General features: G+C 43.8%; 4 protein-coding genes and 1 long non-coding RNA gene across 8 annotated transcripts in view; 3 read left to right on the top strand and 2 right to left on the bottom strand.

The window, feature by feature from the left end:
- Window positions 1–5989, top strand: part of ADCY1 (adenylate cyclase 1) — a 275196-nt gene extending 269207 nt beyond the window's left edge. For both annotated transcript variants that reach the window (XM_074988049.1, XM_074988050.1), the window contains exon 20: window positions 1–5989. This exon is cut by the window's left edge and continues 178 nt beyond it. In XM_074988049.1, the coding sequence (XP_074844150.1) occupies window positions 1–161 (161 nt within the window). In that variant the 3' untranslated portion in view covers window positions 162–5989.
- Window positions 5990–24136: 18147 nt separating this feature from the next.
- Window positions 24137–28762, top strand: CCDC201 (coiled-coil domain containing 201). The gene is made up of 2 exons (XM_074988048.1): window positions 24137–25231; window positions 28247–28762. Exons 1-2 carry the CDS (start codon window positions 24662–24664, stop codon window positions 28331–28333), a joined length of 657 nt encoding a protein of 218 aa, XP_074844149.1. The 5' UTR covers window positions 24137–24661; the 3' UTR covers window positions 28334–28762.
- LOC142009671 (uncharacterized) lies at window positions 24655–55023 on the bottom strand. Its single transcript, XR_012644540.1, has 4 exons — window positions 54081–55023; window positions 45560–45592; window positions 26303–26416; window positions 24655–24791 (listed from the first exon to the last, which is right to left on the bottom strand). It is a non-coding gene; the product is annotated as an uncharacterized LOC142009671 (long non-coding RNA).
- On the top strand, window positions 50351–56167 carry IGFBP1 (insulin like growth factor binding protein 1). 3 transcript variants are annotated; one of them, XM_074988047.1, is made up of 4 exons: window positions 50351–50729; window positions 51770–51948; window positions 53073–53201; window positions 55057–56167. In XM_074988047.1, exons 1-4 carry the CDS (start codon window positions 50393–50395, stop codon window positions 55186–55188), a joined length of 777 nt encoding a protein of 258 aa, XP_074844148.1. In that variant the 5' UTR covers window positions 50351–50392; the 3' UTR covers window positions 55189–56167. The 3 variants fall into 3 exon arrangements, with proteins under 3 accessions (XP_074844148.1, XP_074844146.1, XP_074844147.1); XM_074988045.1 differs by having other exon boundaries at window positions 50351–50753; XM_074988046.1 differs by having other exon boundaries at window positions 50351–50753; window positions 55031–56167.
- Window positions 56168–68875: 12708 nt separating this feature from the next.
- IGFBP3 (insulin like growth factor binding protein 3) overlaps window positions 68876–71390 on the bottom strand; it is a 19457-nt gene continuing 16942 nt past the window's right edge. Inside the window, exon 4 of the mRNA XM_074988044.1 lies at window positions 68876–71390. This exon is cut by the window's right edge and continues 386 nt beyond it. The gene's annotated coding sequence lies outside the window, so the exon portion shown is untranslated.

Below are 71390 nucleotides of genomic sequence, written 5' to 3'. Positions count from 1 at the left end.
GAACAAACATTCAAACCAAACTGGGCACCAGTTGTCCATCAGTGTCCTCAGTTGCCAGCTTTACCGTAAAAGCTGGACTGGGAGCACTTCAAGCATCAACTACCCACACAAATCAAACATTGCATTACCTTCCTTCTGTGCCAGCTGTCAAAGAAGCTTAGAGCAGAGCAAAGTGGTTATGCCATTCACAGTGAACTCAGAGAGCAGAAGTTACCTGAATTTTCGCCAGGAGGTCAAGCATCATAGGTCATGGCATCAACCAAGGATCAGTACAACCCAACCAAAGAGAACTTGGGATCTGCATAAATGAACTCTTGGAATGGAGCACATAAGGGCTAGCAATTCAGTTAGGGAAAGTCTAAAACTGATTTTTGGAAATAGGGAATATTTTCTTGGCATTTTTAAAGGATAAATGCTCTAACAGAAATAAAAGTGTATAAGTGACACTATATTTGTGTGTGTGTATATATATATATTACATCTATATATGCACATATACAAACACTCACTCCTATATAGATAGATACTAGAGATTTGTATGTACCTATTTATACATCCACCTGCAACGGCAAAAGGAAGACATTTCTCCTACCACCATAACCAGTATTGTTTGTTCTGAGGTTAGTAAAGCTGCTATTAGGAAAGGAGGGTGAAATGGCCGAAAGTTGTCAGGGGCTATAGCAAAAGTTATGGAAACCCTGCTCCTTGCTTGCAGTAAGTAAACAAGAACTTGTCAGCAATTGGTAAATGAAGGCTGAATTGAAGCCAGTTGATGAACAGGTATCTTTTAAATTTTATTTGCATGTTCAGTAGCTTTGAGTGCTTTCCAGTTAAAGTTACAACATAATGCTATCAGTTAGGTGAGAGACATGGCTTCGGATTTGACCACATGCTAATAAATGTTATTTCCACTGATAAAGAAAGTTGCTAAAATATTGTCTTTCTGTAGGACATTTTGGCTTTGTATGAGACAGAGGGTGCCGTCTTGGAAGCACAGCAATATGCTTATGCAATACAGAAACAGTCTTTCCTCTTTTCTGCACATTGACAATGATATTGAAAGTAGAGAACAGTGGGATGCTGTCTTTTTGCATTAGCAGACTTTCACCAAAAGCACACGTTTTCTTGCTCAGAGAGGATTTGGGCCTGTTTGAATTGTTCAAAGGGCTGACCAGTATCATTACAAATGTGCTATTAGTATTGTTGTATTTGTACATTTGCCAACATATTTTTAAATTTGATTCCACTATTTTATTATATATCCTGATTCAACATCAGGCTTCTTGTTCTTAGTTATGCAGTTACAGAAAGCATATGCCTATATTTGATGACAGGATTCTTAAAGGTAAGCAAACCAAATTTTCTCCAAATGAGGATCATGTTTGTAAACTTGGCCGGAGTTTGTGGGTTAATTTGTATAATAGAGAACATATTTTGGCTGCTCACCTCTCTTATAAATAGATGGAGTCCAAAAAGAATACCTGTTCCAGTATGCAGTGTTTCATCTTGAGTCAAGATGATTCAGACTGTACTTATATATTAAAGATGGGGACAGTGAGTTATATTTCAGAGGGTCGCAGGCTTGTATTTCCTGTACAAGTTTCCTACTATCTAATGCACTTGTTAGTTGCACAGTACTTATCTCAGTGCAAAAGTCACTAGAGTTGTTTTATTGACTTCTGTAGGTTTTACATTCTGGCAGTAATTTTGATACTATAGGCTTATTTGGAGTAGGTTTTGGTCATGGATAAGTCTATCATCTTATACCACACCCTAATTACTGTGGTATATGAACACCTGTATTAAGCCTTAGGGCGTATAACTAGTCAGGTTTTATAGGCTGCTTCTTTTGTAAGTTGGCCATTCATATGTACTTGAATGATCATTGCATTCAGCCAAGAGTTCAGAAGGAACTCAGATATGAAATAGCAGAACTATGACTGTTGTATGTAATCTGTCACTGAAATCACTCTGTACTAGGTGATTGGAAAGTAGCTAATGTATTGCCATTTTAAAAACAAAAACAGACCTCATAGGAGATTGTGGCAATTGCAGGGCAGGATATCTAACTTCAGTACTAGGCAAAGTGTTAGAAACTACAGTAAAGAATAAAATATCAGACCCCTAAAAACAAGATTTGTTGGGGAAGAATCAACATTGCTTTTTTAAAGGGAAACCATACCTCACCAATCTATTAGAATTTATGGAGAGTGTCAACAAGCGTTTAGATAAGAGTGACTAGTTAATATAGTGTACCTGGATTTTCAGAAAACCTTCAAGAAGGTCCTTCACCATAGACTCTTAAGAAAACTAACTAGCCTTGGGATAAGAGGGAAGATCCTCCCATGGATCCATAAATGATTGCAAGATAGGAAACAAAGGGTAGGGAAAATACTGAGTTTTCGCACTGGAGGTAGGTGAGAAGAGGAGCTGGATCACTCAACCACCTGTACTGTTCAAAATTTTCACTAATGGTCTGGAAAAGGGATTGAATGATGAAGTGTCACAGTTTGCTGATAACATGAAGTAGTTTAAGATTATTAAGGCCAAAACAGGCTAAAGAGTTGCAAAGGGATCTTATAAAATTGGGTGACTGGGCAACAAAATGGCAGATGAAAATTAGTATTGATAAGTACAAAGTAATACATCTTGGAAAAAATAATCCTAACTGTGCATATACAATGGAGAATTCTAAATAAGATGTTAATACTCAGGAAGGATCTTGGAGTCACCCTGAAAAGTACTCTGAAACCTCTTTTGCTTAGTCTGCAGCAGCAATCAAAAAAGCTAACTATATCCTAGGAACTATTCAGTTGGGGGATAAAAATGGAAGCAAACTGTGTTAATGCATCATAGAAGTTGTATTGTTGAAATAAAAAGTTGTCTGGAAATGCCAAGGATGAGGTTCCACGAGCTATGAGAATGGGGTCTTACTGCATATCCTGTATATTTTATAATATGCATTTTATGAATTAAACCAACGTACGTTAAGCTAGACATATAGCCAAAATGAAGAATTCTATATAGGTGCAATACCATCAGTTAACATACTCACTTACTGACTTTGTGAGTTTTAGGTCATTTATTCCTCGTGCAATTCCACTTATGTCAGATTAGCACAATGCTTTTGCCTTTATTATGACTATTAGTAAAATTACTGTGGTACCAGGATCCCCAGGCATGGACCCATTCAGGACTCTATTGCACTCGATACTGTGCAAACAGAACACTAAGCCAGTCACCAGCCCCAAGAACTTTATGACCTAACCAATTGTGTAGGATTTTTAAAACTAGAAAAATCAAGGAGAAATCACCTTGCCTCTAATATCTCTGAGGTGACAGAATGAGAAGGAGTGAATTCCTCCCTTTGCTGTGCGATTATAGTTGGGGGCAATGCTGCAAAGCTAGTGTAAAAAGGCAGTCGCATTACACTGGGATAGCTTCACCTTCCCAATGGAAAAAATATACTGTTTAAAAATTGGAACAAGTTTATGATAGAAACTGTTTTGCAGCCATTACATTAGGGCACTACTGTGTAGCCACACTAATAATGTTATATTGAAAGTGTTTTTTTGCCTTTCTGCTTTCATTTCCTATTTGTCTGAGTTTCCCAAATTCATTTTTCTGTGTACATGTTTGTATCCTGACCTATTTCTGCCGTCTCTGCACCCTTTTACATTCCCATGTATGCCATGAGCAAGCTTTATGCAGGAAAGAGAATAGTGTCGATAATTGTGATCAGCCCACAAAAGCAAGTGATTCCTGACAAATTTAAGACATGTCCTTACTTTTCTTTGCGGCAACCATTTGAAGACAAGATTTGGCCTGATCCAGAGGCCCCGAGTCAATAGGAAGCTTCCCATTGATTTCACTGGGCTTTGGCTTTAGGCATTGTAAATTGCATATTGCTGCATGATAACCTATATTAGATTATTATTTTTCTATTCATGTAATGAGGTTTGCAATGGGTGATCTTGCGGTAGCCCCATTAATGGGGTCAGTGCTGTCCTTTGCTATACATTTGTTAACTTCCCATTTCAATTAAGAAAAGTTACACAGACACATCATGGGCAGAATACGGTCCTAAGTTTACACGTATTCTTGTGTGGCTGTTGGCTTGAACACTTACTTGGGAGGAGCTCTACAATAAACTGGTGTCAGTTTTGGCAAGATTTCATTAATGTCCGTCAATTGCAAGCACAATATTTCACATCAGTTTGCACGTTTTCTCTTAAGACAATAATAATAATGAAAGTCTTTTATTTTGTATGTAAACAGATAAACATCAAAGGTCTTCAAACTTCCTTCTGTCTTAGGAACTAATTTCTGAAAGTCCCCATGTTACCCTTAGGTATTAATGATTTTTTTAACATGATTACAACCTGGCATTCAGAAGTTTATTAATTGGCTGTTTGTTTCCAAACATGTTACATGGGCATTGATTAGAAAGCAGTTTTACCTAACAGATGAAGTACACTGTTCTCTATGTTCTCGCCTGTGAGTATTGACTTTTCATTACCATCACTTAAAACATAAGCACATTCTTGGAATAGTTAGCTCTGCTTTGCTTAGCAGAGAATGGGCAGAGCCTGAACTTTTGGCTCATTAGGCCTCAATCTGCATTCCCTAGGCACTCAAAACTCAGATGGAAATCAGTGAATATGGAGGGGAGGGGGACTGATAAGGAGTTCAGTACTTGGGCCCAGTGTGTGCCAGATTCTGCTTCTGGTTACACTAGCGTAAGTCTCTAGTAACTCCCCTGAAGTTGCTATTTATTTACAACAGTGCAACAGAGTAGATTACAGACTGAAACATATTTCCAGTTTTTGCCTGTATCACAACTCTAAGGCCAAGAAGGCACATGGGAAACATCTGTGTTTGTTTGTCCTGTGCCATTTTGCAAGTGAGGAATTGAATACTTTAGCAGTCAGCATGAATAATTTTAATTCATTTGATTAATCTGCTTGCAGCACAATTTAAGCATTTACTCTACAGCAAGTCCAAACTCTATACATGTTCTCTCCAGGCAGGAGGACGATTTAGCCATACTGTTCTTTCAAGTTACAGTTTTGTATTGCAGTGACAGCCAACATTTTTTAATTTGTGATAAAACTGTATTATAATGCCTTATTTATTTTTAATCTTGTACAGTGTTAAACATTGGCCTTTCATGTATTATTCACTTAAGAGGTATTGTATGAAATTTTGTAAATAGTTTTAGCTATGAGAGGTTATTGCATGTACACTTGTATAAAAAAGGCACACTTTTAACAAATGTTGATGATTTTTGTAACAGAGGTTTTACATGCGCATGAAGATTATAAATCCTTTGGAAATGAACATCCTTTGTTTTTCCTTGCAATTTACTGCATGCCACACATGCCTGACTTCAGTAAAACAAAGCAGTAGGTTATTTCCTAAATATTTTTGACACGTCACTTTTGATGGAGTTTAATCCACTAGTTGCATGTGCATTCTGCAAAGCAAAAGAAAAGTACAATCCAAAAAACGAAGAGAAATTATAACCTAATAAATAATCATGCCAACCTCAGTGTTGCTAAATCCATGGTAAGGTATATGAAATGTGCTCTCAACATCTATGCTATCTTTTAAAAAGTACCTTTTGGTCATTAGAAGCAATAAATCAAACACCATTTACTGTAAAATAAAAATGAATTAAAATACTAGTTTCTAACAGTGTAACAAGTCTGGCATTCAACAGGTACTGTTTGATTTAGGACACGCACTGGGGGAGAAAGTCAAGTTGTCAAATTTAAATGTGGTAAACAGGCACAAACCATTTGAAAGGAAAGTAAATAAATTTGGCCCATTGGTATTACCCAGATTGTTTTTATGTAGTAATAAATACTGCAGTTATTGTATCTGAGAAATACATGATACAAATACATCATCTTCATATAAATTTATATATGTGTGTGTATATAATAAACATTTCATTCTGTGGCCTTATTTTTGACTCATAGGCCATGTCTACACTAGCCCCAAACTTCGAAATGGCCATGTAAATGGCCATTTCAAAGTTTACTAATGAAGCGCTGAAATACGTATTCAGCGCCTCATTAGCATGCGGGCAGCCGTGGCACTTCAAAATTGACGCGGCTCGCTGCCGCGCGGCTCATCCCAACAGGGCTCCTTTTTGAAAGGACCCCGCCTACTTTGAAGTCCCTTTATTCCTGTGAGCAGATGGGAATAAGGGGACTTCGAAGTAGGCAGGGTCCTTTCAAAAAGGAGCCCCGTTGGGACGAGCCACACGGTTGCGAGCCGCGTCAATTTCAAAGTGCCGCGGCTGCCCGCATGCTAATGAGGCGCTGAATATGTATTTCAGCGCTTCATTAGTAAACTTCTAAATGGCTATTTACATGGCCATTTCGAAGTTTGGGGCTAGTGTAGACAGGGCCATAGTGTTGCAAAATGAACCATAGTTTAAAATATGAGAGTGCTGTGTATAATTGTGATAAAATATGTAAATATAGATTTTTTGTGGTGGTTTTTTAGGACCTCTTGGATGAGGCCCCAGTCAAACTTCCACTGAAGTCAGTGGCAAATCTCCCAATTGCTATAGTGGTGCAGTGTCAGACCCTGAGTCAGATTTTGAAGTCGTATGCTTGTATAACAGATCAGAATCTGTCCCAATAACTGATTGTAGTTCATGTTTCAGAGCAATTCAATCCCATTTGTTGAAGGGATAATGGGAAAGTTATTCCAAAGGCAATCTCCTATTCAATCTCTCATAAAACCTTTAAATCCATTAAGTGCTGTGCTGTAGTATCTGTTACTATAATTGATAGTAATAAGTGACAAACTATTTTACATAGTTGCAGTTCTGCTACATGATAATTCAATAATATATGTGAGAGCACTTACCACAGAATGGCACTGAGGCTGATGAAGGTGGAAAAAAGTGTACACGCTATGTATGTACACATAAGTTATGCTATGTGTTAACATGGGCTTCTTACTTTTTGCAGCTTTTTATGTAGTAGTATAATAAGACCAGAAATCCTTTCACATGACTACCTGGCTAATTAACACTATTGTTTCAATAAGTAATCTTGCCATCATAAATGTAGATGCTTATCCATGTGTCTAAACTGGCTTCGTACATGAATCATTATATTCTGTTTAATGACTGGCTTCATACGACAACTGAGGATTTTCTGAAGCCATTTCATAGTGTGTATAGGTTTAATTTTGCCTATTACCAGAATTTGGTCCTTAGTCTTAAGTCTTGTTGTATATTACAAGGGATTTTCTTTCATTGCCCAGCAGGCCTCGTTTCCCAGAGCTTAGGATGGCTTTACCTGACAACCTGAGGGCATAGCATCTAAGTTATAGTCAGCTGGGTGCTCCTGAGGTTCTTGAAATCAGCCAGAGGAGGAGGGAAGGTGTAGGGGGACCCAGACCTGCTCCACCAGCCCCAAGGCCACAGCCTCATGTGAAAGATGAAAGGAGAGTCTCCTCACCCCTGTCCATCTTAGCTGATACACTAGGCCATCCTCCCCAGGGCCACTTCATGCCTCCCTTGGCCTCTCTTTAGTTTAGAGCATAGTCCCAACACTTTGCTTCCCTTTCACAACAGGGGAAATGCATGAGGGTGCCCAGTGGGTCACATGCACACACACACCCTGACATCTCCCCCCCTACACCCCACACAGCAGCAGCAGCAGCAATGTGCCATTCCAGGGGAAGGGGGAAACTGCCCCCGCACTCACTGAATGTGACCCTGCACTTCTGCAGGAAGACGTTGGTTGGAGGGAGTAAGGGAGGATGGGGTGAAACAGGGGTACCTAGTTGGTGGCTCCCCCAGAACCCATGCACCAGTTGCTACTGCTTCAGGGAGAAGGAGCAAGGCCTCTGTTCTCCCAGTCATGTCTTAGTCAGGCTTCTGATCCTTCCCCTGGAGATCCCTGTGTCCCAAAAGCTACCCACAGGTTGTTTTCCCACTGCTTCAGAGTCCCCTTTTAAGCAGACCCTCCATTTGTAGCATGATCCGCAGCTGCTGAGTGGCAGAGCTTCCTTGACCCAGTATTGTTCCTTCACCCCTTAGTCCTAGCCTCAGCTCTGGAAACACCATCACAATGCTGAACATACTTTGTTTTACTCCATTATCTTGAAAGAATTGTTGGCATAAGTATGAACAAATCTACTTATTGCACAGAAGCCATGAGTCAAATTCTGCTCCCTTTACCCAGGGAAATAGTCTCATTAAAGTTAAAGAGGCTATTTACATGAGGAAGCTTTGTTGCCATGTCTGTTCTCATTTACAGAAAGATGGACCTTTTCAACAGCAGAGTAGTTGCTTAACACTTTCCCATAACTTCCCATGTATCTCTGTGCTCCTTTGCTGCATTCCCTTTATTTTAAAGCGTTCTTAATATATGGCAGGCTGTATGTGTTTTAATTTCCAGCTTTTCTTTTATTAAAACATAATTCATTCCATGCTGTCTTTGATTAATTTCCACACCTTGCTTGAAGGCCATCAGTTAATTCTAGTCTCTGTGGAAGTCTGTGGATTGACCTTAATGGGAGCAGGATTTCACCGTCTGATTTGAACTGTAAAGCAACAATGCAATCTGAATTATATATAATTTGACATTATGAGTTGTCCCTAGTTTTCCCTGTCAGCTGTGAGCTTGTGCCACTGCTCAGGAGAAATTCAAATGTTGCCCAGCTGATTACCAGAGTGCCCACATCCAGGGGGTCTTCTTTTTCTGCTGGTTGTGCACATTCACACATGCCTTGGTGCACATAAAATTATTCTGCATATGGAAGGAAAAGATTAGGGTGAACGTTGGCTGTCCTCTCCATCTCTGACTAACTGGGTTGCTGGGTATTAATAAAATTAATGCTGGGTATTAATTAATGGGTATTAAGCACAAAGCACAGCCAAATTCTGCAAGACCTGGCCCACAAAGTTTAATGTGTTTTGTTTTAGCAACTTGTGACCCCTCTGAGCAATACTTTGTATGTTCCCTGGGTCCTTTGAAGTATCCTAGATGTGTATTTAAAGCGTGAGATTTCCTCTGTGGCGAGAAAGCCAGCACAAGGGGTGAAAGCCTTGTCCCAGTTCAAGATCTCACACAAGGATTGTCTACCACCTACGTGGGTTCTCAGGTAGGACTCAGGTCTTGTCTACATGGCAAGTGAGCACATGTATCTCCAGAGCAGCAGCTTGACATGTAACATCCAGCGTGGACACTGCTACAGCTCACTGAAATTCGGGGGTATGCCTTGACTTACCTATTGTTGGTTAGTCTGTGCTCCTCCTCCATGGGCTTGCTTTCATCTCACAAGATAGCAAACAAATCATAAGTGATTTCTCTGATGTTTAATATGAAAGAGTAGCTATGGTGTCCTTTCTGTGCTTTTAGCCTCCTGTGTCTCTGCTTTCTACCACAAACTGTCAGGCACCAAGCAGTCAGACAGCAAAAATGGTGTGTATGTTCCACAATCAGAACTTGTCTGTCAGTCGCTGACAGACATGCACACTATCCAGTGTTGCCCCATGAAATGTTTGAAAGTGTCCAAAAGACTTTTAAAGTGCTATCAACAAAGAGAGTGACATTGAGAAGAAAAAGAGCTAGGTACTCTCTCACATTTCAGTGGGTAACATCATTCTGCTCTGTATATAAAGATACGATTGCAAATGCTTTGATGTGGTTTACATACAGTGTCCATGCTGTTAGAGAGAATTAGGACACCAGGAAAGTGTCCCCAACTAGCTAGTGTAAGCAATTTGATTTTCTTTTCGCAGCTGAAAAGACATAACATCTGTAAAGCAATTTCAGAAATGACCATTGAGTCTGAGTGTCACAGCAGTATTTTTCTCCAAAAAATCACCAAAGATGGAATCTGACCCATGCAATTTTGTATTAAAACTTCACTTATTATACTTTATTATGACCTGAGTTGAATTCAAGTATTCAGTAAGAAGACCATGTTACAGTAATCTTGTTTGCTGTTTTACCTGTACCGCAGATGATTTCAGTAAATGTTGTGTGGCTTCCAAACTAACTTAGAGATTTTAATAAAAGCATTTTGCTCAATATTACCGTATATAACTATCAGCCTCCTTAGCTATGGAAAGGCAATCAGACATTTTCCTCAGTTGCATTGGTATAAGGGGCAATAAAAGATACTATCAGCCTGAGCCAACATCTTCTGCAATCAATGGAAGTATCAACTTCAGTGAAATTTCTATCAGATTTTATAGTAAAGATTTTGCCATTGACTTCAATGGGAATAGAATGAGGCTCATTGTGTAGTAACAGAACATCTCTAAAAGTAAAACAACATGGATATTCATAGCTTTGAGGAATGGATTAATGGGCCAAGATGCCATGAGTGTTCCCTGTAAGCTGAGCACTTGGGCAACCGCCCAGAAGAGATACACATGCCACTCATCTGATTAGCAGAGCGCTCACAGCCTGCAGCATGTGTTTCTGCTGGTGGTGCACATTCACACATGCTTTGGTGCATATAACAAAATTTATTCCACATGTATGGAAAAATTAGACGGACCATTGGATGTCATTGATTTCCAATTACTGCAGTCCACTGATGCTTCAGAGATATATTACACAGACACAGACACAGACACACATATACTAATATACACATAAGATTAATACAATAACAACACTGGGTAACATCTAATGTTAGATTTGCATAAATACGGGTCTATTTTTATGTAAATAGAATACTGTAGAGTATCTTCTACTCTTTTTCAGCATTGTTAAATTGAGAGGAGCAATTGAATATTTGTCCTATTTTTATGTTAAAAAGTGAATGGGCTGAAATGTTAAATGTGAATGTAAATTTCTTATTGCAACTTTTATACTGAGTGTTTGCACTATTATAATTTCTGAAATTAATTAAAAATTAAAGGAAAAATCTGCTTGAATAAACAGCTGCTGTTTCTTTTACTAAATTCTATACATTAACCACCCTAAACAGTGCTTCTCAGGGCTCACGACAGTGCATTGAAATTTTCATTCTGACGATTCATCTGTGATTGCAAGTGGACATTCAGGATTTCCTGGAACCAGAAATCCTTTGGGTCTGTTTGCATTGACTAAAACTGGGGCTAACTCAGTCTTTATGCTCCATTTTATTGAGCTATGCAGAGGTAAGTTCAAATACTGTCCTGGGAAAATAGTGGAAGGAAAATGGCAGCTAGATCATATGATGCCATCCATCCTTCGCACAACTTAGTAGCAGTCCTTCCATGCAAGCAGTGTGTATTTAGGGAACCGTGCAATGTTTAAAATGGTAGAACACCTGTTGTGCATTGCAGATCCCAAAGGAAATATATGTTGAGTTAATGCCACATGAAGTCAAAGGGCTGGTTTACACACACACCTGCACTGAATTAACCAGAACTGGTTTAAAAACAGATTGTTATATGAGCACAAAGACCCTGTGTAGACATTCTTAAATCTGTAGTTCATTTTGATTGTGCTTCAGTCAGTTCCATACAAACCTCAGGCCCAAAATAAGACAATCTTTTAATCTGAAATGCATGTTCACAGGAGGTGGTGGCAGTATTCAAATCAGTGACTGAAATATGCACAGACAAGGCCATGATGTTATAATCAGCCTGTGAAAAATTGATGGGTACTACCAGAAAGCTTTATTCGTTAATGGCCTGTTCCAAAGCCCATTGAAAGCAGATGGAGTCTGTGCACAGACTTGGATGGAGTGTTGATCGTCCCCTGGAGGGAAGGTCTGCAGCCATTGCGAAAACCAGCCTAAAGAATTTGCAGTGCTTTGAGAATCATTTATGCTGCATGCACTCAAAATGAGACCTAGATTCTGCCCTCTGATAAATTTGATATATAAACAATTCCCACGTGTGTTCAATGGGGGCAGATGTCATTCAGCCCAAGGCCTGGCAGCAAAAGAAAGATAACGATACACCATTCCTGGCTCTCTTCTTATTGTTATGAAGGTGGGAAAGGTAAAACAAAAGAATCAGGTTTTGACTTTTGACCTGAAAGCTCTGAGTGTCACAGTCAGTTCACTTGCTTTGGGAAAAGGGTTCTGTAGTAGGTTAGGACTGCAGAAAAAGAGATCTCATTAGTTCTTTGGGGAGATGGGATGTGTGGAGTCAGTCCACTTGTGGCAGAAAACAGACAGGTAGATCTGAAGAAGTGGGTCTGTCCCACAAAAGCTCATCACCTAATGAATTATTTTGTTAGTCTTTAGAGTGGTACATGATGGCTGTTTTGTTTAGGCAGGATTCATGTGAAGGACTCTATTAATAGTTCCCAAACAGTGTAGCTTGCAACTTCAATAATACATCTTATGCCGCCCAATTATCTCACTGACAGGCAGCGGCTGCTGAGTTGCCTGTGAGATGTGTAGTGTAAGGCCTTAAATAACCATTTATTTTAATTCATTTCTTCCTACATAGCAGACTAAGCTGATGTAAATCAGTGGAGTACCACCGATGTCAAGGGAGATGCACTGAGTCACACCAGTTAAAAACCTTGCCTTTTGTGGTTGGAATTCTTTTCCACATAAGTACTCAATGCCTTTTTTAATATTAAAGTGACATTGCATCTGACAAAGTGTGTCTCTGCCCACGAAAGCTTATGCTCCAAAATATCTGCTAGTGTAAAAGGTGCCACAAAATTCTTGTTGATATTAAAATCTGTAACTTTCAAAAATGTTTCCCTGCAGACAATCCTGGGGGAGCAGGGGTGACACATTAGCTCAGCACATCTGTGCTGATTAATGACCTTGCTCAAATACCTTGAAACTTGCAAATAGTTTGTTTCCTCTTGCGCCATCCCTACACCGCTGAACTGGGTCAGTCGCATAATCACACGCTCTGAGATTTTTGTATTGCTTAAACAATGGAATGGGCAGCGGCACACTGCCTGTAGTAATGGGTTCATTGCCTCGGGTGATAGTCTGGAACAAGAAGACCAAACCACCCAAGGATGGAATAGCACTATAGGAATGTAGTCTCTGGAGCATTTTATTGTTATTAGGAAATCATTTATATTTATTCCTTTAAAATAAAAGAGTGAGCATTCTGTACATTGGCTGGACGATACTGGTTGGTTTCCATGGGGATCTGTGCCTATGTCAAAGCATACCAACTTCATCCAGAGTTTTGCAGCTATTTCTTGAATCAGTAGCTCAATTGGGTTCCCACTGCCAGTGGTGGAACATGTTGTGCAGGCGCATAATGGAGTGGAACAGCTGTACATGTACTGATCATGGCCCATATTCCAGCTGGGGCTGCCCCCACACAAATGCCGCAGCTGGAAAGGGAACCACTTGTCTTTAAGTGCTACATGATTGCTGTTTTGTTTTGCTAGAATACAGACTAACATGGCTACCTCGCTGTTACTACTTCACAAAATTTGTCACCATGATTCTGGCTCTCCCACTGACCTCCCTTACTCCTCACAACAATGAGGCGTATCAGCGCCTACTGTAGAGTCCTGATGGTTCCATGTAGCACATCCCCTATAGGTGCACTAAATCAAACCCTGAAAGATCAACCCTGGAGGATTCGATCTTTTAGTAAGTGTTGACGTACCGCCCAAGTGCTATTAAATTGCAACAGATACAGAGCCTCTGGTGCTGTTTAGGGCACTATAGAGCCGATGACTTCACTGCAGTTACTGCATTTTATACCAGCTGACCTAATTGCCCAGGGATTCTTAGGCCAGCAGGGATTGTTATAACCATGTCATCTGATCTCCCACACAGACCACAGAATTTCACTCAGGACTTTCCTCATCTTTTGTATAAGTCGGTGCTTTTTAGATCTGTGTTATGATCTGACCACTCAAATGTGCCACAAAAACATTTTTGTTTATGAGTAGCTGAAACAAATAATAAAAAAAAAATCCGTCACTTACTGATCACTGAGAGCTGGACTTCAGACATTTGTTTGGCATTGGTCAGATTAACTCGTATTGTTGCCAAAGGTCTTGGAAGCATCACTGGCTGTTTTCCCCTCATACTCTACTGTTACCAAGTATGTTCATTGTACTTTGGCAATAGCAGCCTGTGTTCCTTAGCAACACTGCCAACAGCATGAGAAGGGAGAATCACATCAGAAAATACACGGCATGTTACAGAGGAAGGATTGCTGTCAAACATTAACAGGTAGATTTCCACCCCTTAGAACCATGTAGAAATTGCATAGGAGGCCAAGTAACTCATAAGCAAAGTGAAGACAGAACATTGTGGTGTTCAGCAATGACAGATATGGGTATGAACAATGCCTGAATAAGATGGAGTTTATTTAGAGGACTCATTGATGTTACTGTAAAGCAGACATTGTACTGACTTGCAGAAAGTTAATGACATTTACAGCTGTAAAATTTTACCTATTTCATTATCATCAACATAATTTGACAAAACACTAATTAGCTAGCTTTTTGGGCAAAATAAATATTTCCCCTCACATAGTAATCCCTGAGACATTTTAAAAACAATGACCTCTGTACTGCAATCCCCTTTTAATAAATAAAAAGTGTCATAGTGGTTTTTATCCCATGATTCACTGGAAAAGTTTAAAGGGATTTAAAAAAACTTTAAATGCATTAGATCCAGTTTTCCTCTTGCACTCACAGGTGTGGCTGCCAGTGAAGTTATGTATTTGAGGAGAATATTGGGCCACTGGGGTATAGATGGTAGTAAAATACTTATTTCTGATCTTGAAAATAAATTTGAACCACTCCCCACCACAGGGAGATATTTTGCATAGGAAGGACTATGTGCTCTGCAGTGCTTTGTTTACTCCAGTACTGCCAGCACATCAGTCTGGAAAAGGTTTTGGTAGCAAAGTGCTAAACTTTATCCCCTGGCCATGTATGGCTGCAGGGAAACCAAGGCCAGAATGGATGCCTAAAGATAAAAGCAGCTGTTCAAGAATACAAAGGGCCAATAGACACCCATCTCCAAAGATTTTGAGACTCTGTCTAGGCCTTTCAAATTTCCATTCTAAGGCCAAATTTTGGCATCTATATATTGGATGTGGGATTTCTAACCTATTGACTTTACCTTTGGCAGGAAAAATTCAACACTATTCCCCGATAGGACATAGTCCACCAGAAGCAGGACCATTGCCTTTCTGTTGTTTAGAACTAAAAAAAGAGTTATCTGTGGGTATTTAATGTAACAGGGCCATGCAACTTCTGAGCATGAACATTTCAAAAGAAACCTTAACTCCTGTCCCCTCCAATACTTAATACATAGCTGAGTTAGGAGACAATCTCATTTTCAAATGAGATTTAGATGCCTTAGAGACAACAGTGTATAGGACTTAGTTCCTCTGTGCCTAAATCTTTATCAACAGTGAGTTTGGGGCTTCTAAATCAGCTAGACAGTTTGATACAGAACATAGCAATGCCTAAATATTTTTAAAACCCCACTTCTAGGAAACTTACAAGGTTGGGGAAGCTCCATAGCTGGTGTAATGCTGGAAGTCAGACTGGACAAGCATGATGGTCTCTGGAATTTCTGATTCTAAATCAGTCCTGTTTTTCAAATAACAGCACTTAGAGTCAAATTATTATTTGGGAACCTAAATCTACTGACAGAAACTGGTGGAAAATCCAACACGATACCTACATGCATCTTTAGGCACATAAATACCTTTTTAAATCCTTTCAGAAAAATGGTGCTTCGCTTTTCACTCACATAGCCATTTTGAAAATTTACCCTAGGACTTTAAATTGTAATTTTATATCTTTCATTGTTTAGTTTATTTCTTCTATCGTCTATTCCCCATTCCTTGTTCCTTTCTGCTAACCTATTTGTTTTCTTACAGCTGTATATACTCCCTCGTTCTTGCCAGCCCATCTGCTCTCCTTGTATGGAAGTTGGCATTGCATTGTGTATGTTCCTGCTATGTTCTCCATCAAGTTCACTCCCCTCTCAGCCTTATGTTCATCTCGCCACACTGCAGTGCCCATTGATATCACATCACATCACAGACAGTGAAGGTGGTGGTAAGGAAAGGAGCAAAAGGAAGTCAGCATATTTTTCCCCATACATGGCAGATTTTACTCTCCATGAGAGCTGGAAACTTCTCCCACAAAGCCAGTGGAATAGTGGCATGCACCACAGAGCAGGGACTATTCTAAGGTCTGACCTCCTGCATTATGGGTGAAGTACCTGAATTGATACTTTCCAGTACATGAGGGATAGTCTGGTGGTTTGGCTACTATGTTAGGGCTTGGAAGCTGTGGGTTTAAGTCATGTCTTTGCAAAACATCCTCATTTTAAGTTTTATATAGGCACAATGCCTAACTGATTTAGGAACATAAATCTCACTTCTAAACGTGATTAGACATTCAGGACTCAAAAATCCATTGACTGGCAATGGAATTCAGACTCCTTAGTTTCTAATCTCTTTGGAAAAAGAGGTTTAGATTCCTAAATCACTTAGGAGGTGAAAACCTGAGAGTAGCTTTAAAAAGCTGGGCCTGTAAAGGAATGCCTTTCTTCCTACCTCACAAGGATGTTGTGAGGATAAATACATGAACAGCTGTGTTGATACAAAGCATTATATAAGACATAGGTATTTTTGTTATGGCTGTATCTGGACCAAAGTTAAAGGTGAGTTGAACATGTGCTCGTTCAGGCTGGACTTACACTTCTGGACCAACAGGACCCTTATTAGGGGAATCTGGCATCCACTTTGATGTTTTGTTTTGGGCCTGTCTGTAATGAGTCCCCAGCACATATTGGCAACTGTGCCTGTAGGGGTGGAAGAGGTGGTCCCACCAGACAAGACATGAGCCCAGAGTGTGGAGAAGTTTGCATAATGGTGGCATGTGCATCCCAGTTCTGCTGTCTCCAAATGAACCTAGCTATCACAAGCTCCCAGAAATCACTGCCATCAACATGTGCAGTTCATAAAAGCCAGGGGTCCAGTGGCCATTGTTTGTTGTGAAATGTATGTACAGATACTAGGTAAAGAGGCCAAGCTAAGCCAGCCCCTTTTAGTCTTTCTTTCTCTCATGACAAAGATCACAGCTGCCTTATGCTGAGCACAAACCCCTGCTTTCATTTGCCTCTAAAAAGACAAACCATCAGGTTAGCCAGCAGCTGAGATTAAGAGCAATCATTGCCTGCAAATCAGCACAGAAATTACATTAGTGACTCCCATCTTGTGGGCACTGAAGTACCCATACATCCTGAAAGAGGCACTGAAATGAAGCAAAGGGTTCTGGCTTTGTGTGATGGTGCTCCATGCCAAGGAGGCAGTATGCAAAAGGAGGCAGAGACACCACAGAGTTATGCAGGGCCTTTAGGCAAGCGTGAAAAGGTCCAGCTTTCTCTGAGCTGCAATAAGGAATCTGTAAAGGGCTGCATAAGCTGTGTATACAAAAGCCGTGCATAACCTGGCCTATGCGAGGTCTCTTGAACCAGCTAGTCTGCGTAACACTAATAGTGAAACCAGCGCAGCCCTAAGCTTTGCACAAGTGGACACAGCCCCTGGGTACAAACTTACCACAGTTGCCTAGGCTGTGCCCTCCTTGTCCCATCCTGCAGGTCTGTGCAGTTGTACCCATAGAGTGAGATGGTGCAAAATTATGCAGAGCCACAAACTAAAGCTGCCTAGAATTACACAGTGATGTTTGCATCCTCGCCCAGCTGAACCAGATAACAACGTTGTGTCCCAGGGTGAAACAGCATGATGCTGAAAACATAGCAGTGCTGTGTCAGGACATCGTTCTCTGCTCTGCGTTACATAAAGAATTGACTTTCCAGCTCTGCCGGGTAGAGTAACGACCTAGCTGGTTCTTTCACCAAGCCACACCTCTGGCTTGAAAAGCTAACTACTAACATTCAAAACGAGGTAAAGGCTGGTCTACCATCTCCTCTGTTTGTAAAGAACAGAGAGCTTTACTCTGGGAGTTTTGCCCAGCCACAAACAGCTCAAAATAGCTTTTGTTCAGTTCTCTAAATGTTCTTGTCAGGAACCTCCACTGGGAGTCTATGAAATAAATAGCTTATCCTGAACAAACTGCTTATTTTCAGGCTGTTTACTTGTGCAAGCCATGTGATTGGGTTCCTCCATTTCTCACGTGCTCTTTCAATTCCTGTGGGGCACATAACTTAAAGCCAAGCAGCTTGCCCCATATCCTGCAGACTGTTATTCATCAGAGGCAGTGCCTAGGTCTCTCTTCATAGTGCAGTTATTAATACCCCTAGCAAGGGGGATTTGGTACCTAAGATTAAGTTTACTATCCCTTGGGACTATGAGTTCAAATCGCAGCAAGCTCAACGCCTTTCGCCCCAGTGTGAATCCGTTCCATGCCCTTTACAGTGGGGAACTGGGGGAAGACAAGACCCTAAAATGAGGCTTGGTCTGATCTCTGTGGACTGCACAGATCACATGGCACATTTGAGGAGGAAGTTGCCTCAGTGTCCGCCTAAGGGGCTGGTGCAAAGTTGTTTGCCACTTTGTGGTTCAGAGGTGGCTGCAGTTTGGTGGTGCTGCTGGGCAGAGATAGTCTCTAAGGCTAAACTTTTGTCACAGATATTTTTAGTAATGTTCAGGGATGGGCCACAGGCAATAAAGGAAAATTCACAGAAGCATGTGAGCAGCGGTTACCACTTGGTGGATACTGGCTATGTGACTCCCCCCGCATGCCACCCCAGCCCAAGGTAGGGCCCCATATTTTCCCACCCCACACCCACTCCACCCAGGTTCCACCTCTTCCCGATGCCTACCCCGCCCCCACTTCATCCCTTCCCTAAATCTCCTTCCCTGTTCTACCCCTTCCCCATCCCTTCCTGCCTCTCTTTTGCACTCACTCTGCCCCCCACACTCCATCTTTTTCCCCCCAAGCCCCTTCCACAAGCAACAAAGTCCAGGGGCCTAACAGGGCTCCTGGCTCCAGTAGCCAGGGTTGGGCCCCTCCCTGTACTCAGAAATGGCAGTTGGGGAAAACAGAGCAACCTAGTCCCAGCTCACTCTGCTCCCCCTGGACCCATGGGGTTTGGGGTGCACATGACCCTTTGTGCCCCCTCCCATTACTGCTGCATGTGACCTGTCCTTGATTTTTACTAGCAATATCCTTGGGGAGCTGTTTGGCCCCCACAACCACCTCTGAGGCTGGGCAGTGAAAGGCCCCTACTTAGAGCTCCAGAGATTCCCGCAGTCCCATGGCAGCTCAGAGCTTTAGGTTTCCCCCACTGTCAATAGCAGCTGGGAGCTCTGGAGGGTCCTGCTGCCCACAGTGGCCAAGAGCTGCAAGATACCCCCACCACCTGCAGCAGCTGGATAGAGTGAGGTCCTCCTGCCACTTGCAGAGCCCAGAACTACAGGCACTGACACCTATGGTTGCTGGGACTTATGTAGTCTCCCTGCCACCAGTGGCAGCTGGGAGCTCAGGGGCCCCATCACCAGGGACGGCAGGCACTCTGCAGCTCATGGCTGCCACAGCCAAAGCCACTGAGGTCTCTGGAAGTCACAGATTCCATGACCAGATTGGAGCCTTAAATGTCTAATAGGATTTGAAAGCCACACTGCGTGCTAGATGTAGACTATATCATTTCAGTTCTGCACATTTCTTATCCATTAACTGATATTTTGGGGGTATTTCTTTCAAGACAAAGATTTCCACATGTCCTTAGTCTACAAACTCTAGAGAGATTCTAGCTGTAAATTGAGCTTCATTTTGTTTTTGTTTTTTCTTCTCTTTGAAATGTGGAGCAAATTAGAGATGGCCAAGTATATGACGAGGGGAATTTAGAGGATGAATAACTATCCCTGGCTATAACAAAGGCTCTTTGAGCTCTAAGAGCCCAAATATAGTTGAAACCTAAAACATCCTATTTGGAACCAGGAGGGTGATACTAAAGAAGTTTATTTGTGTTGGGTAGATCTAGTGGGACTAGTAGTACCCACTCTACTTTGTTTTGTAGATTGCTAGGCCAGAAGAGACCACTGCATTGCTTTCGTGTGACCTCTCAAGTAAGACAGGCAGAGAAAGTACTCATTATATTCCTATCCCAAAATGTTTGGGGAGTAAGGGCACTTCAAAGTTGCACAGGTACTTCAAAGTGCCCACAGCTTGCCAATGCTTCAAAGTTTGCAACTACCAAGTTCACATGGCGAGAATTATGCTAATAAGGTGCTGCACGTACAGCACAGCACCTCATTGCTGTTTCCCCACTCAGGCTTGTTTACATGCCCCCTTTGAATGCGGAGGCTAGTGTAGGCAAGCCCTTGGAGGGCTCTTCATGTAACCACCAACAGGCAGAATTGAACCTAGGACGTCTGGAGCTTATTGCAGGAGCCTCTACCGTCTGAGTTAAAACCCAGCAGGAGCTCAGCTAAGGCTATGGAGAAAACTCTTTTGAGAGTGGTCTAAGTGTGACTCCATGGGACCATGAACCCATACCCAGTAGGTGTGTGGGTTACACTCACACTAGAGACCCTAAAGTTCCGGTTGAGTTGATTGTTTTTTCTGCCATCTGTTAAAATTAGTGACTTGGAAATGGAGGGAATCTAGCTAAATATGGCAAAGGGCTACAGCTCTATAGCTCCATAGCTTCAGATGCTTCTATTAGAAATGAAGTCTAAGCTTGAATTCTAACTTTTGAAGGGAACTAATGTTTAATTAAGTAGTTAAGTTTTAACTTAGGTTCATGATTACTTCACTTCTTTAATTAAAGTGCTTCTCAGGGAAGGGTTTTTTGAGTAGCTGCTAAGTACCCCTAAATTTTATTAATTAAAAAAAAATCCCACTTAATACTACCAAGTCTGTAGGTACCTGAACTAGGCTTTTCTAGAATGCAAGATTATTTTCTTTTAAAGCTATGAGTTAATTAAAGAGAAAACTCTCCAGACAATTCTCATAAGAAAAGAAAAAGCAATGCCTATAATCTGAGTTCTATAACAAAACAGCAGCCACTAATTTTATTTTAAAAAGATACACCTGAATGCAAGTAGTCCTCATGAGAAATATCTTTAACAGGGTGTTTTAGTGGTTTGAAAAGAGTTAATTTTCCTGATTCACGAGGTGTTCTCACCCAGTGTCTCTTAACACCTGTGCAGGAAGTGAGTAAAAACTCTTCTAAACTCAAATGATAGTATTTGGCATCAGTGTGAAGGGTTACACAGACTGGTGTGACAGACAGCAGCAAATCAGGTCCCACTTCTTCAGTAGCAGGACTGATTGCTGTTTTATTGTAAGATCTTTTTTGCTCTACTTTGTCTGGAAGGTAGGCATTAGTAAGTTTTATTTAAACAGCTATTTAACTAGTTTGCACTATGAACTTTATAAATGAACTGTTTTATAAAAGAATAAATTTATAGGGACACTGGCTCAGTACTTGCAAGACCTTCTAAAATATGTTTTAAGATGATGATAACTTTTTCTTAAAAAGTTAAGTTCTTTGTTCCTCTGTAAGCATTGATATATATTATTCAGGCCTGAACATTGTACAAGGCTGTGCCAATTGCAGTTGCTGGCACAAGCATCTAAAACAGAAGCCAGAGCTGCTTTCTTGATTCTTCTTTAGGTGTCTCTGGTGACTTCAGATATTACAGAATCCTGAAGTTAAGACTGGCAGGTAAGTAAGAGAAGAAATTGTTTTCAAATATAGGGGAATCACTTTATGGTCAATTTGAGCACAGCTAAATCTTCATGTGGTCTAATCCTCTCCCACTCAAATCAAGGGGAGTGTTGCCAGTGGTTTCAATTTCCAGAGCAGAGTGGAATATTTTAGTAGAATGTTAATTATTGGGTTTTCTCTCCTTTTACAGTGAAGATTCACTTCTGTAATTGTGGCTATATCTACACTACAGCACAAAGTCAATCTTAAGGCACTTAGCTTGATTTTTTACAATGTGACTGTCTTCACTGAGAATACAATGAGGTCGATTTCAAGGAGCTCTAAGGTCGACTTTCTCACCACAATCCTCTGATGCAGTGTAACACCACGTTTGAATTTAAAAAGTTGAATTAATGCTAGTGTAGAAACAGAGTTACTTTAAATAAATGTTTATTGGCCTCCAGAAATATCCTACAATGCCTCCAATGTGTCTGTTTTGGATGCTTTCATCGCTGCTGCTCTCCAGGTGTGCAAGAAGTAGGAAACAGGAAGCCCAGCACTTTGAATACATTTTCCTTGTAGTCAGCATGGCAATTGCATCTAGGCATGAAAGAAAGCACCAGCACAGAGCCATCAGGAGAGCCAGGATCTCATTTTGGCTGGTGGGCTAGTTCCCATGCCACCACCCCATGTGGCAGCTGGGCTGTGGGGGCGGGACAGTAGCACAGCAGACAGCGGCATGTCCTGCCCTGTGCATGGTGAAGGCTTCCTCCCTGCACAGGGTTTATCAGGAGAGGTTGGGGAAACTTCTTTCCTGCACTTCTCATTTGTATGGGGGTAGCCCCCTTCCCCCACGTGCACCATGTGGCTGACAGGCTAGCCCCTGCCCCACCACACCACATGATTATCCCCCGCCCCACTATACCATGTGCTGGCTGCGCAATGCGGACAGTGCTTCCAGACAGCAGCATGTCCTGCCCTGCACTGGGTGAAGCCTTCTTCCCTGCCAGAAACTAGTTTTCTCCACTTTCCTGGGGCTGGCCTTAGCAGCACATCTTCTCAGGGGACAGCCCCTGAAAAACAACATGCACTGGGGGTCTGGCCCCAGTGGCGAATCTTTTCAGGGGCTGTACCCTCAGAGGCAACACAGGGTGGGGGACTTGCTCTTCAGAGGGCAGCAGATATTTTGGGGCATGTTCCCCGGCTGTCTATGCACAAAATTGATTGAACCAAGTCAACAGGTATCAGCTGGCTCCTCCTAGCTGAAATTTTGGGGGGCTTGATCCTTCATGGGCAACATGTGACAGAAGGTCTGGCCCCTGGCAACTGATATTGTCTGGGGCCAGCCCCTCCAACGCATCATGTGCCAGTATTTTCCCTTCCCAAAGCATATGGCTCGGGGAGCCACAGTCCCAGCAGTGACTTGTTTGATGTGTTTTCACCAGGGGAAAAGTAGCGGAGTGACCTGTTGATGTGGCATAGTCAACTGTGTGCCCCCTGAGCTCATTTGCTCTAGAGACACGTTTAGTAAGGTTATTTTTTAAAAGCTACTCTTCTTTACAAAAAGGGACAGAATGAGCCACCCAGCAGTCACCTGTTAGGTGTGTGTTCACTGGGGGAAGAGTAGTTGAGCCACCTGCTGACATGACACCATCAGCTGTGTGCTTCTAGAGCTCATTTGGGTGCTTCCCCTTCTGCAGCCTATTTGTTTGCTGTATTTTCCTAGGATACCCTACTTTTGCTTCTTTGCTTGAGAATAATATGAAGTCTTTTCCTGTTGCATGGAGCCAGTTTGTTCCACTTGAGCATCATGGGCTTCAGCTTCTGAAGCCCACCTATTTGGTGTGTTTCACCATGGGAAAAGTGGTTGAGCAACCTGTTGACATGGTACATTCAAGCTATTTTTAAAAGTCGAGGGGTGTGTGTGTGAAGGGGCAGAATGAAGAACAGTGCCAGAAATGGCTTGCAGGGCAGGGACCATAATGTGTATGAAACAAACCATTTCTGTCATTAGGGAAAAAAACTTCAGAAAAATTAGGGTGATGCATTCTGGGAAGATGACATTACATACCCACAACCACTTGTGGGGCATTCTTTTCCCATAATGCACTAGCAAGAAAACCCAGAATGCCATGGGAACTGTGGGATAGGTTCCCACAATGCACCGCAGCAATAACAAACTTTGGCGATTTCATGGGAAGTACTAAGTTGACTTGGTGGGCAGGTGTGGATGCTCAATTTCAGCTTCACAAAACCTAGTGTTACAAAGCTGACTTTAATAAATTTGACTTTATTTCATAGTGTAGACATAGCCAGGATTATGCTACACCAATTGACTCAGAATGAAGTAGGTATCACCTGCCATTCAGATTCTGCAACCTAAGAGGATTATTAGCTCTCAATACTGAGTGAGGAGGACAGCCATTATTTTAATGAATGTTTCATTAAATATCTTTAAACAAATGAAAGTCCTAATGTGCAGCTCAACACCTGAGAGTTCCTCCTTATCTTATTTTTATTTTTGAAGAAAGAAAATGGTGTAGCTCAGTTTCCAGTAAGCAGTCTTCCAATACATCTTTTATTTTAAATTGACAATTCTTCAGATATTTTGGGTGCACAAATCCTCAAAAAGGAGAATCTCCATGTAACTTCTGAGCACACATAAAAGCATATAGGAGTGGTGTTCCCTGTAAGTTGTGTGTTTAGAGAGCCATCCAGGAGACGATTCAGGTGCTGATTAGCAGAGTGCCCATACCTGGCAGGGAGCATGTTTCACTGGTGGTGCATGTCCACTCATGGCCTGGTACACTTAACAAAATACATTCTGCACATATGTGGAAAAACTTTGTTTGGGAGTATTTTGAATACCCGAGTGACTTAAACTGCCATCCTTCCCTCTGTAAAAAACACCCAACCAAATGTATAACTGGTGGCAGCAAATAAACACGATAGAATTTTACAATGACATTGCTCTAATGTTGGCTGTCTCATTCCTATTGAGCCATCATGTTATACATGGAAATAGTCTTCCAAGAACTATGAAATTTAACTTTTTTTTTTCTTTTGCATTGAAGACACACAACCGAATTAGAAGATGTCAACAGACGAAGATTCTTTCTTAAACATCAAAAGATCTTTGAAAAAGGCAGCAGTGAAACACAGTACGCCAGTGGATTCGATGTTCTCCCAAAGTATGTTATCTCTGGTGGATATGACGAATCCATCTATGAGAGAACAAAACATCAGTAAGAGAATCTATGGGTCCCCAATGCCAAAATCATCCTTCCAGAAACAAGCATCAGCCCAAGAACAACTAATGCACCTTGACAAGCTCATTTCTCAAGTCACTTTTCCAAGAAAGCTTTCCACATTATTGGACCCTGAGGAATCAGGTGATGAGATGAGCCACAGCTCTTGGGCTACAGTTCCAAGAAGAAGGCTTTCAACAGTTTTGGCTTCAGAGGAATCTACTGAAGAGCCAAGCTTCAAGACCATGCCTCCCTCTGTAGTAAGTGCAGCAGCTGAAGTCCCTGGTGAACCATCTAAGAAGACAGCCAAAGCAACTTCTAAAAGTCCATTTGCATGGCTGCTTAGTGAAATTCCTGGGATAAAAGATCCCACAGCAAGAAAAAGAAGAAAAAGGACATTTGAAAAAAAACTTTTGGTAAATATGCTTTTCTGACATAATTAAGCAGCATGACTTTTTATCAACATCTGATGGGTAAATCCAAACCTTTCCCATTTAACTTTCAGGCCATTAGGCTAAAATAAGCTAATAAAAGTTGTGTAATTTAAATTCGTTGCTCGAACTCTTCTAGCATGCAAACTCACAAAGTAAATGTGTAGCCTATATGCTCAGGCCCCTGCCAACAGCAACTTTCAAATAACACCTTTTTATAACTCAGTTTATGAGATGTTGGTTAGTGACGTAAGTCATGTGATTCTGTTTCAGTGTCTGGGTTGGATGACGTTACTTTCTTAAATGCCATATTTAAACACAGCATCAACTTAAGTGTAGAATATACGACAAACTAACTAGCTTGAACCTCAATGTATATTCCATTTTAATACAAAAATTTGCAGACCAAATAATTGTTGGCATGCCAAAATTAGTGATTAATTTCAAATAATGAACAACTTGGAGACTCTTTCAGTCCTTGTGCAGACAATGCACAGGAAAAAATGGGTAAATAATAGAACCACATTCTCCTCTAACAAGCACCACCTCTTGAATTAAAGAATTATCACTAAATAGCCCTGTGAGTAAGAATGTCCATTGCAGAGGTCATGGAAGTCACTGTTTCCATGGCTGTCTGTGACCTCTGTAAGTTCTGTGGCTGTTGCCAGGGCCAGCTGCCCAGCCAGTCTACTTAGGTAACCCCTGGAAGCTGGGTCCCAGAAGCCTGACTGAGCAGTGGCCAGCACAGCTGGCACTAAGGATCACCAGAACAGTGGCCAGTAGGTAGTCCTGGGGTGGCAGAATCAGCTGCTGCTCCAGAGGCAGCTGGAGCAATAATTGGTGTGTCTTGCCCAAGGAATGACTGGAACAGCAGCCCCCCCAGTGACCCTCCTAAAACAGCAGTGCCAAGGGAGCCCCCAGCTAAGATTTATTCAGGCGTATTTATACTAAAGGTCATGAGCAGATCATAGACGGTAATTTTTTCTTTACTGCTCATGACTTGACTTGTCCATGATTTTTACTGAAAAAATACCTGTGACTATATTGTAGTCTTACCCATGATACAAATGTAAGAAGCTCAGGACTTCCTCCAGAACAAGCCTATGGTGCACATACACAGTAGCCTCCCTTAGAATTGAGCTTTCTCCATACAGACCTCTTCAGTAAAGCCTATTAAGAAAAATTGAAGTTGGGAAGGAGAGAGAGAGAGAGAGAGAGAAATGTCTTTTGTTTATACTGTGGTGTTTGATTTAGAATCTCCAGTGTTTGTGCAGGATCATGTATATTGGAGATCTTCATCTCAGAGCTGGAAAGGACCTTGGGAGGTCATCAACTCCAGTCTCCTGCCCTCTTGGCAGGACCAACCACCATCCTTTTTTCTTCCCCAGATCCCAAAATGGCCCCCTGAAAGACTGAGCTCACAACCCTGGGTTTAGCAGGCCAGTGCTCAAACCACTGAGCTATATTGCCAAACCAGAGAATCCCACTTTTGGGAGGTGCAACCTGTAGTAAATAATGTAAAGCTTGCATGGTGAAGTTTGGGTTTCCAGCGAGAAAAATGTCAAACTTTTGCTTTCCTCCCATCTCCTCCCTCCCCCTCACCCCACTTCAATTTCTTGGAGGAGCGAAATTCTACAATGTTTTGTTGTTTCCTAAACAAAATATGCTTCCTGGAAACCACAGCTGCAAAGTAGCTGGGGAAGTAAACAAGCAGATAACTTGTCAGGAAACCAGGCAGGTTTCTTTTGGAAACTAGCTTGGATTATATCAGCTTTACTCAAAATCTATGTATTTCTATTTCCATAAAATCAGTATTTTCTGTTGGAAATCTTTCATACAGTTTTAATTCAAAGTTTGCTCCCATTTGGTTCATTTATTAATGTTTGTGCCTCTGCTTTGCATTCACTATTCGTCTTCTGTAAACCTCTTCTGGGGACTTGTTTTGAAATGATAGTTTTGGAGATAAACTGGTAAATATGCAGATAGATGAAACACATACTTGTTTGTAGGCTGCATTAATTGAATTTGCGAAGAATTACATTTATCATGCTTCAAGATCAAGCTATAAATAAGCCAAATAATAAGGGAGCACAAGGGAGGCGGGGGAGAAGATTTAACTTCAGTTAGAAAGCTGGAGAGCATGAATGACGCCACTTCAGGGCATCGCTTAAAGTTTGTCCCTCATCTGGGATTTGCTTCATGTCAAATCCTCTCTAGAACACACAATAGCCTTTGTCTTCACAGGCCAAATCGTTCCCAGCCATTCAAACTAATTTTAAAACTGGTGTCGGCACTCATGCTATGGTCTAGGTTGCAGGCTTCTACTGGGACACGGGAGGTCTGCTGACATCCTGGTGGTCTTCATTCCATGAGGAAGAAGAGAGGTGTCAGCAGAGAGGGTTTTCCTAACATTTAGCCCCATGTAGGTGGGCCAAATATGAGGAAAGCCTCTCCAACAGAACTGTTGGAAGGAGATACGCAAATGCTTTGTGAAACTTGCATATCTTTTGCAGCCAGAACTCTTCACTCTAGGCACAGCCTAATACAAGGGGAATCTTTTACTATTTCTTTAAATGTTGGGCTGAATTTTAACATTAGATCTAGTCTGAATTTGGGGAAATGTGTTCAGACAAAGCTTATCTGCGCTGCAGTGCTTTCTCTGGGCTTTCAACTCCAACTCTTACTACTTAGTCTTCTGGCCATCACAAAGCAACTCCTTCTATTAATGCCAATGGGCTTTGGACAAGCTCTTGATTTGCTCAGACTCAGCATCAAATTCTCATAGTTGTTACACTATTGTAATTCCATAGGAACTATCGTAACATGTAGTATAGCTGCAGAGTGAAAAGTGCAGGAGAAGAATCAGGTCTTTACCAAGCAGAGTAGATGTTTGGTTTGTTTGTTAATTGTAGCAAAAAGTCCTGTTTATGTTGGCAGTATAGGGGATGCATCACATCCAAACAGGGTCCTCAGCTCAACATTTTTCTCTTTTTAAAATAGGAAGTGAAGCAGCGAGAATGGGAATTACGTCAGCTAAAAAATATCGAAGAGGCAACTAGACATGAGCTGACCATTGAAGAAGTCTGAAGTAATGAATTTCTGCATGATGTGGCTGCATGCTGTAGAACTGTAAAAAAAGTGGTTCCATTAAACCACAGAGCTGGCTACTGGGACTGCTGTAATTGTGGGGCAAAGAGGGAGGGGAGGAAAGGATAGTGTTAAAATAAACCTATAGCTATTTTTTTAAGGAAACTCCAGAGCATTAGGAGGCTTGATACCAAGGGGCCAGATCCTCATTAAAGCTTATGCCAATTTACACTAGCTTAGGAGCAGGCCCACAATGTGGAAAACTGCCCTCATGAGGTTATATTTCACCTTGTGGGGGACCACATTTCTTCGTGTAGTATCTAGGGCAGTGCTGGGCAACCTGCAGGCCAAGGGGTAAATGCAGCCTACTACAATTCTAAGTGTAGCCTACGAGACACTGGGCAATGGTAAACATTCTGGACTCCCCAGTTCTGCTGGTTTTTATCCACATAGTATTTTTTTTTCCTACTGATGTTACAGAAGTGAAAGACATTTGAAGTGAGGCTGGGGTGGGTCACACACAGCATTGACTGTGTGCTCCTGCCGCATCCAAGCCAAGGGCTGCTCTAGTTCAATTGTCATGCCTTGCAAATCCTAGGTATGCAAGTGAAGGTAGTAGAACTTCCCTGTCCTGGCAGACCATCTTGGTTATGACAATCTTGTGGCCCACTTAGATGAAGAAGGACCTATCGTATGTCCCACTCACTTAGGTTGCCCAATAGCTGATCTAGGGTCATGTCTACAGTACAGCAATACAGCTGTGTCACTGTAGCCCTACTGGTGAAAAGGCTCTACCAATGGGAGGGAGCTGTCCCCTCAGCTTAGTAACTCTTGCCAACATAGCACTGTTCGCTCCGATGTTTAGGTCAGTGTAATTTATGTCACTCAGGGATGGGATTATTGACATCCATGAGCAATGTAAATTATACTGATGTAATAGGCAGTGTAGTCATAGTCTCAGTTTTCTAGGACTATGGATGTAGATTGAATAACATGAGTAGCTGCATCACCAGACTGTTTGCAATATAATCTTGTTAGCCAGGGAAGAATTTCTTCATCTAGAGAGTAGCGAATGCTGATGCAATCGGGAATGTTCTTGCAGTTGGCTGGGGACATGAGGAAATAGTGAGAGGCACAACGGGGGAGGACAACCTTTGCAGATTACTAATTAATTGCAGTTTGTTTTGAAGGGCTGTTTCCAACTGAACTTGCTCGAGCCCTTGATAGTCAGCTAAATGTAGCATGTATGGCTGACTGACCTTGTTGCCTGTGTTGCTGCTTGCCCCAAACCCTTCCTGCTGGTATGTTCACTGGAACTACTGTATCCAGAAAAAATATCAACCAGTTTTGAAAGACACCACTGAAATGTCAGTGGTCTGCCAAAAATTAAACAATGTTAATAATGGGCCGCTAAGTAATGCAGCAAATATAACACCACTATAAACTGCCTAATATGGCTCTGGTCCCAACCAAAAGTTTATAATGCCATTATTATGGGCAAGGTTGGCAGCAACTACTTATTACTAAGGTTGAGTGACAGTCCTATTTAAGATGCTGTTTTCAGTTGCTAACTATTTAGAGTTTGGCAAACTGCATAGAATGACATTTTGCACGTACACTACATCTACAGGAGAGGGTTTTTCTGATGAAACCAGGCTTTGGTTGAAAAAACCCATGGAGCATCTACACACAAAATGCACTTTGTCGACACACGGTTGACAAAACCTGGCACATCTGCCAGCAGCGTTGTGCCACTCCATGTTGAGGAATAATTCCTGCTGCCAGCAGAATATTTTTGGAAATTTCGGGCAAAATGGTTCACCCATTTCAAAACACAGGCCCAAGGAAAATTGAGTTATTTTGCCTATTTTAACGTTTGCTGACTCTTTTCAAAGACAGCTCTACTTCCCTCATGTTTAATTAGGGATTTGACAGTTGAGGAAGGACAGCATACCTCTTGCTGTCCCTATGAAAATTCATCTGAATTTGAAGGCAAAGAATTCAAAGATTTATAAGTCTTTGCAAAATGACAGTTTGCACATGCTGAGTAGAAATGTCTTAAATTTTGCCACCTAAATTCTTCTTCTCCTCTGAATTGGGGCTAAGCAGCACTTCCCCTGCTCTTGAAGCTCTGCATGATTGAAGGCTGTGCCACATCCAGGAAACAAGAGCAGAAAACCTTTCTTTTCTCTGTTCCCATGGACAAAATGGGGAGCTGCCTTAGTTAGCCAGTAGAAAATGCTGAGGAAAGGGGTCAGGTGATTTAGGTAGTTAGGTACCTAACTCAAGGCCAAAGGGAAGCTCCTGCCTCCACTCAGGGTCCCCAGCCGAGACTCATCTCCTGGATTTAGATGTCTACAACTAGCCAGCCTTCCTTGGTTGATTAGGTACTAGGCCGGGGTGGCCAGCCTAAAGCCCACAGGCCATAATCCAGCCTGCAAAGCCTCTTCATCCAGCCTGTGAAGCTGGCAGCAGTGCCATTTTAGCCAAGCTAGCAAAGTGAGGGTAAGGCATGGAGTCCGCAACCTGCAGCTCTGGAGCCACATGTGGCTCTGCATGCTGCCACCATTGACTCCTCCTCCGACTCCTTGCCCTACCATGCTGAAATAATGAAACTCAGTATATTTGGTTTAATGGCTGGCAGCGTGGAGGGTGGGATACAGCCATTAAACCAATTAAATTAAGTTCCATTATTTCAGCAGAGCAGGGCAGGAAGCTGCCTGTGCTGCAGGTGGAGAAGAGAGTAGGAGAGCTAAGGGGGAGCCGTGCAGCCACACTGAGGAGGCGGTAGTGGCTGCCACAAAGAAGTAGCAGGGATAGGGCAGGCATCATCTGAGGTAGGTTGAGCCTGGGTTTGGGGCTGAGAGGAGTTAAGCCTGTGGATGGGCAGGGGAGGTTTTGGTCTGAGAGGGGTTAAACCTGGGGGCAGGGTAACGTGGATTTGGGGGTATTTTATGTTTGGTCCCCAGAACATGCAAAAAATTGACAGGTGGCCCCCAGTGAAAAAAGTTTGGCCACCCTTGCACAAGGCCAATGTGGCCCATGCCTACAGGCCCTGGCCAACTGGGAGGTCCCCAGGAAAATGGGTGCCCTCATGCCCTGGCTTGCTATGATCACTTGCTGCTCTGCTGAGGATTGGGGTTGGGATGCAGAAGCTTGCCGTGCTCCACTCACCTAGTGCTCCTGCCAGGGAGTAGGGGGAGCATCTGACCCTACTCCCTGGCAGTTGTTCTGAGCTTGACCATGGGATGTTACAGGGCAAGCCCCTGTGTCCTGACCTCATTTCCACAGCAAGAGTACTACAGGGTTGGGGTGGGGAGACCCCCCACATTTGTTCTGGTGCAGGGCTCCACATATGCCTAATCTGCCCCTGCTGTCTCACCACCCCATGTGGTTAAGGAACTCTCTTGCAATACAAGAGCTCTGTTTTCAAATCCCCTCTTCTTCCTGATTTGGAGGAGGGACCTGAACCAAAAATCTCCCACCCTTGTGCCATGACCACCAGGCTATTGGGCATTGTGGAAGGGCCCCACTCTGAATTAAACTACTATTCACTGGCCCACAGAGAACACAACAAGAAACACCTTGACTCTATGGGCAAGTGGTTAGTGAATTCCTCTTGCATGGGAGGAGAGACAGCTTCAAGTCCCTGCTTTAACTCAGGTAAAGGGAGAATTTGAACCTGGTTTTCCAGCAACCCAAGAAAGTGCTTTAGCTTTTGCTCACCTGGGCAAGATTCCTGACTTGTTTATGTCTGGCAGTCTTTTGTGCAGGTCATCTTGTATACGTGAGTAGAGCATGCCTCCCAGATGAGGCCACACAGGTGATGTAGGCAAGGATTGCCCTCTGAGCAGCTTTCTGGTACCAGGACAGGTGTGCTGGGGGACTTTATTGGCAGAAATATAGGTAGCTATGGACTTCAGGGGACTCCAGGGTTAGGCAGCAATTGGGGTTTGAAGCTTGCAGTAGTGCTGAAATGTTAGACTTAGGAGGTGAAGCTGTTCTGTAGATCTAACCTCTAGTCACTGAGGCTAAGGCTGACTAGCAGCTAAAGCTAGGAACTGTGATGGTGAAGACTTCAATTCAGTTGTTGGCTCTACTATAAATGTTGTGTAAACTTCGGCATGTCATTTAAACACCTTGTTTGTAAATTTCTCACCTGTAAAATGGAGATAATAATACTTTGCTTCTCCTCATTTATCTATGTATGCTGTAAGCCCTTTTGAGTAAGGACTCACAGTCTCTTGAGCAGTGGAGCCCCAGTTCAGAGTGGGGGCCTGTAGGCTGTACCATGATAGAAAGTAATAAGTAACTTTCAGTAGAAATCAACAGCAATCAGCAAGCACAATGTCTATATTGTTCCTGAAACTGCAGCAGACAGAAATAACTAATTCTTTACACTTGGCCTTTCTGAAGCGCTGCATGCCACTTTCATTTTCTTCTCCATGTCTGAGCAGGCATTTGATTTATCCAGGGATTATTTTTCCAGTTTAGGTACAATTGGATTGTCTAAATTATCTGAATTATGACAGTCAAATGGAAACAGCCACAGCATCTCTTTGTCATAATTCAGGTCTCCCTGTTTTAGAAAAAAGTCACACTCAATTATCACCCCATTTAGTCTCTCACTTAAGTCTCATCAAAGCAAACTGAATTTCAGCAACATCTCAGAGGAACGACGTGTGATAACAGTATTAGTGTTAATTATGATTTATATGGAAGTAGTATGTCGAGAGCTCAACAAGGTCAAGATCTCATTGTGCTCAGCAGTGTACAGCCGTCCAGTTCCTACCCAAAGAGCTGCAAAGAGCCATTTCAGCATCTTATCAGTTGAACTCTTTTAAATTAAAAGGTTATGTGTGGACTACTTATTTACTATCACACAACTGTGTAGTTGAGTACAGCATACAAGGAAAATCAGGCCAACATTTATTTTGGTTGTGGGAGTTTAGACATTCACTTTGATTGCATGAAGGTCCAGACTAGCCAGAACAACTAGCAACACATCATTTCAATGTTACACTTATCATCCTCTAGGGGCAAGAAAAGGAAATTTGTGGTTAGTTCTGTCATCTGCGTCGTAAAAATGCTTACAGCAGTGCCCACTGAGTCCCAAAAGGCTGGCTGGTCAGTGAGCTAAGCACCCACGAATTCAGCTGAAGTCAATGGAAGCTACAGGCAGCCAGCACCGTTCAGTATCAGACGTCTTTGGTTGGGTGCCTACCTGTGGGTTTAGGAACCTAATTTTAGCCCACCAGGTTTGAAAATTTGGGATTGGATTTCCAAAAAGGCCTAAAGTCAGTAACAGTGGAAAGGGACTATCTTCCTTTAAGCATTAGACCTTGGGCTTACTCTCTTTCCACAGAGTCTGAGAAATGCCTTTCCTCGGATTCACGTGACAACCAGAGTTTGAGCCGGGTCTTGCCTCATGAGATTGGGCTGCCTTTTGAATGTGAGAAGGACGTGTTTTTTTGAATTGGGGACAACCTTCCTTCGTCAGGTTCCCCCACATCGCAATATTTTTCTTTTAGAAGTTAAGTGGTGACTTTGACCCACTCATTGTTTTTCAGTACATTTGTTACACAATCTACCTGCTGATGGTGACTAAGCAGGATGTTGGATGGAGCAGTGCAAAGCACCACAAAGAATCTATAGAAATGGGTTACTTGAAAACAAATCTCACAGCTTGCCTGAAGTTTCAGCACAGGAAATGGATGTTGCTTCCACTGAAGGCAATGGCAAAACTGCTACTCACATCAGAAGTGCAAACCTGCAGCACTTTCAGAGCGAGATCATTTAAGAGACAGGGTAAAAGCTATGTGTTTGAAAAATCCTCATGGTAAAGAAATAATTTGCTACTGTAGCCTAGGGTCTCTCTTTAATGATTCACCTAATATATGAATAGCTATTTGGGGAGAAGGGGGAAGAAACTTTAAATTGTAATTGATTATTTCCTCTGCTGTCACAGAACAATTTCATATTCAATAAAAACAAAACAAAAATAGCGTGTAGCAAATGACCAGCAGCACATATGGTACTGTTAATTATAGTGTTACTGAACTGTGGTCTGGCCTGTACAGTTACGCAGGACTATGATGACAGATCATTCCCCAAGAGCCAAGCATGGATAAGGCATTCCATACTAATGGGGATCACCATCCTAATGGGGGTCACGTGCCTTACTGCAACTGCTCCAAAGGGTCCGTGTAGAAGAAATGGAGTGGAGTCAGTGTGGGCCAGGGAAGAAAGGGACAGAAAGTGGTGGTACTACAGGGATACACAATGGTACTGCCTCATCCTTCAAAGGTATTCACACTAGCCCAGGCAGTATTAAATTTAACGTAGTTGTTTCCTTGCACCTTGCAAATCATGGCCAGAGGGGCCCCTGGCAGCATGGCTGCAAGCAAGCCATGCAGAAAGACTGCGCTGAGCATACAAGACTCCCACTTAGAGAGTCCAGAGATTCCCTGGGAGTTGCCATGTTTGGGTGACTTACAAGAGTTTACCTCAAACTCAACAAGAAGTCCTGTGGCACCTTATAGATTGACAGATATTTTGGAGCAGAAGCTTTCGTGGGCAAAGACCCACCTCATCAGATGCATGTGACCAATCGGGTTTTTGCTCATGAAAGCTTATGCTCCAAAATATCTATTAGTCTACAAGGTGCCACAAGACTTTTTGTTTTTGAAGATACAGACTAACATGGTGACCTCTCTGATACCTCAAACTGTTAACACATGTTAAAATTGCAGCTGCTTTGTACATACCACAGATTAAACTTTTCTCATCCAGCACCCTCAGGACCTGACCAATACTGGACGAGAGAATTTACCAGACTATGGGAAGTCAGTATTGTGTAGCAGCGTTACCAACATTTTCATTGCTTATTGGGCTCTAAGAAATCATTTAGGGGTAAATTCCAGCTAAATGACAGCACCGAACACTGAGAGCCAGCACTGGAGGCTGTCAATAAACTTGACAGGACCAGAGGAAACTTGGCCACACCCATGGTAAGTGGTCATTTGGCGAAATAAAATCATGCTGAATTACAGGTGTTGCCAGACTAGACAGGTTCAACCTGTAGCATTTTACCATATGAACTTACATGCTAAAAATCATCCTTTTTCCCTAGTGAGCCCAAACTCTCAGTTTATATTCTCTTATGTTCAGTTTTCCGTTCTGCTTGGAGACTTTCTCTCAATGAAAAGCATCAGTCCTCTGTAGGGTGAGTTGAAAAAGGAGGGGAAAATCTGGTATGGGGGGAACTCCTCAACATTATGCCCCATGGTTTTCTTTTTCTTTGTTAGGACATTGCAAAATGTGTTCAAAATGTTGAAACTTGAAAAGTTTTGGCCAGCTCTTGTAGCTGCTCACATAATAAGGAAGGATGCTGAAAGAAATGAGGCTACAGGGTAACATTTTCAAAAGCAACTAGGGACCAGCCTACTAAAGAGGACTGAGGTTCAGCTGTTCAAACCCTATGTAAAAACCCTACAGCTTAATGGAATGCAGAGGCCTGGGTGAACAGCATATACCACATGAGGAGAGATTAGTGCCTAAAAAGGACTTACAAAAGCCAGCAAGCTGAACGGAGCCCAAGCTAAGCCAGTCAATGCTGAGACAAGGGAGCAGGACTCAGGCCTGACGTGCTTGGCTGATGGGGAAGAGACTAGTAGCTTTTTCCACACAGGATTCTTGGCCACTAATCCTCTTCTGGAGTGATGCAATTAAGCCACGTCTGCTGCTTAGATAGCCCTTGACCTAGCTGACAAACCCGTGTCTTTGTCCCCTGCTGATACTGCTTTCATGCTTGCCCTATGTTTCCTTGTGCTCTTGCATACCCTCTGCTGTACAAGCCTTGTGATGCCCCCCAGAGCCTATTGGTGACTAGCATCCAGCTCTTTTAATGTGGGGTCTGACCGATAGCAGATCATAGGCATGCTCTGAACTTGCCTCTGGGGAGCTTAGGTCCTGCAGACAAACAGCATCCCTCCACCTCCTTGAAGAATTACAGTTCAGGGACTCTGGGCATCAGTGTGAGCGATGGCTCTGAGCTGCTCACTCACTGTTGGGCAGCATCAGTGCTCAAGAGCCTTTGAAAATGCCCAGGAGTGGAAATTAGCTGTTTTTGGGACTTTGGCACTATGGGATTTGGCAGCAACTGAGCAGCAGCTTTGAAAATGTCAGTGACACCCCAATGAGAGCCTTAGGTCCCTCCAGTGCAAGATTGGAATCTAAATACCCTTGAGGGGCTTGGCCTTAGTTGTTTCCCACAATTCCACCCACTGTCCCATAGCCATAAGACAACTTGACTGAAAGAAAGACAAGACACTAAGTCAAATTTACTCCAGAGGCCACTGCAAACCCACTGAACTCAATAGACTTGTGCCTATTTATGCAAGCAACAAATTGTTTTTTTTAACCTCTGTTTAATCCAAGAAGGTAGCTGAGTGGCATAAATCAGTCTCAACTACTAACTCTCAGAGCCACTCCTAGTTTGCTTTTATAGCTTCATAGTTTCATTATCTGCAATCATCTTTTCAGCTTTCCCTATGCTCTGTCCTCACCTCCCACCCTTCTTCCAGCTCCTCTCCTACAAGGTCTTTGCAGTTGAAACAGTAGAGAAGAACCTGCACGTGACCTTCAGAGATAAGTGAGTGTGTGTCCTGCTGGAAAAGGACGATCCAACTTGCTGTAATGGAAGAGGGAGGGGGAGGTCACGTGAGTTCAGGTACAGTAAGCTGGGAACAAATAAAGTACGGGTTGAGCAATATTGCTATCAAAATTCCCTAGGAAAACAAAATGGTTCAGAATCACCTCACATGAAGGTTGAAACTTATTTAAACAGTCAAACCGATGCATCTTTTGCCAGGAAAAAGTACAAAACGTAGATAAAGTAGGCTTAGATGTGTGATTACCAGTTAATAGAACATTGATTAATTTACTGCATGATCAAGTGGGCAAGTAGGTTAAAAAGCACGTTCCTCACACGTAACTATGCAGGGACATTGTCTAATAGCAGATGTCTGACTGGCTTTAAAAGGGAGTCTCCCAAAACTGGAAAAATGGTTAATAGGGTGGCAGCTGAGTTTATTGATGTCGAAAGGGAGATAAAGCACAATAAGCTGAGCTACTAATATGGTTGGAATCCGTGCCCCCGTAAGCTGAGCAGTTGGGTGGCTGCACAGGAGAGATTCAGGTGCTGCCCAGCTGATTAACAGAGCATCCACAGGCAAAAACGTTTTTCTATTGGTGGTGCATATCTACACATCTTGGGGCACATAAAATTTATTCCACCCACGGATGGAAAAAAAGTTAGCGGGAACACTGATCGGGATCTATATTAAACTGAGTGCTCCAACCCTTCCATTGCCCCAACATACACTCAACTAAAACAAAACAAAACAAAAACACCTGAGTGATGCTGAATGTAGCTCATTGAACTTCTCAGCTTCGTGTGTACAGCTGGTCAATAAATAAATAAAAACAAAAACAAAACTTATGCTCCCTAAAAAATGGAATAGAAAATGATACCAACGAGGTTATGATGTTGTTGTACAAATCAGGCCTGATCTGGAATACTGTGGCTAATTTTGCCCACCCTTCAGCTAAAAAAAGATGTCACTGACTGAGAGAGGTTTCACAGAACACATTAGAGAGAGAGGAAAAAAATGGTTAGAAAAAAAGCTAAATCAGGCACCTTTTTCAACACAAGAACAAAGAAGACAATGAAATTGAAAGGTGTTTGAAAAGAAGTCAGTAATAAAGCTGGTAGAATATGATTTGTACAGTCACTACTTATGTGTGGGACTCAGTGTCACTGGCAATGAGGCCAAGAGATTGCAACATTTGAAAAAAGTAAGACATTTATTAAGGAATAATTATATCTACAGTTTATATTAAATTAGTTTAAAACTTTTCTCTTTATAAACTCACACTTAAGGGCATAAAATAGATGTAGGGCACCTACAGCCTGAGGTCTGGATCTGGCCCAAGAGTAGGGGCTCCCCTCCCTAGCAACTGGCTCACAGCAGGGTGGAAGTGTGGAGCCCTGACTCATGGGCCAGCGACAGGCAAGCCAGGGCTGGGGCTGGATCTTGGGCTGTGCCTGGCTGAAGCAGCAGAGGGTAGAAGTAGCTCTGTGCCCTGCCATTGCTGCCCCCACAGCGAGCTGGGGGAACAGCAGTGCATGGCAGCTTTATCTGGGGACCTTTTCCTTGCCTCTCTAATTGGCTGGAATAACAGCCAATCAGAGCAGCAGGGGGTGGTGCCTAGGAGAGGAAAGGAGTACAGGTTAGCATGTGTCGCCAGAGAGCTAGTACCAGGTACGTGTCCCTGCCCCCATCATCCAAATCCCACCTCTCCAGCCTGCTCCTGCAACCCTCCTGTCTAGGCCCTGCCAGGCCCATCCCACTCCTGCATCCACCCTCCTGCCCAGACCCCCCCATGCTCAGCCCACTCCTGCACCCTGTTGCCACACCCCCAAGCCCACTTCCTGCAGCCCTCTCCCAAACTAAACCCCTCATTTTGGTCCTACCCCAAAACCTGGGGAGGGGCCACGAAATCTAATGGATCTGGCCCTAAAATGAGGGGAGTGTCCTTTGTTATTGGGTTTTGGGGAGTGGTTGGTTTGTTTTGGTTTGGTTTGTTTTTGCTTCTCACTTGTTTGCCCCTCTGGACCCCCCCCAACTGATTTTTCTTTGGCTACATGGCCCCTGACCCAGAAAAGGTTCCCCACCCCTGGCCTAAAACAAATAGTAACTGATCACTGGTCCAGATGTAGCACCTAACAGCAGAGCTTCTTATGAATCTGCTTTTGAAAATCCCATGAGGTGCCTGTCTTGATCATAGACACCTTTGAAAAGTTAGCCGTCAGTTACTGCTTTTAGGTCACTAACATTTTCTTATGTTCCTGCACCAAAGGTTACCTGTCATGGTTCAGTCACAGGAGGCGAGAGGCTGAGCCCTTACTGAAAACAGTCAAATAGCTGTTTGTAAAAGAGGGCATTCTGCTTTCATCTTTAGCAAAGTAGCTCAACAATCTAAACTTGGTCCTGTGGCTTGTTTCATTATACATCAGTGTTATTGATTCTTTTTTTTTATCCAGTAACTCAACGTGATCTCTGTGCCTGATGGCTCAGATTATTTATACAGTAGGGCAGGCAAATGTTCGTGTGACATTTAGGCCGCGTCTACACTAGCCCAAAACTTCGAAATGGCCATGCAAATGGCCATTTTGAAGTTTACTAATGAAACGCTGAAATACATATTCGGTGTCTCATTAGAATGCCGGCAGCTGTGGCACTTCAAAATTGACTTTGAAGTTGCCTTATTATTTTGAAGTAGCTGGGGTCCTTTCGAAAAGGAGCCCCATCTGGACGAGCCGCACGGTGGCGAGCCATGTCAATTTCAAAGTGCCGCGGCTGCTGGAATTCTAATGAGGCACCGAATATGTATTTCAGCACTTCATTAGTAAACTTCGATTTTGAAGTTTTGGGCTAGTGCAGACATGGCCTAAAGTCAGGTTGCCAGTATGGTTTTAATGCTTCAGCAGGCTGGTTTAACCCCTGCAGTTCTGCATGTTTCCTTACTCCACGCAAATGTGTCATGGTCAGTGTTCCCCATAAGGTGAGCGCCTGGGTGGCCACCTCGGAGAGATTCAAATGCCGCCCAGCTGATTAGCTGCACACCCACAGCTGGTAGGATGTGTTTCTACAGGTGGTGCACATCCTGTGCATGCCTTGGTGCACATGGAAAAATTTATTTTGCACATAGATGGAAAAGAAGATCCACACATGGACAGAAACACTTAAAGAGAACATTGGTCAGGGTGTTAGCACTTAAGGTGGCAAACAGGAATAATTACCACTGATCCACCAGACATGGATCAGGTGCCAGATTCTGATGATAATGAAACTGAGCCAATGAAACAGAAGACTGCAAGTCTGAAAATACATAAGGCAAAACTTCTCGTCTCCTGTGCACAGCCTGAGGAAACAGATTTTGTTTAAGGTAGTTCCTTGGGACCCAGAGGAAATGGCATGTTTATTGCATGCCTGTGACAGGGGGGCTGTAAAACTGGGTACTACCTCTGAAATTTCAGAACATGCCATGGCTGCACTTGAAGGTGCCCAGAGACTGGTGAGACAAGTGATCAAAGGCACAGATAGAATTTTGTCTGAGAGGAGGTTGAGAAAATAGGATTCTTGTTAATTTAGCAAGGAGATGGCTTTGACGGGACGCACAAGAAGCACAAAATAATAAATTGAGTAGGGAAGATAAATCCGGCATTCCTAGTTACCATTTCTCCAAACACATAAACATGATGCTCACTGACATTGAAAGGCAACACGTGTAAGGAAACAAAACACACCATCAGCCTGGAGGAGGTGCTGCCAAAAGGTGTCAGAGCAAATTGTTCAGCAGCATTCAGAAAAGAGCCTGAGCAAGGTGCTCAAATCCCATTGACGGTCAGTGGGTGTGGGTCAGGTACCGCTTGCGCTACTGTGAAAATCTCCTGGTCTTACATGGTGGGGTGACCACATTGCCCAATGGCAAATACAGGACACCGTCCTCCAGAGATGGGCGTGGGGCAGCTGTCCCATGTCAGGTCTCCTTGCTGATGGGGGCAGCTGCTCCAGGGTGAGGTACCAGGAATGGAGGTTGTGCAGCCTCCAGTGGGGAGGCATGAGGAATGAAGGGGAGTGGAGGATGTAGGTTCCAGAACCACTTGAAGAACTGGGATGTTGCAAAGCCTCCTGGTGGGCAGGAGCAGAGGATGAAGCAGGAGCTGCCTCTCTGAGGCATGGGAAGCTGGGGAACTATGCAGCCGACCCATGGATGGGCTGTCTGGCAGCAAGAGCTGCCTCCCCGAAGTGTAGGGCACCAGGGAACAAGGCAGATCCACACTGTGGCGTTCTCCAGCAGTGGGGACTTCCACCATGGGGTGCCAGGGAATGAGGCAGCTGCCCTGCAGAAGAGCTCTCCTGAAGCAGGAGCTGCTGCCACAAGTTAAAAAGTAAGGATGCCCGTGGGACAGCTTAAATAAGGGACTGTCCTGGAAAAACAGGATGGATGATCACCCTGTTACATGCTGAATGAGACTATCCAAACTTGCATACAAGCTACACAGGGTGAGGTGATGTAAGAACATGTCTCTGTCACCAAGAGAAGCTGGTGCAATACAAGCTTTCAGGCTTTCATAGTGCTTTCCTTCGGGTCGCCAACACATCAATCTGACATACTGCAGAGCAGCATAAATTAACTAACTGATGGGGCTTGGAAGACACTTTTCCTATGGGCAAGGTAGCTGTCCACTGAGGCAATTACTGCACTTCTTTTAAAGCACAACATGCTGCCCACAGTTAGAGACAGGACATAGAATCATAGAATACTAGAACTGGAAGGGACCTCGTGAGGTTATCAAGTCCAGTTCTCTGCCCTGACATTATATCACACAGAGCACTGGTCTGATTCAGTGTGGCAGTTCCTGCGCTCCTAGGCACCCTACTGTACCTGGGACCATAGGTGCCTCATGGTAGCACTCAAGAAGTGCATCGCCCCTATGCCCCCGCCAAAATTTTAATTGCTAAATCTGGTGTCACCTATTATGGCCCCACCCCTCTGGGTGACCATACCTGTGACCCCTGACCTCACAGGCATCAGTCACTGGGACAGTAAATTACCACAGCAGAGAAGAGGCCCATGTTGTCCCAGATCCTATCTTCAACATGAAAAGATGGAGAGAGATTCCTTCTACAGAGAGTTGTACTTTACTGCTTCATGATGCACTAGGACTGTGGTGTCCAGCATGCTAGTCATATGTGGCTATGTAGCTGGTTGCTTGTGGCTAGTTGACTTGACCAATAAATATATTTTCAGAATAATATGGCTGGCTCGCTAGTGGTTACTTCTTCAGAACTGGATGGCCACCATGGCAGTAGAGTAGTAACAGAAAGGTAGCTGTGTTAGTCTGTATTCTAACAAAACAAAACAGCAGTCACGTTGCACTTCGAAGACTAACAGCATCATTTATTAGGTGATGTGCTTTCATGGGACAGACCCAGTTCTTCAGATCTACAGCATTACCAGTCCAGATTCAATTAGATTGCACAGAGGTCCAAAAAAAGAGAAAAAAATGCAATAACAGCTGACAAATCAAATACATGGAATTGAAGGAGGGGGGTTGGGGGAGGACGTTAAGTGTTTTACCTGAGATAATTATGAACATCAAAGGAAGGGAGACAGTCCTTGTAATGGGTGAGCTAATTGCTGTCCCTGTTCATACCAAGTGTTAATGTGTCGAATTTGAGTATTAACCCCAGGGTGTCAAGACTTCCCATGTAATTTCTCTCTTTCCTTCAGCTCTGAGAAAGAGAGGCTTCCGAAACATCAGCAGCACCTGCCCAGCCCCCATACCCCATACAAGCTCTGGCTTTAAGTTAAACAAGTCTCCTTCTGTTCCTGGGCAAAACCATAATTTGAAGGAGATGCTTTAATACGTGCCTGAAAGAGCTACTGTGTTTACATTGTGAAAATAACTCAGGGATGAATGTGTTTGTTTGACCAGCATAGAATTTCACCCTTGGAAAAAAAAAAAAAAAAAAAAAAAAAAGCAGCACTTGTAGAGGGCTTTGGAATGACAGTCAGTGAGTCTCAAGGCCACATCCTAGGCACTCAGTATTTACCACCCCGGTGGGAACAGCTGAGTTACTCCATGCTACACAGTCCATGTGCCTGTATCCTGAGAGATAACAGTGAGCCTAGGAAGAGAGAGAGGCCCACCAGTGGGGACAGCAGAGGGGTCAATTGCCCAGGTGCCCTGGCTGAGCCATTCAAAAGACCCAGGTGGGTGGGATGGTTCCATATAAATCAAGACCAAAACTATCCAATTGCCTCCTCTTGCTGCTGCTGCTGCTCTGGACCAAGCACCGTCCCTCAGTGTGACCATAACAGTTTGCCAGAGAGCTGCTGCACCCTGCTGGACTGGTAGCCAGTGTTCCCTCTCATGTTTCCCCCGTGTATGTGCGGAATGAATTTTGTTATGTGCACCAATATGGATGAGGGGTTTGTGGTACAGGCTGCCATGGGGCTGTGGCAAGGAGACAGCTCCCCCCTCCGACCCCCACCCCACCAGCTCTCTCTCCCTGCAGCAGCACCTGGGGAGTGGGGAGAGATGTATCTTCACACGGCAACAACTCTGGGGCTGGAGTCATGGGGTAGGGAGGGATAACTCAGTGGTTTGAGCACTGGTTGCCTAAGCCCAGAATTGTGAGTTCAGTCCTTGAGGGGGCGGTATTTAGAGATCTGGCGCAGATAGAGTTAAAAAAAAAAATCTGCCAGGGATGGTAGTAGGTCCTGCTGTGAGGGCAGGGGACTGCACTCAATGGCCTCTCAAGGTCCCTTCCAGTTCTGTGAAATGGATATCTCTCCATTTAGGGGCCTCTCCCCTGGTCATGGTAGGTTTGGGGGCTGGGCAAGGCTGTGGGGGAGGGGCATCTCTCTCCTGGCCAGGCCAGGTCTTGGGCTGGGGCTGGAACAGAGGCTGCCCTCATCTCCCCTAGCTGCAGCAGTTCCCGGGGTGCAGGAGAGGCAGCTCTGTGCAGAGCTGAACAGGCTATTGGGTGGCCACACGTAGAATTTCTTTAACTGTAAATGTCACGAGCTCAGCTATTTAAATCAGAAATGTTCCGGTGTTGTAACCGTCGGGGTTCTGAGCCCAGAAAGAACAGAGGGTAGTAGTGTGGGGGGAGATGGCAAGGTTACTACTGGGGGCTTTGTGCCACTGCTCCCTTTATTTATGCCCTGTGGCATGGAGGTCAGACAGCCTTCAGCGCTGAGAAGCTGGAGAGTGGCAGCTGCTGGCCAGGAGTCCAGTTCTGAAAGCAGAGCCACTGCCAGCAGCAGCAGCGCAGAAGCGAGGGCGGCGTGGTATGGCATTGCCACCCTTGTCTGTCTGCACTGCCGCCTGCAAAGCAGGTCCCTCAGTCAGCAGCTGCCACTGTGCAGACACCCACCTCGGAAGGCAGCAGCACAGAAGCAGGGGCTGCATGGTGTGGCATTTCCATGCCTACTTCTGTGCTGCTGCTGGTGGGGCACTGGATTCAGAGCTGGGCCCCTGGTCAATGACTGTTCTCTCTGGTCACCCAGCGCTGAGGGCAGCAGCGCAGAAGTAATAGTGACAATACTGGGCACTCCCTACAATGACCTTGCAGCTCCTTGCAACTCCCTTTTGGGTCACAGGCCAATGAGAAAGGTTGAGAAATGTTGGTCTCCCCCATGACATCTGTAGAACATGAGGCAAAAGCGCCCAAAGGAGCACATTTCACTGCCGATTTCATGGGCCATGAGAGGTTTTTCCTGGTCAGTAATTAGGCACGTTGCTGCTCAGGGGCGATACGTATGGAGTTCGTGAGGGGGTCATATGCACCCGCCCCCCCAGCAGCCACCCACCCCCACGCTCACCATTGGTGCTGTGCTGCACCCGCCTTCCTCCCATTGCGGTGTGGCCTGATTGCAGCATGAGCTAGAGCAGCGGGACCACACCTGCACTCCCCAGAAACGGTGAAGTCCTTCCAGAGGAAGGAGTGGGGAGGGGTGGGAGAGGAGGGGGTCGGGGGGAGCAAGGCAGGGCTGGTGGGGGACTTGATACAGAGGGGGACTGAGGAGGACACATGACCTGTGTGCAGCCTGGAATCCCCCGACCAGTCACCCGTGGCCCCACTCATAGCAAAGAGGTGCAAGATGATAAATGAATCATTTAATAACATAATAAAAGCATCCTGATTGGTTAACTTAGATGGATTAATAATTAATAATTAAATCCCACAGTGTTTTAATATCATGTGCTTACAAAGGGCTAAAGGAGAGGCATTAAAGAGCCATTTATGGCTCACAAGCGAAAGTCTGACTGTCTGAAAGTCTGCACTAGGGGATCTAATGCCTCAGCTAGCAGACAGCTTTCAGTCCCTACCAATCCAGGGCTTAATTTGAACTGAGCACCTATCTGCCTTTGAGGAGCTGGACTTCTTTTTTGTTTCGTCAAACGCCTGGAAATTTTAGTTTAAGAATTAAAACGAAAAAGATGCATTATTCCTTCCCATCTAAATACTCTCCCATAGAGCCAACTGCATGTATACTCTGGTCCATACATGGTTTTAGAGCATACTCACCACAAGGAGTAGCTGAAGGCATTCTAGTAGCACAAGGAGAAATGTGACTACACACCTGACATGGGTTGCTTATTCCTTCCTCTTCTCCCTTAGGAAAGAAGAACATGCAGTGGAGTGTTTTCTTTTAGTAGGGCACTTCGTGATTGTTCTGATGGGTTTATGTCAGAGGGGGGAAAAAAATCAAAGCAATCTGCCCAGCACTTAGAGGAGCAGGTGAGGAGCTTTGTGATGGTCCTGAGTTCCCTGGGGGTGTTCATGCTGCAGTTTTGAGTCAGCCCCAAGGAAAGTTTTCTGTGACACATAGGCTGTGTCTACACTAGCCAAAAACTTTGAAACTTTGAAACTTTGAGTTAGAAGTCTGCCCAATATACAAAGCATCTGGGCATTGTTGACACATGATGGCATATATGATGTTAGTAGAGGAGCATGAGAAAGTGCCTGTGATTCTGTGAGTAACCTGGTTAGGTCCAGTGATAGTATTTCCAGAGAAGCTTCTAACTCCCTTAGACAAAGGGTCAACAGGCACAAAACAGACATCAAAACACTCCAGATCCACAAACCAATTAGTCAACATTTTAATGGAATGGAGCGTTCTGTCAATGACCTCAAGGTATGTGTGTTACTGAAGAGGAATTATCCCACCGTTTTGGAAAGAGAAGTGGACGAGCTGACTTTTATATTCAAATTTGGCACATTAACACATGGTTTAAATCGTGATGGGAACTTTTTGAGTCACTATAGGGGCTCGTCTGCATACTTGGCTCAATCTAATTCTTGACCTTCCCCCCCACCCCTCCACTCTCTGATTTGCTCACCTTGATTATCTTTTTCTGATTTGTCCTCCTTGCTTACTGTTTTTGGTTCTCTGTGTCTTAAATATTGAGTCTGTTCTGGTCTGGCTATGGTCTGAAGAAGTGGGTCTGTCCCACAAAAGCTCACCTAATAAACTATTTTGCTAGTCTTTAAAGTGCTACTTGACTGCTTTTTGTTTTGACCACTGTCTTAAGATATTGACTGTGGATGTGTATCACCACAGTAATTGATGGTAGCTGTAAAGTGACCTAATATAGATTAATTTAAGCGATTACATACCCTAAGAATTACATTTATTCACTTAGAGCAGAGAAACATGACATGGACAGCCAATCAAAATTATCCAACAAGTGTTGTCATTTCAGACCCTTGTAAGTAACCACTTGTGAGCAATCTACAGACCAACAATTATTCATAAACATGATTTGATAAATAATTTTGAATCATAAAACATCTGAGAAAAATCATAAACAGGTTTCTCAAACATAAAAAGGGTGAAATGAATAATTTGCTCCTTTCTAGGGTACAAGGACCATTTTAGGATATTAAACTGACAACTCAGGATCAATATCACACCTAGAGGGAAATTATAGCAATGATTTCACTGCCTGGGGAACAGCCATCAGAAATGGCAGGAAATTATTTTATGAGACAGCTGAATTTCTGCTGAATAGGGGAAAAGGGTGAGTAATGATCACCTGCACGTTACTGTGTGCTGTGAGAAGGCTCCCATAACACTGATGTGATATGATCTTCAAGGATCACTTTAATCATACCTTTCTTTTTTATTAAAAAGGTAACTTTTTGTCATACAAAATGAGCTCACTGAATGAAATGACAGAGCTACTGGTGAGTGATTGCGAGTACACAGAGACTATGTACGATTCATACACTGCTCCGTGATGAGTGGCTCAGATAAGATGACACTAGTAAGAACACATAAAATTACTGTCAACAGCTTTCAATATATACAATTTTACATGGTGAACACTTTTTTTTCTTAATCTGATAACTCTTATCTGCACTGTTTGTGCTCTTTAAAGCTATGTCAAGGTCAGGGATGTTGGTTGGGTTAGAAAGTTGTAGTATTACATCAAACAGGGCCTATATAAACAGCTGCACTAGTATCACTTCATTGATTACAGCTGTCTTAGGTATTTCTCTTCTGTTCTGAACTAAGTAAACTATTTACATAGTAAAAAGTAGAGCCTGATTCCCCACCACCTTGACCTTTGTGCAGTCATCTGAATTTCCACCCTCACGTCTGTGTGGAGATGTAAATGACCACAGAAGAAGCAAAGCAGTGGACAAGCAGGACTGTAGCTTTATGTGCCCCAGCACATAAAGAAAAAAAGAAAATCCTGAGGTTACCATGTAATTCATGCTTTTGGTTGCTCATAATTAGCAGTATCTGAACAAATTGCAAATTCAAACACTCTGAACTAATGGAAAAAAAATATCTCACCTGGCTCAGGTATTTGCAGCTGTGTCTTAGCTACACAGTTAACCAAAGAATAACTCCAAAGAGCTGAACACCAAGGCACTTTGAAGGAATTAAGATTTGAATTAGAATTTGGCAGACCAGACCTATTGTCAGTAATGCTGACAATCAGTCCAGGAGTGTACCATGTGCATTAGTGTTTTCTTCCTTTAAGCCATTCACTCAATAACGCAGTTAAAGCCGAACAAAACATTTTAGAAAAAGGTCGCACTTTGTGGTAGTGAAGGCACTTCCCTTCCTTCCATATTGCCCTTTCACTTCAAGGAATTTGAGAATGTAATTAGGATTGCTAAACTATGTGCTATAGTCATTTGATAGGCAGAAAATCCTTGCTGCTGAACAGTTGGTACTAACACTCAATTCTGTGCAAAACAGCCCACTCCAAAGCAATAACTAGTTTTATTTAAGAGAATGTTCACAAATTATGTATTTTTCCTCACTCAGCAGGCTGCAGGGCGACTCTTTAGCCTCTTTCTGTTTAAGATGTGCAGGTGGAGAAGAATTTATAAGCTCATGAGAAAATAAGCATCAGACTTGGAAAAGATACCAGTGCTGTGCTTTTCCCATGGAGCTCCTTTGCCATGGCTTTGGGCCAAATTCTGTGCCTGTTTCCATCCATTTAAACCCAGAGTAACTTGTTCAGTCACTGGAGATAACCTGACCTTAACAAGTTTTGCAAATGACTAGTGCTTAGGGATACTTTTAACTTTTGAGTTTGCAAGTGAAAACATCTTAAAGGAACCAGATTTTCAGAGGGTCAGTGCTTAGCATTTTCTGAAAATGAGACCTCATCAAAATATTTCAGGCTGAGTACCAAGATTAGTGGTCCCTTTTGAAAATGTAGTCCTCCAGATGTAAATGAGGGATGACTTGAACTGAAAGGCAAGACCAATGGCCAAAATGCCAAACAATTCACAATGGCTGTGTCTACACTATGGCCATTTTGAAGATTACTAAAGAGGAGCTGAAATACATATTCAGCGCCTCATTAGCATGCCAGCAGCCACAGCTCTTTGAAATTGCCACGACTCGCTGCCATGTGGCTCATCCGGATGGGGCTCCTTTTTGAAAGAACCCTGCCAACTTCGAAATCCCCTTATTCCTATCTGCTGGGGATTTCAAAGTTGGCAGCGTCCTTTTGAAAAGGAGCCCTGTCTGGATGAGCTGCACGGCAGTGAGCCATGGCACTTTTGAAGAGCTGTGGCTGCCGGCATGCTAATGAGGCGCTGAATATGTATGTCCATTTGCATGGCCACTTCGAAGATTTGGGCTAGTGTAGACATAGCCAATGTGATGCCTCTTTATTTTATTTCTGAACCACCACCCCCCACTCATGCATCTGATGAAGCGGATCTTTGCCCACGAAAGCTTATGCTCCAAAATATCTGTTAGTCTGCAAGGTGCCACAGGACTTCTTGTTGTTTTTGAAGACACAGACTAACACGGCCACCTCTCTGACACTAGTCATCTTTATTTCACTTTCTTTCAGGCAAAAATGTATCCTAAAATGTTTTCAGGAACAGGAGAGTGGAATTCAATTTAAAGAATAAAACCAAAGCCATTTCACTCACACACTGCAGCAGCTGGCTGTCCAGAGGAATTTGCTCCTCCAAGTCTACTAGTGAAAATGCATGTCTTTTACTGTGGCATTTTACCATGATTTCGTTTTCCTTTACAACCACTGTGTACAAAAGAGAAAACCAGTGTTGCCAGATGAGATTTGAGACAAGATGGAGAGGCAAAGGGGCTGAGATGCGAGGAAGATACACTTCTTCCCTATCTGTTTGATAAACATTGTTTTCCCCACAATAGCAGATGCTCATGGCTGAGATATTTCCCCCCTCCCCCGCCCCCAAACTTTCATCAAAGAGCAGCAGGAACTGAGCACATCCACAGGAAATCAGCACAATCTTGGCTAAACAATCTTTCCAAACAAGTTAATGACATGAGTTCCTACGTGCGTACGTTACCGGATCCTGATAGTTTTATTGCCCTGTGGGCCTCTGGCTTGGTATATCCATGTCCTCATAACCTACAGCCACATGACGAAAATTAAACAAGGGGGTTTGTTCCCCCTCCTTCATTGCTGTTGAAATATTAGGTCAGCTGCTTCTGTGTGAAGGGGTTTTCCCCAGCGCCCTGCCCTGCCTTTCCTTTTTACATTGAAACCTTTACTGAAGGTCAAGAAAGAGACTAGTGACAAGAAAAGAAAGAAAGAAAAAAATAGAAGATCCCATCCTCCACTTCCCCTCTGCTCACTCCCACGCCTGTTTCTCAAGCAGGCTGGGGCAGAGCAGAAAAAATAAAAGTATAATTTGCAACTTTAAAGAGAAAAATGAATAAGGGGGGCGCGGGGGGGGGCAGGGGGGAAGAGGAACCTGCAGGGGGGCAAAAGAGGCAGGAGACCCAAGCTACCAATGAAAGGATGCTGCTCCAACCCTCCCACTCACATAATAGCTAACCTGGGGTTAAAGATTAATAGGCAGGCAAAGCAGCATATAAAGGAGCCTGGCTGGGCTTGCTGGTGAGTGATCTGTCTCTTCAGCTGGGTAGTGGGACTAGCTCCTTGCCACCATGACCAATAGGAGGGCTCTGATATTTGGCTGCTGGCTGCTGCTCTTCAGTCCATGCTTGGTCTCTGGGACCGTCCTTCAGCCGCTGCACTGTGCTCCTTGCACGGAGGAGAAGCTGGCATCGTGCCCACCAGTGGCTGCCAGTTGCCCAGAGAGGGCCCATCCGCCAGGCTGTGGCTGCTGCCAGACTTGTGTCCTCCAGATGGGGGAGGCCTGTGGGGTGTACACAGCTCGCTGTGGCCAGGGGCTCAGATGCCAGGTGCAGCCAGGGGAGATGAGACCCCTGTATGTCCTCACCCGTGGGCAGGGGACCTGCCTGCCAACAGCTGACGCAGAAGGTATGCGGATGGCAGAGGCTGCAGGTATAGCAATGTGGTGTTTCCCTGCATGTACTGCAGGTGTTAGGCTGTCTTCTGGCAGGTGCTATACAGCGCTAAAGCCTAGCTACTGTCGATTAGCCTGAGGGAACAAGGTGCACAGACTGAGCTCTGACAGAAAGGGAGCAGGTGCTGGACCAATTTTTATAGTGGGGGTGCTGCTGAGGGAAGACGTGTATCTGGTGATTGTTATTATTGCTGCAAGCCAGGGGGTGTGGCAGCATCCCCAGCACTCATAGGTCCGGCGTCACTGAAGGAGACAGCAACCAGCCATGGCTGAGCTTGTTGGAACATTTTGAAAAGTTAAAAAAAAAAAAAAAAAAAAAAAAAGGTTGATGGAAAATTGCAGCAGAGAGGGAAATGGCAGTTTTTTTCTAGCAAAAGTTGCCCCAGTTTGAGCCACCCACCCTGAGACACATGTCCTTGCAAGGGTGAGACGCGTTTACACCAGTATCCAGGGGAGAAGGCAGGACAAGAGAGAAACCAAAGGAAGAGTTTGAATCAGCTAAACCGCATTGGAAAGAGAGTCAGAGGAATTTATTGATTTTTCTTTGTTTAGGTCAGAGCTGCATGTTGGGCAGATCTGTTTCCTATCTGTGTGAATTATTTCACTGACTATGAGCAAACCCGTCCAGGACTGAAAAACCGCACCCTACTGAAGGCTCCAAATTAGTTACAATTTTGGTGTGAGTCTCTAGTTTATCCCACAACTTGCACTGCATACCATGGCTGGGTGAGATTGTTCATTTCCAGCAGGGTGGGTCCAGTTTATTTGTGATTTGCAGTATAAATGATAACAAAATAACTGACTCATGAGAGGGCCTCTGCCATATTTGTGCTACCACAAATTTATAAGGTGTGTTTTACTGCTAAACACCGTTTAACTCTTGTGTGAGCTACCATAAATAATTTACTTTTCTCGGACTCATTTTAGTGGTTTCGGTAAATAAATGCAGAATATTACTGTAGCATACCCTACTGTTATTGTTATTCCCATATAGACTCTATGGCACCTGAGGACGCACCTCCAGTGAGTACTGAAGTAACACAGGATCAGCTGTTTAACTATCAACTGAGGTTTCCCACTGGCGAGGAGAAGTCTGTACCTTGGAATGCCATCAGTGCTTATGAAAACATGAAAGCCAAGAAAATCACTGAACTGAAGAAATGGAAGGAGCAGGTGGGTTCTCCTACAAGACTTTCAAGTAGCATTTTATTAGCAAACTTTTGATTTACAAATTCAGAAACTTCAGAATGAAATGTTCACATTGGCTCCATTGACTTCACGTTATTTTGTGCAACCAGACAATAGCTCTTTGTCTTTGGAAAGCCTTGGTCAAGTGCCTATGTGACAGGCAAATTAGAAGTAAAAGCAACAGGTCTCTGTATCACTTATGTCATCCCATGTAACCTCCTAAACAGAGATACATTTTATCCCAGGATCGATAACTGCTTATATCCTTGAAATCCCAGATGCTAAGGAGATACTAGCTGGAACTACTTGCATTTGCCTTTTTACAATTACAATAAAATAGTATTAAATAGGTGCACATAAAGTATTTAGGAAGGCCTATAAAATGATTCAGTTTTACATCTGACCCTGCCTAACTACCAAGATCCAGCATGATGCATGTATCAGTAATTTAAAGCACCACTTGAGGGCACCAAAGAATAAAACTTAGAAGGCATCATCCAGAGTAATTGTAGAGCATACATGAAGCTAAACAGGGTAGAGACATGGTATGGAGCCAGTCCTGCAACCTTTATAATAGTACAGTAGACCCCTGAGTTATGTGAGGGTGCAGGACCCCTGAGTTATGTGAGGGTTGTGCTCCTGTGCACCCTCACATAACTCGAATTTTGTGCAAGGCAGGGTGGGGGCAGGGGGTGGGAGCTGGGAACCAGGTGGCAGCATGGCTCCTGGCTTCCTGCGGAGTGAAACGGGAGATGTTCACACCATACATGCAGATGGCAACACACGTTATGGCAGTCATTTTTGCAAAAGGTCTATTCAGCATACATTAAAAAATACAGGAAATAAACATATCTGAAAATGAAAGGACAGATCCTCAATGGACATAAACTGGGATAGCATCTTTGAAGTCAGCAGGGCTATCCTGATTTATACGATGATATGCCAGTAGTGTCTAACCATTAATGTGATTACTTAGTAAGGGGAACATCTTATTGCATGGAAATTTAGGAACATACATCCTCCTGTTGCAGCTTCATCTCCTAGTTGACTTTAGGTGGATTTTATAGATTTTTTAAAGCAGCATTTACATTACACATATACTCTTTCAGGGACCTTGCCAAAGAGAACTCTACAGAGCACTGGATAAATTAGCTAAAGCTCAACAGAGAACTGGAGAAGATATATACAGATTCTATTTACCAAACTGCAGCAAGAATGGATTTTACCACAGCAAACAGGTACTTCTCTTTTTACTGCCCCCTCACGCTGCCGTGACTAGGAGTTAGTTACAACCAACTTTCCATTACAACCGCCCTCTTGGATATAGACCAGGTGCAGTACCTTGCCCTTTCGAGTGCTTTAATCTGATGCCTATCCTTAAACAAGCTCCATCTCAATGCTCAGACCCCTAATCCATTAGGGTATTCACAGCTGATTTTCATTCACAATATGTTTTGCAGCCAGCATAGAGATTGGATAATCAAGACTATGTAGAGAGGAAGGAACTCTGTGCACTGTACAGGACATTTCGGCTCCATAGAGGTCAGGTCAGGATTTTACTCTCCGTGTTCTGAGAGATTATCCTTTTTTGAATAAATTTATAAGTGCAGTTGATAATATTGTATATGGAACTGATTACGATAAGATGTATAGATGGTATCTTCTGCTTTTAGAAGAATCATAACACTATATTCAGATAATAAGAATCCAAATTAACCCCCAACATGGAAGGAATTCAAACTTTTAAGTTAAACTCCATCCATACCCACTTAGTCCATATCCGCCTTTGCCTAGCCAAAACTAGCAGGCACCTCCAAATTCTGGATGATTTGTCATGATTTACCATAATCTTGAAAAACTGTCAAGAAAATGTCTTAATTCAGGTTTAACTTTACTAGCTGTCCTTTAAATTTACTCCACAGTCACTGTCTTCATTGTTTGCATTCCTGATTTCATCCTTTCCTCACCTCCACACAACACAGTCCCTCCTTCTTGCTCTGTTGTATATCCTAACACACAGTGAGGTGGTCGTCTTAGGCTCCCCAGCTCAAAAGCACTTTCAAGCTCCCCTTTACTTCCGTGACAGGAGAATCGGGCCCCCAAGTCAGTGTTCTTACCCCACAGCTTCTTCACTCGGCCTTGCCTCTCCCAGGAGAAAAGCGTGTGTGTCTGTCAGGAAGTCAGCAAGCAGAATTTTGCAAACTGCTTTAAATATCAGTAGGCCATGATGACCAGTGGTGACTAATGCAGGAATTCAATGGGAGGCACCAGTCACATGCCCCTGCCCAGTGTTCCCTCTAATTTGGTCCATTGTGGGTGGAATAAATTTTATTGTGTGCACCGAGGCCTATAGGGACATGCGCCACCAGTAGAAACACATGCTGCCAGGCGTGGGAGGCTGTGGGCACTCTGCTAATCAGCTGGATGGCACCTGACTCTCTCTTGGGTGGCTGCCCAAGCTCTCAGCTTACAGAGAACACTGTCCCTGCCCCAATTATGCACCACCCCTCCACTCCCATGCTGTGCCCCTGCCCCTCCCCTCCTGCACCTGCTCTGCCCATGCCTGCCCTCTCCCTGCCCCTACTCTGTCCCCTTCCCCTGCTCTGCCCCTTTTCCTGGGGGGAGCATTGTGCTCCTTCTGGGGGGTGTAGGGGCAGTCCCCCACCTTCCCCTGGAGGAGCGTGCTATGTGAGGAGCATGAGCTACTAACGTCATGCTCCTCTCAGGCCATGCCACTCCAGGGGATGGGGTGACTGTCCCTGCGCCCACCAGAGGTAGGGTAGCACTGATGGTGCACGCATGGGGTGCAAAAGGTGGGGGTGCCTGTGACACACACACACATACCTCCATGCATTGCCTCTACCACTAGGCTGCAATATTGCATCCAGTGTAGTTCAGCTAGGCTCACAGGACAAGATGCTAGATAGTTTGTAATATCTCAGCCAGGGGTGAGGTGGGTTATAGGTTCTATAAGAATACGGTATGAAATGCAAAAGGCCTGTGCACTGCAGCTTCGTAATTTCCAATTCTTGTTATTTCCAAATACTTAATGTATTTCGTTTCCTAGTGTCATGTTTCCCGCCTCTATTCCAGTGTGAAACGTCGCTGGCTGGAGAGCCTGCTGGATGTTGGTGTGTCTATCCAAGGAGTGGGAAAAGAATCCCTGGATCTCCTGAGTTGAAAGGCGACTCTGAATGCCAACAGTATCTTGGCTCACAAGAATAAGGCCAAACCCACAGCAGCATTTCCATTTGCTCATACAAAGTCTTTTGCAGGGCCTGGTTCTGTCATCAGTTAGGGCCAATTCACCAAGGTACTGAAATATGTGCTAACTTTAAGCATAGAATCATAAGAGTGGAAGGGACCTTCAGAGGTCATCTAGTCCAGTTCCCTGCACTCATGGAAGGACTCACTATTATCTAGACTAGTATATAAGCAGACCGGCTGTGGGTAATGCTTACCCCCATGAGGAGTGCCTTTGAATTCAGTGCGACTAGTCACGTGCATAAAATGACACACGTCTAAGTGATTACAGAATTAGGAGCCACTAGCTGTATGTTATATATTATAATATTATATATATAGGTCATAGTGTACTGATTTTTTTGCTCTACATATTCTGTGGTGTGTAAACCTGTAGACTTATTTATTTCATGGTAAATTTATTTTTTGTCTGTTATTATTAATTTATATTCTCAAACACTTCATATTGTATGTGTATACACATAATATTATTATTCTTAAAGATAAGCATTTTTCTATTCTGGAAGAGCACTGCTAGCTAAACTTCAGTTAGAATAACACTAAATATCAGGGGGAAATGGCATGTAAAATTTGCATTTTGTATTATGTATTTATATATTGTAGCTTCAAAGCTGACTTTTTTATTTGAAAAAAAAAGCTGTTAGAAAAGCACATGGTTAGGAGCTTATCAAAGCCCATTTTGTTTGTGTATCATGTTGCTTTCACACTTCTGTTTCAATGTCAATCTCTTTTGTTTTGTTTTGTTTTGTTTTGTTTTTGAAAGGCTATTAACTCTGGGTTATAGTGACAGGAAAATATTAGTTTGTATTTTCCAAACATATGCACTGGAGATATTGTAAAAATAACAGGAAATATTGTACAGTCATTAACAGGTGTAAACTGCTCACATGCTGACATTGTCATGTTATTTAAGATGAGCTATTAAATAATTTCCTTTGGACACTGCTGGCTTGTTGCTTTCAGAGATATACTGTACTGTAACTCTAAGCTGTGGAGTCAGAATGGAATCCTTTCAGTGGAGCAGGAGTGGAACTGCAGTTTGCTCTCAGCAGACAAGCACGGTGGGCAGTATAGTTGGGCGAAGGTATCCACTTACAAAGAGGTCACAGGCTCCTTGGGCTGTTTACTGGCATGTCATGAGAGCAACAAGACTCAGGAGGCAGTAGGATAACAGCTCCTCTATCCCCTTGCCTTATGGTTTTCACCCCCTCTTGGAAGCCAAAGGCTCCCAGTAGGGTAGGATGGGTAACTGCTCTCTTTCCTCTGTATCCTTTTCATGCCCTTGTCAATGAAGAAAAAGCATATTTGCCCCCACTCCCAGGGGACATTTTCCAGGATTGATGCATACTGCAGCCCAGTATTGTCTTTTCCTAATGTTCTGTCTCTGTAACACCAATCTTTTTTTCCAGTTGGGTTTTGCTTTCTCTCCTCCTTTTTTCAGCATCTTCTTTGAAAGTACCTTTGAGAGCCCATAATGTGAGTTACTTATAATGCTGCCTGGATAGGCCAGCTAGATGCAGGGCCTGACCAAAACATGCAGAGAAACAGCATGAGTGTGTTTAAGAGACAATACAGGAACATGGAGGATCAACAGTAAAATGCTTCTTCCATGGGATATTATGCTCCCTTTCTGCAGCTCCACAGCTTGGGGGAGCAGTACTTGCCAGCAACCCCCCATTCCCATCCCCTTCCTGACTGGTGCAGTGAGATTCAGTTTCAATCTACTTTAACCACTGCCAAAAGTGGAAGGGAAGCCATGCAAATCTACCCTCCACTGAGAACCAGGCTAAGAGGAGATGATAACCTTGTCTCAAGGCCCATTGGTCGGGGAGCTCAGCATAAAATCCCCTGCAGTTCCTTGGCAAAGACTTTGGCTTTAATGCGCGTACGGAGCTAGCTTAACAAAACAACTTGTCTTGCTGGAGAGGCTTTGCATTTGCCAGGTGGTAGCTAGCGACTGCTCATTGCTTTGTGTGTATTTGTTGGGTTTAGGGCTTAAGGAAATCCACAAAGACCAAGACACAGCCTCAAGCTGTAATATTTTTGTGTAGCATCTCCTGAAGATAATATGAGATTGTATCATTTTGCTGTGCAGAGGGGTCCTTTTCTACCTCAATCAACTTGTTAGGAGAAGTGGATCACAGTTCTTAAGGGTGACTAGCTTTTAGATATCTTGTCCCTTTAAATGGAAAACACCACCAGTGGAGGCAAGTGTTTGTAGACAGTGCTCCCTCCCACAGTAGGGATTCACACACTGGGAACCTCTTTTGGTTGGAGGGGCTCCCAGGAGAGAATTCTGCTGGGCACCATTGCTTAACCAGATTGATTGCTGCCCCTGGACTAGAGGCAATGAAGAGATGACGAGGATGCTGCTTGCATCTCCCTTGTTTTGCTGCTGTTCCAGGCCAAGAAAGACTCTAAGCCAGTCCTTGGGCCAGCCTAACGTGTGCCTTCTGCTGCCATAGATCCTCTCGGGTTTGCAGGAGTAGGGAATCACTGGCACTCGTGTCTACTTCAGCCAGACCTTCGTTCAGCCCTGCTCCACCCGTGAATTATCCCCCACTCTTGTTTCAGTCTCAGAATGGCCAATACAACCACTAGTCTCCTTCCAGTACTGGGCTCTGCTAAACATTAGGCAAGGTTGCCTGCACATCACTGACCTAGAGAGATGGCAGCAGCTGGTCTCACAGCAGACCTTGGAGGGGCAGCAAAGCACAGGCACTGAAAGACCAACAGTGTCAGCTCTGCTTTGCTTCCACAATGGAAGTGCCCTCTGCAATGTTTGTTTGTGCAGGGAGCTCTGGGGCTGATCCAAGAGGTCAACAGGAACTAAGGACAACCTCAGACTTCACCACTTTCCTGCCCAAGAGCAAAGCGCACTCTTTGGACCCTGTTTTCACTAATAAAAATCCAAACACATCAAAAACAGACATAAAACCTACACGACTTTCCCCCAGAAAGTGGACCAGAGAACCACACGTAACAGGGCTGATCACATTGTTTAAGGCACCCTTGAAGTCACACACATACCATGGTGATGGGTGTGGTATAAGAACCAAACCAAAGTTTGTAGAAAAATAGATGTAGGCTGCTCCCTCCGAAAGGTGCCCACAGAGGATGAAGCTTCTGCACTTTAAGAGGAGAGCCTCATTTCTGACCTGAATGATAAATCTGGAGTTCGGCTGTATGCCTGGCTCTGTTCCCTCCCCCAACACTGCTCCAAATCATTGACTAATATAGAACCATATAATACTAGAACTGGAAGGGACCTTGCGAGGTCATCAAGTCTAGTCCCGTGCCCTCATGGCAGGATCAAGCACCATCTTTATCACTTTGTTAGATATTTACCTCACCTGTTCTCAAATATCTCCAATGATGCAGATTTCACAACCTTTCTAGGCAATTTATTCCAGTGTTTAATTACACTGACAGTTAGGAAATTTTTCCTGCTGTCCAACCTACACTTCTCTTGCTGCAGTTTAAGCCCGTTGCTCCTTGCCCTATCCTCAGAGGACAAGGAGAACAATTTTTCTCCCTCCTTCTTACAACACCCATTTAGGTACTTGCAAACTGTTATCATGAGCCCTGTCAGTTTTCTTTTTTCCAAAATAACCAAACCAAAATCTTTCAGTCTTCCCTCACAGGCCATGTTCTCGAGCCCTTCCATCATTTTTGCTGCTCTTCTCTGGACCGCGTCCAATTTCTGCACATTTCTTGAACTTTGGTGCCCAGAAATAGGCACAGTATTCCAACCTGAGGCCTCATCCGTGCAGTGCGAGAGACAATGCCGTCTTTCTGGCTGGTTTTTGGAACAGGGACCTTTGGCAGGTTTGGCAAATGTGATAACCCCCATCACAACAGCCACTCTTGCAGGCACATCTCCTCTAAGAACTGCTGAGCATCAGGGACAATGGATGAGTAGTGTCTGGGAGCAGAGGTATACCAGGGCCCAACAATACTGGTGAAGCTGAGCCTTATGTCTTTAGTCAATTTGAAAGAGGCAGCTTGATCAGCCTTCTTTCCTGAGAACATGGGTACTGCCAATGAAAGCACCCACAATCAGCGTTCCTTGTCAGCTGTGTTCTTGGCAGCCACCCAGGCGATATTCAAATGCTACCCGGCTGATTAGCAGAACACCCTCTAGCTGGCAGCATGTGGTGCTACTCATGGAGCACATCTGCACACACCTAGGTGCACATAACAAATTTTATTCTGCCTATGGCTGGAGAAGATTAGAGCGCACATCCCCCACAATACAGTAGCCATTCCTCCTTGGTCACCTTTTCAAAGGCAGCTGACAAAGCTGGTTACCTTTATAGAATGCCTGTAGCGATTGCAACTCACCAGCACATCCAGAGCTACACAGGGAACAATGGAGTCCTGCACATCTGTCCCTAATTTTCAACAAAGTCTAGTCGCATTTGCCGTGGAGTTACACTGTAGTAACCAAGAGACTATTTGCATGCTCTGTGGCTAGGCTAGACAGTGCGTGGTAAGGCAGGCAGGGGCCTCCACTCCCTGAACAGTGGAGATAAAACTAAATATGGAACAGTTGCCTCATTCACTGCACATTAGGCATCCTATGCTGTGCCTCAGGCAGCGACACCTTGAAGTATTGGCGGCGGGGGAGGGTGGCCAAAGGCACGAGGGCTTGCACAGGCAGAGGAAAAAGAGCAGCAGCTTTTAATGCACACAGAACTATAACGTAACAGCACCCGCCTCAGCGCCATGACCCACAAAAGAATGTTCTGTTTCAATGTCCATTGCCCCAGCTTCTCGCAAACCACACCCACCTGCAAGCCAACTGGTAAGGGAGGGAGAGCTTACTGCACTGGCATATGATTATGGAGATAAAGAGCATAGTGTCGTGCCTAAGCACAACAGCATGTTAAAGTCATGCAGTAACCATAACAGTGTCAGTTCTGGCACCTAGAGTGTGTTGCGACAGTTTTCTTGTAGCAATTGTATGTTGCATGGAGATTATATTATTATTTGCACTATAATATGTGGCCATCATTTAACGCCGCGGTTGCCAGCAAGAGACATGTGCCCCTCTGAGTGGGATGCAGAGGGGTGTCTGCAGCGCCCAGGCCAATCCTCACAGAGGTTGGGGTGGGAACACCATTGACCCCTGCTCTGCCCCCAGCTCAGCTGTGGTGATGGTGCCTATCTGCAGCTTTGTGTACAGCCCCAGCCTTGGCCCTCAACCATGGCCCAGCTACAGCTTCTCTCCTGGCTCCAGCCCTGCCCCCCGAGTCTTAGCCGCCGGCTGTAGCTCCACTTCCGGCCTCAGCGCACCCCCTGGGTCATCCCTGGCCACTCCTCCACTCCCAGCCGCAGCCCGACTCCCACCCTCAACCTCTGGCTGGTCCCAGCTATGGCTATGTATGGTCAACCTCAGTGTTGCAGCCCCTACCTCAACCTCCAATTCCCTGTCCCTTGCGCCCGAGAGGAGGGTGCAGTTAGGGAAAGATGGTAGAATGACCACGAAAAGTTTGGGGCCCACTGATTAAACGACTATCATTGTGCAGCCACGTACAGTAGAGCGTTCGGGCTAAATGTGCAAGTCTGTGTTACTGCCTGAGTGATGCTTTAACAGGCAACTGTCGGCAGATGAATTTGTGTATGTTATATTTTTAATTAAAAATGTTGGGATGGGGAAAAATAAACATTAAAAAGGCAGTTTCAGTCCATCACTAGGCCTTTGAATCTCTGCTGGCTTGCAAAAAATTGGCTACAGACAGTACCTCGTAAATTCCATAACCACAGCTGGAGCACTCTGGAGCACCTTCAGAGGACTGTTGAGAGAGCTTGCTCTTCTGAAAACACATGAGGCTAACTTCCATATGTGATGCATGAGAATGAGCACTCCCTCCCTTGCAAAGCGGACAGCAGACCTAATTAACCACATCCTCCTCTACAAGTTCAGCAATGGCTCAGCCCTGTTTGTAAATCACAAAGTTGCCCTCTGAACAATTTCATATTTCAATTCAAGCTTCAGGGGCTTCGCGAAAGGCTGCTTCCTCAGTTGAAATGCAGCTGCTCAAAGCCTAGAGGAAAGAGCTCACCCATAGGCTTAATAACTCCACCCCTTTGAGAGGCGGCAGATGGTATCTAAGGCTGGGGGAAGCTGAACTTCCCTCATCAGACCTGTGTGGCCCTACCCATGTTCCTCCCCAAGACCCTATACTGTTTCCCAGTGCTCTGTGGGTCTTACCCCATGATTTGCACCCTAGGTTGGTGCTGGAACAAGTAGGGGGCCAGCGTAGCCGTGTCTACACGTGCACGCTACTTCGAAGTAGCGGCACTAACTTTGAAATAGCGCCCGTCATGGCTACACGCGTCGGGCGCTATTTCGAAGTTAACTTCGACGTTAGGCGGCAAGACGTCGAAGTCGCTATCCTCATCAGGAGATGGGGATAGCACCCTACTTCGACGTTCAACGTCAAAGTAGGGACCGTGTAGTCATTGCGCGTCCTGCAACTTCGAAATAGTGGGGTCCGCCATGGCGGCCATCAGCTGAGGGGTTGAGAGACGCTCTCTCTCAAGCTCCTGCGGGGCTCTATGGTCACCGTGGGCAGCAGCCCTTAGCCCAGGGCTTCTGGCTGCTGCTGCTGCAGCTGGGGATCCATGCTGCAGGCACAGGGTCTGCAACCAGTTGTCGGCTCTGTGGATCTTGTGTTGTTTAGTGCAACTGTGTCTGGGAGGGGCCCTTTAAGGGAGCGGCTTGCTGTTGAGTCCGCCCTGTGACCCTGTCTGCAGCTGTGCCTGGCACCCTTATTTCGATGTGTGCTACTTTGGCGTGTAGACGTTCCCTCGCAGCGCCTATTTCGATTTGGTGCTGCGCAACGTCGAAGTTGAACATTGACGTTCCCAGCCCTGGAGGACGTGCAGACATTATTCATCGAAATAGCCTATTTTGATGTTGCTACATCGAAATAAGGTACTTCGATGTAGGCTTCACGTGTAGACGTAGCCCATGTGGCCAGGCATTTGGGACAGCTGGAGCCAGAACTTGTGCTGCCTGCCTGCCCATCACTCCCAGACTGTGGGCTGTTTGGCCCATGCACCTGGCACACTAGGGGATGCTGTCCCCTTGACATAGCACTGTCTACACAGGTGGCTAAGACTGATACGACTACATAACTTAGGTGTGCAGATGTTTCACATTACCGAATAACAGATATATTGAAGAAAGCACATAGGGCATCCCTGGAGATAGAGAGATAAAATGGGTGAGGTAATAGCTTTGGACCAGTATCGGGAGGCAAGCATGCACACGTGAAAGAGATCTTGAGCATACACAGCTCTTCCAATCTAGAAAACCTGCTCAGCATCATAGATAAATTTAAGGTGCATAAACAGTTACTACCGATGTCTAGTTATCATTCAATGGCTACGTCTACACGTGCACCCAACTTCGAAATAGCTTATTTCGATGTTGCGACATCGAAATAGGCTATTTCGATGAATAACGTCTACACGTCCTCCAGGGCTGGCAACGTCGATGTTCAACTTCGACGTTGCTCAGCCCAACATCGAAATAGGCACAGCGAGGGAACGTCTACACGTCAAAGTAGCACACATCGAAATAAGGGAGCCAGGCACAGCTGCAGACAGGGTCACGGGGCGGACTCAACAGCAAGCCGCTCCCTTAAAGGGCCCCTCCCAGACACACTTTCATTAAACAGTGCAAGATACACAGAGCCAACAACTAGTTGCAGACCCTGTATATGCAGCACGGACCCCCAGCTGCAGCAGCAGCAGCCAGAAGCCCTGGGCTAAGGGCTGCTGCCCACGGTGACCACAGAGCCCCGCAAGGGCTGGAGAGAGAGTATCTCTCAACCCCCCAGCTGATGGCCGCCATGGAGGACCTCGCTATTTCGATGTTGCGGGACGCGGATCGTCTACACTGTCCCTACTTCGACGTTGAACGTCGAAGTAGGGCGCTATTCCCATCCGCTCATGGGGTTAGCGACTTCGACGTCTCGGCGCCTAACGTCGATTTCAACTTCGAAATAGCGCCCAACACGTGTAGACGTGACGGGCGCTATTTCGAAGTTACTGCCGCTACTTCGAAGTAGCGTGCACGTGTAGACGCAGCCAATATGTTGTATATTTCTCAGGGGGCACTCCACACCTAGTCCACCTCAAGGACCTGCCTCCACTCTGTCCCCTGCACCTACGCCTCCACCTGCAGCTCAAACAACTTTCTTAATCATGAAACAGCTGATGTGTGGTGCCTTTGAATAGTGGTGATTGGTGGAGGCTGAGCTTTCTTGGTTGTGTTCTGCAGGGTTTCAGGCCCTGTCACTTAGCTCTTTCACCCTTTAGCAGGAAGAAAAAATGGTTGCTCACGTCTTATAATTCTTGTTCTTCAAGATATGTTGTTTATGACCAGTGTTCCTGCTAATTTTTTCTAATTTGACTAACCCGGGAGGGTTAGTGAAGACCAAGCAACCCTGTATACTCAGGTGAAAAGCAGATATGGACATTAGATGGACCCTTATAGAGGACATGGCTAGACCCTGCTGCTTAAGGCTGAGAAGACAGTCCAAAATGAAAAACACAGGAGTTGATATTGGAGACATCTCATGCTGCGCACAACAAATGGAAAAATCTCTTCCACTTGGCCAGGTACATGGCTCCTTTAGCGGGTTTTTCTGATACCAAGAAGGACTTGTCTGACCTGGTCTGTGCAAGAAAATTTGGCTGGATTCAGCCATGGAGCTTCCATGCCACCAGGTGGAGTCTGTGTTTCTGCCTCAAGAGGTCCGGGAGGACCAGCAAGATGATCAAGTTTTCTACACAAATATCCAGAAGACAGAGCCAAGCTGTCGGGATCAATATGACCTGAGCTTGTTCCCTCCAAATCTGGAGGAGGACTTTGTGTACAAGCTGTGTCGGGGGGAGGGGAAGCATATAGGAGACAACGCCCCATGAGAGGAGGAATGCATCTATGGAGGATTGTGTGTTATGGGGCTGGAAAGAACAGAACTGCTGGCACTTACTGTTGTGTCTCGCACGGAAAAAGTCCATTTGGGGAAACCCCAATTCTGGAAGATTGTGTTCACAATTTCTGGGAAAAGTGGCCACTTGTGGCCCTGAAGTGACCAGCTGAGGTGGTCTGCCAGCTTGTTCTCACTCCCAGGATGTAGGAACAATGCATAAGAACTGAATATTCTACACAGAGATCCCACTGCAGGAAGGTTTCTTGGCACAGGGCAGAGGAGTGTGTACCCTCTCTCCCCTGTTTGCTGAGATAATGAAATTGCTCTTGCATTGGCCATCATTGCTGATACGTAATGTCCTGCTAGGTATGACTGGAAGGCCTGGCAAGCCAGGTGAAATGCCCTTAGCTCTCTGACATTAATGTGGCGAGTCAGATCAGAGACCTTGAGTTTTGAGGTCCTCCAATGATGGCCCCGTCCCAAGTCTGAGGTCCAGGACCAATAACTTTGATGGTTGTGGTGCTGTGCATAGAACCTGTGAGCAGACCTGCAGGTCTAACCACCAGAGAAGGGAATCGAGCACTGGGTGAGGCAGAATTACTATCTTGTCCAAGCTGTGCATGGCTAGGCAATAAACTGATGCCAGCTATGACTGCAGTGGGCTGAGACTGCACCCGGCATGATGTACCCCATATATACAGGTGGACACCTGGCCGAGGACCTTGTGGCAGTTTTTTGCCACAGGGTTGGGAAATTGTTGGAGACTTTAGATGGGATCAGACAGAAGCTTGAACCTGGAATGTGGAAGGTATACCATGGCTTGTGCTGAGTCTGGGATAGCTGCTATAAACTGTATTCTTTGAATGGGAACAGCATGGACTTTGCTTTGTTCACTAGGAGACCTAGGTCATAGAAGGTGAGTCTATAAAAGTGAGCTGAGCTTTCAGTTGGGTGCTGGAGCTGGCCTTGATCAGCCAGTCCTCAAGGTACTGGCACACTTGTGCATGAGGCCTGTGGAGAAACCCAGCTACTACTGCCATACATTTGGTGAAAACACAGGGAGTTTCTGACAGGCCAAATGGAGGGACTATGAACTGGCAGTGCCTGCCATTCACCACAAACTTTAGCTACGTCCTGTGAGACTGTGCAATCACTATATGGAAATGCAGCAGCAGGTGAAGGGTGGAAGTGGTTGGCCAATCCCCCAGTCAACAACCAGCTGTAGACCCTCAGCCAAGCCTGCGTCCCCCAGCACCCTGCTGACTTGAGTCCAGACAGTGCACCTCGGCAGGGGCTCCGCAATGCATTCACCTTGTCTGCAGTAGGGGACATGTAATGCTGTCCCTCTAGCAGTAGCAGCTCCACACCAGGCCTTGTCAGTGCCACCACGCCTGGTACAGGCGTCAGCTCCTCCCCACCAGAATCATCGCCCTGCCCCAGCAGCACATGCACCTCAGCCCAGCCCAGCAGCTGACACCCAGCTGGGCACCTGTGGGCCCTCCTGCCTGCTGCTTGCAGGCTGCTGAGGGGGTGGGCTGGCATCCAGGTTCCTGCACCTGGGGCTCTGGTCCTGGTCTGAGTCCCACATTTGGGCAGGGGCCCCATGGCAGGAGCTCCAGCCCCAGCCCTATGCTTGAGTGGGGACCCTGCAGCAGGCACTTCAGCCCCATGCCCCAGCCTCCCACCATGATGGAGGCTCCAGAGAGGAAGCTCTGGCCCCATGCTCCTGCCCCCTCCTGTGCTGCAGGGGGAAGGGAGGGACCAGAGACCCTGCCATGAGCCGCTCTGATCAGCTTGCATGTCAAGAGTGGCATCCGTGCTGGGGACTGCTGATCCCTGGCTTAAAGCCTTCCTGATGGCTCTGTTGCAAGAAGAGCTGTTAAGGCGCTGGACAGAAGTGTCTGTACTGGGTGGAAGGAGTATGGAGGACTAGTGACTTGAGGGTAGTCCTCTAGTCTTCTAGATTATCAAATCTCTTATCGGTTTTCTCTGAGAAGGGTGTGAGATGACCACAGCAGAGCCACCCCTTTCAAAGCACAAACAACTGTGACAGGAGACTTACTACAGTCTCTGGAACACTGGGGAGAAGGAGATGTCTATGACATCATTGCTATCTTCCCTTTAGGCTGCACTGGTGGTCAAGGCCATGCCTGTGGGGCTGACGTGGTGTCCTGCCTAAGTGCAACAAGTTCTGTGATACATGGAACACTCCTCGTGTGGATGGAATATGCAGGAGCTTGGAGGGTACTGGCGATCTTGGTAGGCTGGGATTCAACTGCTTGGCTTGAGCAAGAGTCAACACTGACTCAGGGAAGCCTAGGCATCATGGCCTAACAGCAGTGCCGCTGCCAGCTGATTCTCTGACTTTGCAACAGGGCTGTCTTTCTTTTTTCCAGTGGCCTGGTGACTGGGACTTGTGCCGAGGGCTGATATGGCCATGAGATGTGCCATGACGGTACTGATCCTTGCTAGTGTCTTTCTTCAGTTCCAGGTCTCTCAAAGTCGGTACTGGGGCACTTCTCACTGACAAGGAAGTAGGTACTGTGTCTACGGTGCCTTGGCACTCTTTGACTTGTGCTTGGTGCATGATTGGAAAGCTTTGAAGCCTAGGGAATGAGGCATGGCCTGGGGAATGGTTCAAATGGGACTTGGGGAGCAATGCCCCAGCAAACAAATTTCCACTGACTCCTTAGAACTATTACTAAGAACTACCAGAGCTGACTACATACAAGAGATAGAGGAGAATGCTTATCTACTTGTGAAGCAAGAGACGCCGATGGAGAAGTTCCAGCTACCATTACTGATGATGGTAAAAAAAAAAAAAAAAAAGAACTGAGGTCCTATATTGGGTGCCCTGAAAGTACCACTTGAAAGGGCGCTGAGTTACGGTTAGCTCTTAGGAGAAAATCTTCTGGGTACTGTGCACATGCATGTGCGTACACCTGAATGGAATGACAAAAAGCAGGCACCACATTTAAAAAGTTCTGCTCCTAATGGTCAATGCATTTATGTTTCTTACTACAGAACGTAGGACTTTTTTCTCTCAGCTGATCTAATGCAGTGTAGCAATGGTCACCCAGACACATGTTGATACATTGAATAGGTTCAAGCTGAAAAAAGATATTTATCCCCAATGGATATGCAAAAACATTTTCCTCCTAAAAGTAAGTACTACCTAGAATGAACTTCCTACACTTGCAAACATGGTCTTACTACGGGCTGTGACCACTAAAAGCAAAAAAAAACAACCCAACCCCCATCCCTCTCTCCCCAACCCCAACCTAACTACCCAGGAATATTCAGACATTCTTTGTCTGTAGAATTATTTGTGAATACTTAAACAGAGGGAGCAAGGATCACGTTATAAGAAGTAACCATGTCCCACTGATCTAAAATAATAATTCAGAAATCAGCAATTTTAAAATGAGCAATTATTCCACATACAAAATAGCAATATGCCATTTGAAATGTAAAGCTCTACCATCCAGCAAAGTTGCTCTGCACTTTTCATACTATAACTATAGTTGGTATGGCTAATACAAAAAATCTCTGTGGAGCCATCCCTGGATAGCCAGAGTGAATCGAGACACCAAAAAATTATTTCCCAAAAGATTTGTAAAAACATTACTTAATTTTAGGGCTCAGTTCAAGAAAGAATTATGCTGTGTTAATGTTTCAATGGAATTTAGTCATAAAATAAGTTCAGACTGTACTAAAAACTAATTAATTCTGTGGGTTTGGTATGCATTGAAGCCTCCTTTCCCCAGTCACAAATAGCTAACATTATGCCCTGAAGGGCATGCATGCCAAAATGTTGGACAAGGATATTCTGAGCTCAAAAGATTATAGCACAGTATGTTTATTTAAAAAGGAAACTTTCTTAAATGGCATGAAAGATAATAGAGCTGCCTGCAGGCAGACTTAACTTGCATTCTAGTTGTTTATGAGGACTTATTATGCAGCTATGTATTACTCTGGTTAAACACTTACTGCTTCAATACTCTCTACTTATGGTACTTATGTAATATCTAGAAATGAATTATGTTTCAGAGAAGCCATCATTCATAATATCACTTACTTAATCACAAGATTAACTTTTATACTTCCCTGCACTACCTAATGTGAAAAAAGCAATAATCATGTTTTTCTGGAGAATTTTAGTGTTTTCATCTGAAGTGTCTGTAATTCTCATAATAGCTTTTTAAATGTATTAGCTAAGGCATGTTTGCTTAATAAAATGTAAATTATTTTGTTAGTCTTTAAAGTGCTACTTTACTGCTTTTTTGTTTTAATAAAATATAAAGCTGAAGATAGGGTAGGCATAAAAAGAGCAGCAATTTATCTAATGAATCAGTTCTATTTCTGCCATCAATAACATAGCAACAGCAATACATTTTTTCCTGAATAAGGTTCTCTACTAATTACAGCTATTAAGAGGAGTAGTTTTTAACATGCGGGTGGGGTGAAAGATCTTTCCCTAAACTGATATTGATCGACCTATATATATTTGCATGTTCGCCTGATTCTGCCCACATTCTACTGCTCAAACATAACCCACAAATATTTGGTGTTTAAATTGGGCACTCATTACACAGTCCGACTCCCATGCAACATTCCGTGGGAAAAATCATTGAATGCCCATGCAACTTGTTTGTTGAATTGAACCTTGTCTTAACAGAAATAGTAACATGAAAAAGCACAGTTCATCTTCATTTTAATGCGTGTTTTTGTGATAGCAATAAGGTTACTTTATGTTTCACACCAAGAATGTCGTCTGCTGGGACACTTGTATACACAAACTGCAGTGTCTAGTATTCTAAGTATACCATGGTCATGTGAAATATATAGCAGTCAGCTTCTCATCAAGAAAATGGCATGTGTGTGTGTGTGTACATATATATATATACACACACACATGCACACAAGAGAAACATTCTATTTACTATTTTTAGCTACATTAATATTTTTTTACTAAAGTTGAAAAGTTGACGAGTGCATAGCCATAAAAATCTTTTTTTCACTGCTAAGATTATGTGTTTTGTAAGTCACAAAAGATCACTAAAGTCATTAATGATACATTGGCATGTAAGTTTATCAAACAAATCGTGTGGTTTTTTTAAATAATTTATGTCTCTCCCAGGATGCCTTTATGAATTAAGGGACTTGTTTGAGCTGTCAAAAGATTTTGCATTTTTGTAAACTATGAATGGCCCATTAAAGGATTTTGTGTCATTAAAGAACCTTACTCAACCACCCCATTTTGCCTATATTTAGATATTTTTCATTGCTGTCAATGGACAAAAAATAAACTTCCAAGGACTTAAAAGCTAACCAGAAATGTTACTGCAGGCATTTAAGATTTTTTAAACTTTCCTTGCATGCATAAAGAATGTTGCTTGGAAGGCATCCATCCTCATTTTCTAGGTAAGACACTAGCTTACATTCCCAGCAGCTCAGGAATGTGTGATTTTTTTATTATTGAATATTGTTATAAACTGCCTCTATTTCATTAACCTAGCCCTTAGTTTCATGGCTAGTTACATGACATGATGCTGTTATATACAATTTCTTGCTCATATGACCACATGAGGATAGACTGAGTACAGCTTTAAAAAAGTGCTGTTTCAATGTTTTCTTGGTACAACTTTTAAATTAACAGTATTTTCGTCAGTTCACCAGGCTGTCTGAAATGCAAACATTCATGACTGTACACATTTTGGACTAACAATTATTTCACAAACCTTCTGAAAGATTAGAATTTCAGTTTTAAAGATAATACAAGGTAATTTTGTTAGGTTTCAAATTGAGAAACTACATGGGATGTAAGTAAAGCTGTTCAGCTAATCCAAGCATATTAAGCTAATGGCCACAGTCACAAAAATCATCAAGTTCTTGACCTGCTAAATATTCAATAGGACATTCAATTAATGGTGATGTTCTTTTAAAATTATACAACTTGCTTTCATGCAGCTTGTAAGAAAATGGTATTTTCATACCTTATCCAAAAAGGAAAAGATTCTGAATTGCATAGGCCACATACCAACATCAATTTTTATGTAGCCCTCCTCATTAATTTTAATGGAAATTTGACTCCAGTTGATGCAATATACCAGCTATTTGAAAGAACCACAAACTAAGAACATAAAACCTCTCTTCAGATTGAAAATCTAAGTGGCTTCATAATATAAGAAATATTTTTTAAAAATGGGACAGTTACTCTTCTGGTCTTAGAGGCAAGCAGACAGCTCCCAGTGAAGTCACTGGATGTTACAATCATGCGATGGAAGAATTGAACCCGGAGACTCCTAACATTTATATCATCTTTTCTGTATATATTTGGCACTGCCTTTCATAGGAGTTCCTCATGTAGAATGAAAGAAGAATAAAGGTTTTTAGTTAGGCTTTTGTAAAAAGACAATTAAAAATGGATGCATGCTTGAGTTTAAAAGAAGAGTCATAACAGGAAGAATAACCATGGAGAGAAAATTAATCTAGTGTTAACAATTTAAAAAAGGGGAAGAAGAGAAAAAATAATGTTAGAACAGCAGAAGCAAGAAGAAAGGAAGAGTCATTTATGGTCAATTTCAATGCAACATCTAAGTATTACAAGGTGGTATGGACTAGAGGAAAAACAAGAATAAAAGAAAGATTAATTAAAAAAATATTTTGACAGTTTCCACAACCTCAAGCAGGGAAACTCAGTCTCTTTAGGAAACTTTTTCTTCACTCAGTATATCGATTTTGGCTCATCCACATTAGGTAAAGATATATATGCCATTCCATTTACAATCCCTTTTGATTTTTGACTTGCCTGGATTCAGTTGCATCCACCAAAATGAATGTATACATTTGGTATTCACATGTAACATTTAAATAATGTTTATTTAAAAAACAATTATATTAAATACAGACTAACAGAATATTCATAATATACTTTACAGAAAAAAATAGCCATGTCTTTATTTTAGAAACACGTTTCTTTAAAAAGTTCTTTGAGATTTTTATAAAACTTTTTACCCGTGAAGATAAGTTTCCCGTCAGACCTGTATAAAAAGCTTAAACTTTTACTCCTTGTTTTTTTAATATTTTTACAAGCTTACAATCTATAAATTCTTTAAAATAAAACACAGTATCTTTCGGGATCAAATTGGTCACAGGCCGTTATTTTAAAAAAAGTCAGTGGAGACTCCCTGAATCCATTCTGAAGTGCCT

This window comes from Carettochelys insculpta, chromosome 2 (assembly GCF_033958435.1).
Source record: "Carettochelys insculpta isolate YL-2023 chromosome 2, ASM3395843v1, whole genome shotgun sequence".
NCBI lineage: Eukaryota > Metazoa > Chordata > Testudines > Carettochelyidae > Carettochelys > Carettochelys insculpta.
Note: the sequence above shows the minus strand (reverse complement) of the source record. Positions and strands in the feature narration are given on the sequence as shown.

What these genes read in the sequence shown, in the direction of transcription:
- CCDC201 (XM_074988048.1), top strand. Translation starts at nt 24,662, where the DNA reads ATGTCAACAGACGAAGATTCTTTCTTAAACATCAAAAGATCTTTGAAA. An exon ending in CATTTGAAAAAAAACTTTTG is followed by an intron (nt 25,232 to 28,246) that starts GTAAATATGCTT and finishes TTTTTAAAATAG; the next exon opens with GAAGTGAAGCAGCGAGAATG.
- IGFBP1 (XM_074988045.1), top strand. Translation starts at nt 50,393, where the DNA reads ATGACCAATAGGAGGGCTCTGATATTTGGCTGCTGGCTGCTGCTCTTC. An exon ending in TGAAGAAATGGAAGGAGCAG is followed by an intron (nt 51,949 to 53,072) that starts GTGGGTTCTCCT and finishes ATACTCTTTCAG; the next exon opens with GGACCTTGCCAAAGAGAACT. An exon ending in GATTTTACCACAGCAAACAG is followed by an intron (nt 53,202 to 55,056) that starts GTACTTCTCTTT and finishes CCTCTATTCCAG; the next exon opens with TGTGAAACGTCGCTGGCTGG.